This window comes from Bos indicus, chromosome 20, assembly GCF_029378745.1.
Source record: "Bos indicus isolate NIAB-ARS_2022 breed Sahiwal x Tharparkar chromosome 20, NIAB-ARS_B.indTharparkar_mat_pri_1.0, whole genome shotgun sequence".
Classification (NCBI taxonomy): Eukaryota; Metazoa; Chordata; class Mammalia; order Artiodactyla; family Bovidae; genus Bos; species Bos indicus.
The window spans coordinates 27,461,058-27,533,146 of NC_091779.1; positions in this window are offsets into that span (position 1 = coordinate 27,461,058).

Consider the following 72,089-nt stretch of genomic DNA (forward strand, 5'->3'; position numbering starts at 1 on the left):
CTCCAAAATCACTGCAGATGGTGACTGCAGCCATGAAACTAAAAGATGCTTGCTCCTTGGAAGAAAACTGTGAACAACCTAGACAGAATATTAAAAAGCAGAGACATTACTTTGCCAACAAAGGTCCATCTAAGCAAAGCTATGGTTTTTCCAGTAGTCATTTATGGATGTGAGAGTTGGACTATAAAGAGAGCTGAGCACCAAAGAATTGAAGCTTTTGAATTGTGGTGTTGGAGAAGACTCTTGAGAGTCCCTTGGACTGCAAGGAGATCCAACCAGTCCATCCTAAAGGAAAACAGTCCTGAATATTCATTGGAAGTACTGATGCTGAAGCTGAAACTCCAGTACTTTGGCCACCTGATGCAAAGAACTGACTCATTGGAAAAGACCCTGATGCTGGGAAAGACTGAAGGCAGGAGGAGAAGGATGAGATGGTTGGATGGCATCACCAACTCAATGGACATGAGTTTGAGTAAACTCTGGGAGTTGGTGATGGACAGGGAAGCCTGCCATGCTGCAGTCAATGGGGTCACAAAGAGTCGGACACAACTGAGCAACTGAACTAAACTGAACTGATACTGTGATCCTCAGATATGAACTCTAATTTCACTGGCAATCTCTCTAGGCTTCAAGTACTTTCATTACCAACGGAAAACATATTCTCACAGTTGTATAATTGTGTAATCTCTTTGACTTATAGGTAAGGAAGCATCCATCAGGAGAGAAAATTTCCACAGTAAGAACTACTAAAATGCAGTTTTCAACAAGGGACACCTTTTTGACACCAATCTAATGGTTCTAAGTCTAAACAGGTTGCAGTCCCATCCCATGCCTTTGAAGACTGTTCATTTAAACAAGATCATAATGAAGCCACTTTGTCAAATTCATAAATGTGTGCAGAAAGAAGGAACTAGATCCAATAACTATGGATTAAGCACATGAAAATGAAAACTTGCTAGGAAATCTTGATCATAATGCTATACATCATACAAGAGTCTATGCTCGTTACATCTTTTATATGTTACTTTGAATGATGTCCTCAAATGTTTATGACAGAGCTCTTTGACATTCCAAGACCGTATTATTTCTGCCATCTTGACATTCTTCAGATCTTTTCTTCTATTACACATTAGGAAGTGTTTACTGTTTGCAAAGCCATGTAAAGAGCTTTCCAGGTGGTGCTAGTGGTTAAAAAAAAAAAAAAAAAAAAAACAGCCTGCTAAAATGCAGGAGGCATCAGAGACATTGGTTTTATCCTAGGTCAGGAGGATCCTCTGGAGGAGGTCATGGCAACCCACTCCAACATTCTTGCTTGGAGAATCCAATGGACAGAGGAACCTGGCAGGCCACAGTTCACAGGATCTCAAAGAGTCGGACATGACTAAAGTGACTTAACACATACATGTAAAGCCATGTAAAACTAGATGCTCTGTGCTCAGAAAGGATTGTCTCTATTATTTTTCAGTAACAAACCAGCCAACCTGAAGGCAAATCCTTTTGTGAAAGCAAAATATGCAAACTGGCAGCCCAGAGGTCCTATACAGTAACACCAGCCAACAAACCCAGATGCAACAATTTGCTGAGCTGAGTCAGAGCTAAATCCCTTTAGATATTACATCTGCCTGCTGGCTTTTCACCTTCCTTCCTATTGTCTTGTGTCCTCCCAAAGATATGCTCAAGTACTAACCACCAGTACCTGTGAATGTGACCTTATTTGGAAATATGGTATTTGAAGGTGTAAGCAATTTGAGCTGTACAGGATTAACATGGGCCCTGAATTCAATGCCTTGGATTCAGTGAAGTGTCCTTGTAAGGACAGAGAGATCTGAAGGTGTAATGACATATGAAGTGAAGGCCATGTGATGATGGACACAGAGACTGCAGAGACTCAACTGCAAGTACACGAAGCCTTTTTGGAAACCACTGGGAGAGTAATAAACATTTCCAAGCCAACCAGGAAGGAACCTGAATGAAGGCTGGACTATAATTTTTGCAAGATTCCACTGACATTTGACTCTTCGTTGGACCCTGTATGTCTTTCAGGTTCCCAACCTAGGGTAAGGCCTGATGGCCAATCGTTGTCTTCTGAGCACTGAAAGGCTGTTAAAAAACAAACAAAAACAACATCAACTCTGCCTCTGCTCTTTAGAGATTTCGGGATTTTTTTTTTTTTTTTTTTTTTTGGTCTCTTGCCCTGTGAAATTTCAGAATTCAACTTTCTTGAGAAATAAACCAGCCATATACTTAAGACCTTTTAAATCTCCTTCCCCCATCCCCATCATTGTCGTCCTTCTCACAAGTGACTAGAGCATCTTTTCTATCCCCAGAAGACTTCTCTGTCCCTCAGAGTGTCTCTGTGTCTAAATAAAGCCAGAGTTTTTAACCTCTTGCTTGCATGACAGAACCAAATACTCCAGGAGAAAAGCAGTTGTAAATTATCAGCACATTTCTGATGTCTCCCCTGCCTGGAATATTATTCCCCCTAATTCTTGTTGCTTTCACACCTCTCTTAAAACTTTTAATATTTTATTTGTATTTTTAATCCAGTGTTTCTAGTTGTTTTCAGTGGCATTGTTCATCTGAAGCAAACTACTTCAGCCTATCCAGTGCTTTCTTGTTCCTGTAATTTTTCTTATCAAAACAGATAGATGATTCCAGATTGTTGTATATATATTAATAATTTTACTCATTAATTCATTTCTCAAACATGTTTTGAATTGTATACTATGTACCAAGGATTGTGTTAGAACTGAGAATGCATCTATATTTTCGGTTTCCAAACTAATCACATTCAAAATGGTGCTGATCTTTTCGCCAATGAAAGCACCCAAATTCCCCATTTTTATCAGTATTTTCAGTGACTAATATACTTCTTTCCAGTATTTGAAAATTTAATTTAATTTATTTGGGCCAGTAATTATTTGTTCAGCTCATTCTGTGAGCCTGGCACTTTGCTCCTCACTTGTGATTCATCACAAAATAGACTCTATTCTCTTAACAGAAACATTGATTATCTTGAGTTGTATTTTAATAACCTTTAAGTTTGACCTGGATTTTTAGATTCAAATTTTCTCAACACAGGACAGCTCAGCAACACCCTCGATATTTTTCTGATCTTGTTTCTGCTAAAACCTCAGTCAATTTTACCTTTTGTGAAGACATCTGACTGCTAAATTTCTTACCCCACTAGCCTTAACCATGCCAGACTTCATAAGCCTTTCCACTATCTGTCTAGAGCTATCCAAAATTAGGCTCCTTCATCTGTTCTGGTTTCTCATACTTCATTAGTTTCTGTCATTCTCTAGATATCTTTTGTTAAGTTCATTATTTCTTACCCAAAGTCATTTCTGTGCCTACTTAGTTAAGCTATTTGATGTTTCTTACGAGATATTTTCGGTCATTTATGAGTATTTCAGAATATGGATTTTATATAGAAATGGATTGTCTATAGAAATGTTCTCTACTACAAAAAGAGTTGCAAACATTAAAATAAACTTGCGATTGGGCAAGGACTATATTCACAGATCCTATTTCTAACATAAATACCAGAGTCCAAAAAGAGATATCTGCAATTTAATGATCATTCAAAATTTATTGCTTTAACTTGACTCATCAGAAATAATTTATACTTGTCTGCTAGGGAATCATCAGTATGCTTTTCTCTGCTTCTGTTTGTCCTTTGAATATTGATTTGATTTTTAGAAATATACCAAAAGAATTTAGAATATGCTAATTAAGGAAATCCAATCTTTTTATCTTTTCATATGCATTTATGAGTCTAGTAAAACCTGAGTCATTAGTAAATGTCAGGGAATTCACTAGGCAAGATGAAAATAGTACCTTTCTGTCTTCTAGGTGCTTACTATATATTTTAAGAAAGAAAAAAGAAAGTGTTAGTCACTCAGTTGTGTCCAACTCTTTGAGATCCCATGGATTGCAGACTGCTGGGATCCTCTGTGCATGGGATTCTCCAGCAAGAATACTGGAGTGGGTTGCCATTTCTTCTCCAGAGGATCTCCCAAACCCAGGGATCGAACCCAGGTATCCTGCATTGCAGGCAGATTTTTTATTGTCTGAGCCACTATGGGGGCTATATTGAAGAAAAACTCACTTAAATCTTGTGTTTGCAAAGACCCATGTGGATGACTTGGCCAACATGCAGGACAAGCACCAAACAGCTTATAGGGATGACACAGGAAGGCCTCAGAATAGGGTCTTAGATGAAGCTAAGTCTGGGGTATCAGTCAGGGTTCTCTAGAGAAGCAGAACCAGTAGGACAGATAGATGTTGCTGTTGTTCAGTTGCCCAGCCATGTCTGACTTTGTGACCCCATGGACTGTAGCACACCAGGCTTCCCTATCTCTTACCATCTCCCAGAGTTTTCCCAAGTTCATGTTCATTGCATCAGTGATGTCATCCAGTCATCTCATCCTCACTCTATTTAGTGTCTCTAGCACTGGGAGAAACAGAAAGTACACCCAACTAAATGCAGAGTTCCAGAGAATAGCAAGAAGAGACAAGAAGGCCTTCTTCAGTAAACAATGCAAAGAATTAAAGGAAAACAACAGAAGGGGAAATCACAAGAAAACTGGAAATATCAAGTGAATATTTCACCAAAGGATGGGCACAATAAGGACAGAAACAGTAGAGTCCTAGCAGAAGCAGAAGAGATCAAGAAGAGATGGAAAGAAAACCCAGAAGACCTGTACAAAAAAGATCTTAATGACCCGGATAACCACGATGGTGTGGTCAGACACCCAGAGTCAGACATTCTAGAGTGTGAAGTCAAGTGGGTTTAGGAGGTACTGCTGTCAATAAAGCTAGTGGATATGATGGAATTCCAGTAGAGCTATTTAAAATCTTAAAAAAAATGATGCTATCAAAGGGCTGCACTCAGTAAGTCAGCAAATCTGGATAACCCAACACTGGCTACAGACCGGAAAAGGTCAATCCTAATTCCAATTCCCAAGAAGGGCAGTACTAAAGAAGGTTCATACCACCGGACAATCATACTCATCATCCATGCTAGTAAGGTCATGCTCAAAATCCTGCATGCTAGGCTTCAGCATTACATGAACCAAGAACTTTTAGACACCCAAGCTGGGTTTAGAAAAGGCAGAGGAACCAAAGATCAAATTGCTAACACTTGCTGAATCATAGAAAAAGCAAGGGAATTTGAGAAAAACATCTACCTCTGTTTCTTTGACTACACTAAAGACTTTGATTGTGTGTATCATAACAAACCATGGAAAACTCTTAAAGAGATGGGAATACCAGGCAATCTTACCTGTCTCCTGAGAAACCTATATGCGGGTCAAGAAGCAACAGTTAGAACCTTGTATGGAACAACTGACTGGTTCAGGATTGAGAAAGGAGTACAACAAGAATGTTTGTTATCACCCTGTTTACTTAACTTATATGCTGAGCACACCATGAGAAATGCCAGACTGGATGAGTTACAATTTGGAATCAAGACAGGCAGGAAAAACATCAACAATCTCAGATATGTGGATTATACCACTCTAATGGCAGAAAGTGAAGATGAACTAAAGAACCTCTTGATGAGGGTGGAGGAGGAGAGTGAAAAAGCTGGCTTAAAACTAAACATTAAAAAGGCTAAGATTAAGGCATCCAGCTCCGTCACTTTAGAAGTAGAAGGGGAAAAGGTGGAAGATTTCCTCTTCTTGGGCTCTAAAATCACTGCAGATGGTGACTGAGGCCATAAAATTAGACGTCTGCTTCTTGGCAGGAAAGCTATAACAAACCTAGACAGCATATTAAAAAGTAGAGATATCACTTTGCCAACAAAGTTCTGTATAGTCAAGGCTATGATCGTTCCAGTGGTCAGGTACAATTGTGACAGCTGGACAGTTAAAGAAGGCAGAGCACTGAAGCATTGATGCCTTCTAACTGTGGTCCTAAAGAAGATGCTTGAGAGTCCCTTGGACAAGAAGATCAAATCAATCTTAAAGGAAATCAACACTAGATACTCATTGGAAGGACTGATGCTGAAGCTGAAGCTCCAATATTTTGTCATGTGATATGAACAGCTGACTCATTGGAAAAGTCCCTGATGCTGGGAAAGAGTGAGGGCAGAAGGAAAGAGGGCATCAGATAGGTATTACATTATTGAAACTTATTAAAAGGAATTGGTCATGTGATAATGGAAGCTGAGAAACCCCAAGATCTTCAGGCAGCAAACTGGAGATCCAAAAGATCTGATGATAAAGTTCCAGCCTGAGGAGAAGATTCATGTTCCAGCTCAGATTATCCAAGTCACATCTTGTCTCTTATCTAGGTCTAGCTCTGCATAATGGATGAAAAGCATGCTCTGTAATATTTGTTGGTTGCTATGCAGATAATGTGGGGCATTTATAATTATAAAATAGCTATTTTCCTTCATGAGTTTTATTCTAATTAGAAACATGTATTATAAACTTCAAAAAAACAGAACTTAAACAACAGGTGTGGTTAATGAAAGATAAGATGCAAACATAGAGGAAACAATAGATGATAAAAATGATGTAGACAAATATATATCACAGCTAGGCAGCTTTCTGCTAAGTTAGTCAGAGAAAGAGTAGATTTTGAAAGTTTAAGAGGGGAAATGGTTCTTCAGGAAATAAGTACAGCGGCAATTTGCCAACAATAAAATGAGCTGTGTAAATATGTTCTCTGAAGGCTCATGGTATCTTCTGGACTCTGGGGAACCAACAAGTTTAGTTATAGTTGTAGGTGTTTAGGGATGTTAGAAAGCAGAAATGAGTTTTCAAAAACCAGGCATCAAGATCTTTCAGCAATGGAGTGGTGTGATCTCTAGAAGATTCTGTCTCCTAGTAATTGGAATACATATATAGAGAATTTCTAAGTGAGGCCTGGCATGCTGCGATTCATGGGGTCACAAAGAGTCAGACACGACTGAGCGACTGAACTGAACTGAAGGGAGCTGGACTAGAGCAAGAATCTGCAAACTATGGCCAGTGGCCATATCCAGCCCATGGCTGGTTTTTGTAAATAAAGTTTTATTGGAACCCTGCCACATTCATTCACTAATGTATTGCCTTGGCTGCTTTCATGCTACAATGGCAGAGTTGAGTGCAACAGAGACCATATGGCTCACAAAGCCTAAAATATTTACCTTCTGGACCTCTGAAATAAAAGTCTTCCAAGGCCTGAACTAAAGAGAAGAAATCCAGTTTGAATACAGATTGTTAAATATGTGAATGGATAAATATATGAGCATATAAAAGATAGACAGGAAATAGCATAAGTTCATAATTACTGAAAACATTCTGAATCTGAGTCCAGTTAAACTGAGGTTCTTAGATAAAAACTTACACTAGCAAAATTAATCATGTATTTATTAACTATTGCCCAGTACAGACCTGAGTCCTTATGAAAATATATGCAGTAAATGGAACACACAGTTCTTTCCTTGGAGGAGCTTCAGTTCAAATAAGAAACAGAAAGAGAGCAGTATGTAACAAAATATAATAAAGTTCTGAATATGGTTCAGTTAAGTTGAAGTTCTGCAAAATTATGCAATTCAGACTCTGATCATCGAAAGAAAACAAAAATAGGAAGTCAGGAAAACTAATTACTAGAAAATTGTTCAGCCTCTGTTCCAACGTGGATATCATGTGCAGTGTAACCTAAAATGTTTGCTTGGACCTAATAGTATAATTTGAACTGCTTTTAAACAGAGTAGCAAAGTCTAAATAACTTGAGAAAACTGCTCCAGGTGGGATATTTTGTTTCTAAGTTCATATCATCAACATTTCTTAGTCTTTTATGTGTTTTCCTGGCAGATCCACAGGGGAACATGGCTTCTAGATACAGTAGTTTGCAAGCCCAGATTGTTTAGTGCTTTGTTTAATGCTTCTTTTTAATAAGTCCAATTTCTTCCTGTTCTGGCTTTTTGTGTAATCATTATGAGTAATGGATAAAATTATGAACTTCATTCAGAAATTGCCATAAATTTTCAACTCTTGTACTTTCCTTAAATGAATTTTGCTTTACTTCCTCTATCTTGTAGTTGGTCACTAAAGGGACTTTATGAATACATTTTTTAAATTATAAATGGAGTTCATAGAACTCTATAAAAATTACCTCATAAATGTTTAGATAATTAACTCTGGCTTAAAGAGTGTGCTATAAATTGCCTTGCTTTACTATGCAGTACATTTATCCAATTCTTTTCTTAAAATGGATTTTTACAACATAGACTGAGTTGCTTGAGTCATTATGTTCATTTGCTTGAACGTTACATCAGCACTGGCAAAACCACTGACTATGATTATAAGGAGAGTGAGAACTGGATATAGGTATTGATTAATCAGCAATTATTATTATTATTCAGAAAGATATTATATGAGTGTTTCACTTTACATTATACACCATGGATTTAAAAATCAAAGTTAAAATATGATGTGTTTTTCAATGATGTGTGTTTTATGAGTATAAAAGTAATGAATGCTTATTATAGAGAATTTGGAACGTTTTTAAATTTGTAAAGAAAAATACTAGAATATCATCCTCAATAACACTAGCATTCATAATAACCACCATTGACATTAAGATGAATTGTTGTTATTTTTCTTGTTAAAACATATAAGTTTAAAGCCATATCTAGAAATATATAGACAGACATAAATATATTTTATTTTATAAAACTTGAAACATATTTTGACCCTAATTTTATCTTTATTTTTCACTTAATTTTTGCCATCTTTGGTAATGTAATTTTTAATGATTGCATAAAACTTCCTAGTTTGAATAAAGCATGCTTTAAGATATTCCAGTTTTCCCCAACTATCCTTAATGTTGAAAGCAACATTTACTATGAAAAAGTCTGAATTTCCCTTATTGTCATCTAGTATGTTTATCCATGTTTTCTTTTTTATGGGTCTTTGTTAAACAACTTTATTGAGATAAATAGCATAAAATTTAGCATAAAATTCACCCTTTTAGAGTATACAATTCATTTATTTTTTTTCATTTTATTTTATTTTTAAACTTTACATAGTTGTATTAGTTTTGCCAAATACGATTCATTTATTATTAGTACATTCACAAAGTTGTACAATCATCACCTCTAATTTCAGATCATTTTAATCACCTCTTCAAAATTCCTATACCCATTAGTCATCACTCCTCAACTCCTCTCATGCCAGCATCGAGTAAGCGCTAATCTACATTCTGTTTCTATGAATTTGACTTCATCAGTGCAGCTCTAGTGTAGTAACAGGGGTTTACAGCTGAAAGAACTGCAGGTCTCCAGTCCTAAGACAAGAGAGTCTCTAGAAAAATTAAAGTCAAGAAAAGAAACAAAAGCAATGATGCTAGAGAAAATTTTCAAACCTGAAACCAAAGGACAGCAAACAGTATATACAGTCTAATTCCTAGCCAGATAAACATAAAACCTCATACCAAAGGCTTATCTACATCAGTTTCTTTTACTCAACTTATTGTGTCTGGCTTAGAACAAAATATTACAATGCATGCTTAAAGGCAAAAAATAAAGTCATAAAATACAAAACAAGCATCAGATTCAGATAAAGTAGATATTTTGGAATTATCAGACCAGGAATTTTAAAATAACTATGATTAATAAGCCAAGAAAGCTAATGGAAATACTGGAAAACATGCCAAAAGAGATAGGCAATATAAGCAGAAAGATGGAAACTAAAAGAATCAAAATAAAATGATACAAATCAAAAACACTGCAGCCAAAATGAATACCTTTGATGGACTCACTAGTAAACTGTACATGTTTAAGGTAAGAATCAGTGGCCTTGAAGATATATTGAGAGATAATTCAAGGATCCTTGAAGTGTGGGACAACTATAAAAGTCCTAATATATGCATAGTGGGAACACCAAATGGAGAAGAGAAAGGGAAACAGAAATATTTGATATATATGAAATAAAAAATGGCTGAGAATGTTTCAAAATTAATGACAGGCATGAAAGCACAGATCTGGGAAGTTCAGAGAACACCAAGCAGAAAAAGTAACCAAATTTCTACATCTAGGTATATCATTATACGCTATGTAGAAAATTAAAGCCAAAGAGAAATCTTGAAAAAAGTGAAAGGAGGGGAAAACATTACCAAGAATAAGAATCATATCTTTTTCAGAAACCATGCAAGCAAGAGGAGAGTAGATGAAAATATTTAAAATCTTAAAGGTGAAAATTTTCCAACCTAGAAATTATTATTCCAGCCTAGAAATCCAAAGAAATTATTCTTCAGAAATTAGGGAGAAATAATTATTTATCAGGCAAACAGTAATTGAGGAAATTTGTCATTAGTAGAGCTGCCTTGAAAGAAACGTTTTTTTCCAGAGAAAATGATATAGATAAGAAATTCAAAACTACATAAAGAAAGAGCATCACAGAAAGAATAAATGAAGACAAAATTAATCTTTGATAGCACTTACTCTTATTTGATCTAATAAATAATATGGTTTGATCAAAATAATAATAGCAACAATTTACTGATTTATTATAACTATGGATAAATGAAAGGACAGTAATGTAACAAAGGATGAAAGGAAGGAAATGGGAACAGCGGCACTGCTCATGGAGTGGCATAGTGTTAGTTCAAAGTGGACTTAGATTAGTGACAAATGTATATGGAAAACTCAAAAGCAAAGATTCAAAGAAGTCTTAAAAGGAAGCACACTTTATTTGATAATAGAAGAGAGAAAATGGAATCATATAAAATAATTAAAGCCAGAGATGATGGGGAAAAAAGCATGAAAAAGAAAAACAAGGACAACGAATAGAAAACAATTTGAAATATGGTAAATATTAATTCAATTATATGAATTGTCTAAATATACCCATTAAAAGATAGAGATTTTCAGAGTGGATAAAAACAGGACTAACTTAAGTCATCTACAAGAAACTTACTTTAAATATAAAAACAAAGAAAGATTATAAGTAGAGTAATAGAGAAAGATAGATCAACATTAATCAAAAGAAAGACGGATCAATGCTAATCAAAAGAAAGCTGGAATAGCTATAATATTTTTGACAATGTAGAATTTAGAAAAGGGAAAGTTATCTGTGATAAAGAGGTCAGTTCCCCAAGAAGACATCATGATCCTTAATAAGTAAGCACATAACAAGAGAACATCAAAATACATGAGGCAAAAGCTTAAAGAAGTGAAAAGAGAAATAGTTGGAGCTTATATAGCTTATATAGTTGGAGCTTTGACACTACTCAATCAGTAATTGACAAACCCAGCAGGCAGAAAATCAGTAAGGATTTAGTTGAATGGAACAGCATCATCAATCAGCTGGATCTAAATGAAAATTATAGAATCGCTGTTGTTCAGTTGCTCAGTCATGTCTGACTCTTTTTGACCCCATGGACTGAAGCATGCCAGGCTTCCCTGTTATTCACCATCTCCCAGAGGTTGTTCAAACTCATGTCCATTGAGTCAGTGATGCCATCCAACCATTTCATCCTCTGTCATCCCCTTCTCCTCCTGCCTTCAATCTTTCCCAGCATCAGGGTCTTTTCTAATGAGTCAGCTTTCTCCATCAAGTGGCCAAAGTATTGCAGCTTCAGTTTCAGCATCAGTCCTTCCAGTGAATATTCAGGATACTCCATCCAGTTATAGTAGAATACACATTCTTCTCAAGTTCATAATGAACATTTACTAAGAGAGACTATATTGCAGGCCATAAAGCACATCTTAACAAATTTCAAAGAATATAAATCATACAATATTTACTTTCAGACCACAATGAAATTAAAGTAGAAATCAATAGCAAAAAGATAGCTGGAAGATCCCCAAATATTATGAGATTAAATATCACACTTCTGAGTGATACATGGAGAAATGAAGGCTGAACAGAAATGTTAAAATACTTTTAGGTAAAAAAATATTAAAAATTTTTAGGTAATATTTTAAAATGTTAAAATATTCTTTAGCTAAATAAAAAACAGCTTATCAAATTTTGTGAGATGGAGTAAAAGGAGTATTCATAGAAAATTTTATAAACTTGAATTTATATATTAAAGGGAATATCTGAAAGTGAGAATTATAGCATCTATCTTAATAAGCTAGGGGAAAAGAGTAAATTAAAGTAAATAGAAGAAAATAAATAATTAAAATTGACAGGAATCAATGAAACTGAAGAAAGGAAATCAATTATAGAAAATCAATGAAACCAAAAGCTAGTTTTTCTTAAAGAAAACTGATAAAATCATAGCCAAGCTAACCAAGGAAAAGAGAAGACAAATTGCAAATATCAGAAACTATAAAGGTGTCATTATTAACTGATCCCATGGATGTTAAAATTATGTGTGTGTGTTAGTCACTGAGTTATGTCCAATTCTTTGTGACCCCATGGACTGTAGCCCTCCAGGCTCCTCTGTCCATGGAATTCTTCAGGCAAGAATATTGGATTGGTTAACCATTCCCTTCTCCAGGGGATCCTCCCTGACCCAGGGAATCTTCCCTGGCCCAGGGATTGAACTTAGGTCTCCTGCATTGCAGGTAGATTCTTTACCATCTGAGCCACCAGGGAAGCCCTTTAAAAGGATAGTAAAGGAAAATTACCAATAACTTCATGGCCATAAATTTGAAAACCTAAATGAAATACACCAATTCCCTGACAGACACAATTTATCAAAATTTGCACAAAGAAAAAAATAGGTAATCTGAATAAATCTGTATCTTTCAATAAAAGTGAATCAATAGTTAATAACCTTGACAAAGAAAGCATCATGCACAGATTAGTTCACTGGTGAATTTGACCAAATATTAGTGGAATAATGACACCAATTCTGTACAATCTGTTCCAGAAAATAGAAGCAGAGGAAATATTTCCTAAATCATTCTGAGACCAATATTATCCTAATACCAAAATCAAGTGAAGACATTAGAAGAAAGGAAGACTACAGATGCATATGCCTTATGAATATGGACATAAAAAATCCTTAAGAAAATATTAGCAAATTGAATTCAACAATGTGTAAAAGTAATTACACACCAGGACCAAATGGGGTATACACTATGCATGCAAAACTGATACAACAATCAAAATAACTTAATGTAATCCTCCACACCAACATTCTAAGGAACAAAAATCATGCAATCCTATTGGCAGAAGCATAAAAAGCATTTGACATAATTCAACACTCATTCAGGATTTTTTTTTTTAAACTCAGCAAACTAAGAATAGAGGAAAATTTTCTCAACTTGATAATCTGTGAGAAAACAACATACAGTTACCATCACACTTAATGATGAAAAATGAGATACTTCACCCTAAGATTGAGGCAAGGATTTCCCCTCTAACTACTTCTATTCAACATCACACTGAAAGTCCTAGCCAATGTAACATGGCAAAAAAAGTATACAGACTGGGATGGAAGAAATAAAACTATGTTTCCAGATGCCACGACCATGTATGTAGAAAATCTCAAAAAATGGACAAAAAAAATCTCCTGTAACTAATAAGTAATTATAGAAAGGTTGCAAAATACATGGCTGTTTCCATAGTTAGAATACATATTCACTTAAAATATACTAAATGCTTCTGCATCCCAGAATATGTCCTGGGGATAGGAAGGCAACTGGACACAGTTGGTACCTTCAAGGAGTTTGATATAGTTATCAAACTATAAGTGGCAAAGAAATATCCTGAGAAACATTTTTAAAAAACAGATATCTAGACCCCATGACTAGCAACTCTGAGTTTACAGGGCCAATTCAGACAGTCCTCAGGTTTTATAAGTACACCTATATGGCACCCTAAGACCTTCTTCTAGAAACACTGGTCTCAGTACATCCCAGTCTGTACTTGTGCATATGTGTGCATGCTCAGTCATGTCTGACTCTTTGTGAAGGCATGGGCTGTAGCTGGCCAGGGTCCTTCTGTTCATGGGCTTATCCCAGGAAGAATACTACAGTGGGTTGCCATTTCCCCCTCCAGAAAATCTTCCCAACCCAGGGACTGAACTTGTATTTCCTGCAGCTCCTGCATTGACCGGTGGATTCTTTACCACTGAGCCACCTAGGAAGCCTGATCTCAGGATAGGTGGTATGGAAGCTAGAAACACGACAGAAGGCATGCAGTAGGTGAGAACTATGATACAGACATGCCCTCAGAGTTGTGTAAAATTGACAGTTTATTCTAGGTGGGTGGCTTCCCACAGTACAATTTGAATAGACTAAAATTTCATTCATAACCCTGAAGTTGGGTAACTGAGGCATACTGAGCATATTTTTTGCACAGGGTGCTATGAGAATACAGAGGGCAACCAGTAGCAGGGAAGGGAAGGCTTCCCAAAAGACCTAAGGAATTATCTATCCAAAGAAAGAAAAGAGGAAGGCTATTCCAAAAGAAAGTACCACTTATAAAGGCCCAAAAGAAAGGATACACGATCTTACAGGGAGCTAATAACTCATTATGGAGAAAAAATACTGAAATGAAACCTAAAGTTGGTCAGGAAATAATTATGAATCGTCTTGTATATGGTATATTAAGGAGTTTTAGCTTCATAGTGAGTTCAAGGTGGGTCAAAAAATGATTTTTAAGCAGAAGAATGAGTCTCAGATTTCTGCCTTAAAGGGGTTGCCATTTGGAAAACAGATTAGCAAGACATAACTTGGGACTTCTGCAACTGTAGCATGATGGGTTTCTGAAGCCTGCGTAAATAATTGTAGGAAGAAAACAGTTTCTAATTTGGATGCCACTTAAAATTTCTTATCCAGGGTTTATTACTTTACTCCCTGTGTCATTCCTTCAGTGATTCCTGAAAGGTAGAATCTATCATTATTTTTATCACTTGAGACTTCCTGAGATTTTGATATTTACTAATTTCACTTCCTCTAATGATCATGTGTATTACTCATTAGGATAACATAATACTTGTTAATAGTCAGCAATAAATGAGGTGATGTATTTGTCTGCGTGTGTGCATGCTGCCTCTTCACTCGTGTCCAACTCTGCGATCCTATGTTCTGCAGCCCACCAGGCTCCTCTGTCTATGGTATTCTCCAGGCAAGAATACTGGAGTCGATTGCCATGCCTTCCTCAAGGAGATCTTCCCAACCCAGGGACTGAACTCATATCTCTTATGCCTCCTGCATTGGCACACGGGTTCTTTACCACTAGTACCACCTGGGAAGCCCAATCCATTTGGCTCCATATAATAAAAAACTGTCATCACGATCACTTCCCAAGTGGTCCATATGCTTAGGGCACCTCATTGGGAATGCAAAACCAGAGAAGAAAAGGCTACTTCCTTGCAGAATTAAGCATAATCAAAAACTTAGGACAAACACTAAATAAAGATAATTCTTGATATCATATATCAAATGAGTTAGTGATACTAGCAACAAGTTCTTTAGAAGCTTCCACATGTAGACTAAGGACTGGAGAAAAGGCTGCTGCTGGGGAGAGGTCATCTCCCCAAGACCATGAAAGGAAGACAAGTGAAGAAGAAAAAGGGTACTAGCAAAAAGAGGCAGACCGACAGGGAAGACTAGGCACACCTTCAAAGCTGATTCTATTCAAAACTGCTGAATATATTGCTTTACACTGTTTTCTTTCTCATTCCGCATTAACCTCTCACAGATGATGTGTTTGAAAGAATAGTTTGTGTGTGTGTGTGTGTGTGTGTGGTGTGAGATCCATCAGTTGTTTTAACAGGAGGTAGCTGAACTGGAGAGGAAACAAAGATGCAAACAAAGATGCAACAAAGATTCAACAAAAATTCAACAAGATTTGTTCTTTCTGAGCACTTTTCTTTATAAAACTTATTTTTGTTTCCGAAAGCTTAGAACACACAGCCTAGTGCATGGTAGATATTTAACAGAACACCCTTTGAATAAATGAATGAAGCCGAGAATGAAGTTTCATAATGAAAATCACCATAAACTTAAAACCAAATTTCAAGTGTATGAGGAAATATCTGTGAATAAGAAACTGCTGCTGCTGCTAAGTCACTTCAGTCGTGTCTGACTCTGTGCGACCCCATAGACGGCAGTCCACCAGGCTCCCCCCCGTCCCTGGGATTCTCCAGGCAAGAACACTGGAGTGGATTGCCATTTCCTTCTCCAATGGATGAAAGTGAAAAGTCAAAGTGAAGTTGCTCAGTCATGTCCGACTCTTAGCAACCCCATGGACTGCAGCCCACCAGGCTCCTCCATGGAGGAGGGATTTGCCAGGCAAGAGTACTGGAGTGGGGTGCCATTGCCCTCTCTGGTGAATAAGAAAACATTGCTTTAAAAGCTTCTTTAAATACAAATAATATTCAAGAGAAAGTGAAAGTGTTAGTCGCCTAGTGGTGCCCAACTCTTTGTGATCCTATGGACTGTAGTACCAGGTTCCTCTGTCCACGGAATTTTCCAGGCAAGAATACTTGAGTGGGTTGCCCTTCCCTTCTCCAGGGGTTCTTCCCAACCCAGGAACTGAACCCAGGTCTGCTGCACTGCAGACAGATTCTTTACCATCTGAGCCACTGTGCTTAGTTGCTCAGTCATGTCCAACTCTTTGTTACCCTATGGACTGTAGCCCACCAGGCTCCTCTGTCCATGGGGATTCTCCAAGCAAGGATACTGAAGGAGGTTGCCATGCTCTTCTTCAGATCTGAGCCACTTAGGGAAGCCCTAATACTCAAGAGAGAGCTGAAGAATTATTTCATTATTTTTAACAGAGACTCCAAATTACTTTGCTATTCACTTTAAGATTGGTTATTTTTTAAACCCAGATAATCTTTTTTAAAAATTAAAAAGTTATAGAAAAACTAACCAAGAGAAAAATGATCAGAGATGTCTATCAACAAACAAATAACCATGCAAACAAGAAGTTACTAAAGCCTTATTTGAAAGCTGAACTCATTGTTCTTGAACTAGCCAAATTCCCTTACACAGACCCAGTTCTTTTCATGAACTCATCCTCCTTCCTCTCCGCTTCCTGCCCCCAGAACAACTTAACTAGAAGCTGGCGCTTCATTGTAACCAGAATCCCAATTTGCACACACTGGAACGTACTGAAGTATTACAGGTCTTTCATCTTATTTAAGTACTGAGCTTGGGTTTATATAAATTCATAATTGCGATTCCACACTTCAAGAAAAACATAAACAAAATTAGAACTTCTGGACAGCAATGATAATAAATGTTCAAATGGTGCCCCACAGATAAATCATATAGATACAGGATTTCAAACATCAGCCAGTGTGTGGTTCCAAGTCCTTTCAAAAGAAAGAGTTTCTCTGTGACAAGCTGATGTTAACATTTTAATTAATGGGAAGAAGTACAATAAAAAACAATTATTCTCTATTAAATTTTTCTAAATTAAGTCACATTACACTTATGTTTAAACTATATTTTCCATTAATAAATTTACGTTGTTATAGATGTAGCTTTCATCGTGTTGATATTTATATCACTCACTAAAGTATTTTCTGAAAATGGCACTTTCTCTAAAGTGCAGACTGCTGTAAACTTTACGTTAACTGCAATACTTAAATACCACTTCAAGGTCATGAAGTTGATTCTCATAATAGAAAGTTCTTTTGTTAATTTTTACTTACAAATTTAGGAGCACAAATTCCATATAGCATTCTGGTCATGCCCTGAGTACCCCAGTGGCAAGAAGGAACTCTTGCTTGATGTATCTTTATTGTTTCTCTGCCACTGTTATGGCTACTAAAAGGTCAGCCAGAGCTTATGGCACCAAAAGGTCATTTTTGTTATTCTAAAGAGAGAAGTTTTGACATATGATCTATTATGAAGAGAACAGAGACACTAACCGATGTACTGTAACCCTAATCAGCCACATCTTTTATTTCTTTAAAAGAAAGGAAAGGGGGCATTCTTTTGCTTTTAATCCAAAAAAGAAAAAGAAACCTTTTAAAAATATTCAAAATATAAAAGGAGTGAGTTACATTCCCTGTGGCCCACTTAACTAAATTTATAATTTTGGTGAGAAGAAATTAGTCATCTAAATTACAGCATTTCAGCTCATCATTGCATTATTTCTTTAGCTTTTATCAATGATACATGTTTCTATTTTTATGAAAATCAGTTCTTAGCTTGAGGAAGGCATATGTGAAAATGACAGGCTTATTATGAAAGAAAAGGAAGTCAGTTACTTTTTTTTTACAGCTATCTTCTCCATTCTAAGGCCAGGGACCATGCAAAACTCTGAACTTGGATCCATGAGAAGCCACTTTAGTGGCCATAATAATGTTCCTTACAAACAACAAAATGACACGTCAATAAGGTGAATCCTGAACTCCTACAGTTGTTGTAATTGTTTTGTATATAGATAGATATACATCTATATGGAGAGATACATAGATAGATAAATAGGTATATACCTGAGAGAAAATTTCATGGGTTTATTTTATTGATGAATTAATGGTGTTATTACAATCTCTAAGCATCCCTGAGAAAACAGCCTTAATTTGGACTCTGAATAGACTTTATCATATAGGAAATCTGTGATGACTGGAAAAATACAAAATTTACATTAGTGGGAGCAAGTGTATAGTCTCTGTCAGATTTTCAAAAAGAACTATCACAGAATCCAAGTTAAGAAATATTAGCAGCTAAGCTGTGATATGGAGGCCAGAAATTCCTGGACAATCCAGTGTGCTCCAAAGGAATTTTTTTCTTTCATTCACAAAGAGGGTATCTCCTTGAGTAATAAAAATAGCAAAATTTATAGCATGATTATTTCAGGATAGACACTGTGCTGAGTGCTTAAATTTTGCCTCATAAATTATCTATAAACATTTCACATATTATCTTACAACAACCCTGGCAGTTAAGTATTATGATCACCCGTATTTTAAATGAGAAAATTAGAGGTGAATTCTTACAGTAATACTTGAATAGGACATCTAGAACCTACTTTTTAAACACTTTAGGCAGATGAACTTTTTCTTCCAGATGAAAATTAACATAGGACCATAAGCAACAAATGCATGAGAACGTAATTTATATGTAAGCGTTTTTCTTGTTTTAATATGTAAAGTAAATCAATGAGAATATTAAGGTTATCTTCAACACAAAAATTTGTAAGTAGAGATTGTGGTGCTGGTGGTAAAGAACCTGTCTGCCAATGTAAGAGACATAAGAGATGCGAGTTCAATTCCTAAGTGGGGAAGATCTGCTGGAGGAGGGCATGGCAACCCACTCCAGGATTCTTGACTTTAGAAATCCATGGACAGGGAAGCCTGGTGGGTTACAGTCCATCAGATCACAAAGAGTCAGACATGACTAAAGTGACTTGGCATGCATGCATGCATGCATTGCAGAAATTGTACATGTAACTGCTGCTGCTGCTGCTGCTAAGTCGCTTCAGTCATGTCTGACTCTGTGCGACCCCATAGACGGCAGCCCATCAGGTTTCCCCGTCCCTGGGATTTTCCATGCAAGAACATTGGAGTGGGTTGCCATTTCCTTCTCCAATGCATGAAAGTGAAAAGTGAAAGTGAAGTCGCTCAGTCGTATCCGACTCTTAGCGACCCCACGGACAGCAGCCCACCAGGCTCCTCCGTCCATGGGATTTTCCAGGCAAGAGTCCTGGAGTGGGGTGCCATTGCCTTCTCCGGTACATGTAACTAGGAACTACTTACATCAGCTTTAACATCTAATTTCTGTGTTTTATTTTGGATTGCATCATATAAAAACAATCTTGTGTCACATAAACAATTGCAAATTGCAACAGTTTTTAACAGCTCATCCTGAAGCTTTGTGGTATTCTTCAATTTAACTCATGGAAAACTAAAAAATACATAGTAGAAAACTGTTTCAATGTTAAATCACTAACATTATCCAACATCTGCTCTCAATCTTTTTTTTTTTTGCTCTCAATCTTTAATTGCAAAATTTTCAAGTTGAAATTGGTTAATGAGCAGTTGCTTATTCGTTTTAAATTATCATTCTTTGGAAAATAATTTTCAAGTGTATCTTTTATCCATTTTGCATTTATCAATGTCAGTTTCTAAAGCTAACCAAATCACTCTATCAAAGTTTCAATATATATATATGCATATATAAATAGTTTTAATTTCCAATAAAAACTTTAAAAGTCTGTTTTGATTGCTTATACTTTGTCTTCAATTTTCAGTATGTACAATGACATTGATATATGGCTAAATGGAGCTTCTTCAGCTTACCCTAAATATTAGAAAGATATACATGATCAGGAAGGCATGCTATATTTGAACTAATTTTAGTTACTGAAGTTTCTTTGTTAGAAAACAGGATTATTTCTTGTCTCATTTGAAATATTTGCACTAACACCTTGCTATGGAATAGTCAATTTCCATTTTTATAAAAATGAAGGCTTTAAAATATTGCTGTATCACTACAAATAGCTCTGAAAAATCTGCAATTGAAAGATCAAATCTTAAATATACTAATTTGTATGGCATTTATCTGTTATGAAAAGTGATGCATCTTAAAAAACTATTAGATTATCTGTGTATTAAATGAAGATTTAAAAAAACAACCCTAAATATGGGAATTCCTTGTTAATCCAGTGGTTAGGAATCCATCTGCACTTTCACTGCCAACAGCACTAAGATCCCACAAGCCATGTGACCTGGCAAAATAAATAAATAAACACATTTTCCTGCAGCACCTTTTAGAAAACCCACTATTCCTAAATTCCTTACCTTCTGTCACTACAGCCATCATTATCTTTGCCAATGTATTTAATGTTGTGACCAAACTTTATTATTTATATACTTTTCCAATGTTTTATAAGTTAAATACTTTCTTTATATTGTACTTTGCTATATATTATACAAAACTTACTGGAAAATCTGCAATAATGCCTCCCCTTGCCTAGTTATATTGTTAAAATTTCATGTGCTATTAAACTTCTGTTTACTAATATCTTGGATGTGCACTCTAGGATTGGCCCTCGATTATATCATGAGACAATAGTACCAACTATATTTTCATCATTGCCTGTCCACCCTCATGGGTATTGCAATATCTGTAGTGGAGGCTTAATGAACACTTTTCCTAATAGTGTGTGATTCTACTTTACATATAATGAATTAAGTTCTTTTGAAAAAAAAAAAATCCATGATACATTTCAATGGACATAGTTCAACTTTGTTGCATAAAATTTTTAGTACTATGTTCAACATATTCTTAAACTGACACTATTATTTTATGCTTGTTTATACTTCAAAATGATTTAACAGGAAACATAAAGCAATTTTGTAAAATGTTATTCTCCATTAAAAAAATGAGCCCATGGAGACTTTTGTGTCTTCAGTTCATTTTGTGTGAGTTTTTAGAACACTGCTTCATTGCATGCTGGTTAGTATAGATTATAATAGCTGTGTATTTAGTTGATATGTATAAATATGGTCTCACTAGTCACCTCATTTTTCAACCAAAACTATCTAATCAAATTGATTATTTAATTTCTTGTTTTAAACTTCCCCTTTTAAAATATATAGTTTCAAATAATACAATTTCACTTTACTTTGAATCTATGTAAAATTTTAAAATTCAAAGTGAATGCAAAAGCATATCAATTTTAATTCAAACATAGAAAAAAGACAAGTAAAATCTAAAAATAAGTTTTGTGCTATCACTATCTGAGCTTATTAGGGATAAATGACATTGTGTATATATAGAATATTGGCCAATGTGTCATAGTCAGCATTGGTAAAAATAAATATATTTTTTGAGCACCTATCATGTGCTATGATTGTGCTTCCTAGCAGAGATAAAACAGGCAACAAAAAAGAACAGCCTAGGCTCTCACCTTGAGGATTTTAATTTAAATAAAGTGTATGTGTGACCTCTGAACTATCTTCATAGATTATCAAAAAGGATTTTCCATATCTTTCTTTCAAAGCACAGCTTGCTCTTCAGAGAAAATTAACAAAGCCAATATGCAAATTAGATCTTCTAATGGATATCCCTCCTGCCCATACCTCTTTCCCATCTCAAACAACATTCTAAAAACCTCTAGGAATCTATGGAACAGTTAGAAAATCACTGCTTTGAATCTATCATCTCACTTACACCTCACTTGAACTCTCTTATCTATTTTACATGATATCAAGCATACATCATACTTCATAGATAATTTTCATTGTATTAATCAACTATCTATAAAGAAGTGTTTTTTCTTTCAGTTCACTTTTGTGCTAAATAGTACCTGACTCTTTGTAAGTTGGACTCTGTAAGTCTGATTCTTTCCCCATGAACTTCAGCACCCAGGCTTGTTTTTCCACCACCAACCCCCGGAGCTTGCTCAAACTCATGTCCATTCAGTCAGTGATGCCATCCAACCATGCTGTCTTGTGTCATCCCCTTCTCCTCCTTCCTTCAATCTTTCCCAGCATCAGGGTCTTTTCCAAAGAGTTAGTTCTTCGCAAAGTTCTTGGCCAAAGTTTTGGAGCTTCAGCTTCAGCCTTAGACATTCCAATGAATATTCAGGACTGATTTCTTTTAGGATTCACTGGTTTGATCTTGCAGTTCAAGGGACCCTCAAGAGTCTTCTCCAACACCACAGTTCAAAAGCATCAGTTCTTCAGTGCTCAGCCTTCTTTATGGTCCAATTCTCACATCCATGCATGACTACTGGAAAAATCATAGCTTTGACTAGACGGACCTTTGTCAACAAAGTTAATATCTCTACTTTTTAATATGCTGTCTAGGTTGGTCATAGCTTTTCTTCCAAGGAGCAAATATCTTTTAATTTCATGGCTGCAGTCACCATCTGCAGCGGTTTTGGAGCCCAAGAAAATAAAGTCTGTCAATGTTTTCAATGTTTCCACATCTATTTGCCATGAAGTGATGGGACTGGATGCCATGATCTTCATTTTTTGAGTGTTGACTTTTAAGCCAGCTTTTTCACTCTCCTCTTTCATTTGCATCAAGAGGCTCTTTAGTTCTTCTTCGCTTTCTGCCATAACGGTGGTATCATCTACATATCTGAGGTTATTGGTATTTCTCCTGGCAATCTTGATTCCAGCTTGTGCTTCATCCACCCTGGCATTTCCCATGATGTCCTCTGCATATAAGTTAAATAAACAAGAAGACAATATACAGCCTTGACATACTCCTTTCCCAATTTGGAACCAGTCTGTTGTTCCACGTCCAGTTCTAACTGTTGTTTCTTGACTTGCATACAGACTTCTCAGGATGCAGGTCAGGTAGTCTGGTATTCCCATCTGTTGAAGAATTTTCCAGTTTGTTGTGATCCACACAGTCAAAGGTTTTTGCATAGTCAATGAAGCAGAAGTAGATGTTTTTCTGGAATTCTATTGCTTTTGATCTCTCCTCTGCCTTTTCTAAATCCAATTTGAACATCTGGGAGCTCTTGGTTCATGTACTATTGTAGCCTAGCTTGGAAAATTTTCAGCATTACTTTGCTAGCATATGAGATGAGTGCAATTGTGTGGTAGCTTGAACACTCTTTGGCATTGACTTTCTTTGGGATTGGAATGAAAGCTGACCTTATCCAGTCCTGTGACCACTGCTGAGTTTTCCAAATTTGCTGGCATACTGAGTGCATCATTTTAACAGCATCTACTTTTAGGATTTGAAATAACTCAGCTGAAATTCCACTAGCTTTGTTCACAGTGATGCTTCCTAAGGCTCACTTGACTTCCCACTCCAGGATGTCTGGCTCTAGGTGAGTGATCACACCATTGTGGTTATCTGAGTCATGAAGATCTTTTTTGTATAATTCTTATGTGTATTCTTACCACCTCTTCTTAATACATTCTGCTTCTGTTAGGTCCATACCATTTCTGTCCTGTATTGTGCACATTTTTGCACGAGAGTTTCCCTTGGTAACTCTAATTTTTTGGAGAGATCTCTAGTCTTTCCCATTCTATTGTTTTCCTCTATTTCTTTGCATTGATCACTTTGGAAGGCTTTCTTGTCTCTCCTTGTTATTCTTTGGAACTCTTCATTCAAATGGATGTATCATTTTTTTTTTTTCTTTAGGAAGCAACATTTGCAGTTTGAGCCATTAGTAAAATAGATGTATTCATTAATCTATTACTTACAAATATTCATGTCAGAGAATAGTTATTTTAATTGGAAAGTTACATATAAGCACATCACTTTCGTTTTCTGACCACATGAGAACTTCAGTAACTAGCCTATTGGTCTTAGAGAGCAATTCTTCAATTAATATTTGTTGAATGTTTCCTAGTCAAATCAAGTGATATTTTAAGCAATATCTATTTTAGATCATAGTTAGTTATAAATGACATTGAAATAATCAGCACTTGATATATTGCTCATATATCTTGATTGTTTATAGATAACTAGCATCTTGAAAGATATACATGATGAAGAATTCTCTCAGAAATTGTACCACTAAAATCATTTTTGAAATATTGAACAGAAGATAAAAAAACCCATGATTATTATTCTATAATAGTTAGCTAACTAGTTAACATTTGTAACAAAGAGTTGCAGAATATGGTATTCCTATAAGAATATAATAGTCACATAATGCATATTTCAAAAGATTAAAGGGAAATAAAAATATATGTCAGTGCTACTAATATATTATTTCCATGTTAATATTTTCCTTTTTCTCAGTACAGGTAATTAGAAGTTTTTCTTAAACATGAAAGTGGTTTCCTCTTTCACATCAAAATGACGTTGAGAAAAAAGAAGTCGTATTAGTTTGAGTGATAAGGCAAGAAAGACAGTAGAGATGATTAAATGATGACACTTGTAGAGACGACTGCACCATTATGCTGCCTGGTTTAATCTGTACTTAACAGACTAATCAGGTAAGTACACAGATGTGAACTCATCCAAAAACAAAAGTGCTCTAACCAACATATTAAGTTTCGCTGATCCTAAAAGAACAACAGGTTTCATTCCAGTGTTGTTCATTATAGGTTTGTTTCTGAAGGAAAGAGGTGGCCAGACCTGTCAGGGGAGGACTTGTTTGGTCTCTTTGTGTGGTATTTATAGCCTGGTCTGGTTAATGTCAATCTTCACTTTATTGGTATTCTCTTAAATCCTGAAATTTTTCCCAGACTTTTCCTTATAAGCCAAATCTTCTCATAGAGAACTCTATGTATATTGTCAGCAAAATAAAAAGTTTCCTGCTTCTTCCTCACAATTTTTTTTTCCTATTTGCCCCTCTACTGTGATGCTCAGTGTAAATTTCACCTAAGATCCCAAGTTCAACTTGAGTCTTTGCTGTTTATAGACATGTATGCTTTTGCCCCAGTCTTTAGAAACCAAAACAAACAAAAATCTTTTTTTCAGAGTCACAACGGCTGAGTCTTTTCTGATAGCCATTATTAGTAATGAATATGGGAAAAAACAATCAATCAACTCCTAGGAAGACAAGAGCTTGTAAGCAACAGCTTTTATATTAACTAAGTTTTTCCATTCCCATTGGAAAGTATAAAAATTAAATAATTCATAACATAAAAGTTCAGATATTTTGTTTAACTGTGCCTCTTTATTTAAAAAAAACTAAATCTTTGACATCTCTCTTTGAAAATAAGTGGTTGGAATACTCTTAATACCTACTGGGTGACTAAACTATCATCCCATAGCACTTTATCTTTCTCCTCTACAGTTTGAGTTTGGATTACAAAAGATGAAATATCAAGAAAGTTAAATAGAGATTGTGTGAACCTTAATGTGTGTATTAGTAGGAGAAAAAACACACAAAAAAATCTAACATAGAAACATAGCGTACTGTATACTACTTAGTGATTTATTTAATGTTAATAATAAATTGATATCCTTTATCAAAAGACTTGAAGGCAAACGTATTTTTAGGAATACAATAAGTAGCAACTGAGGATGATTAAGACACATTTTATTTAATTCACTATTATAAGAAATCATAAGATGCTTACAGATATTTCTACAACTCTTTTACATCCAAGAACTGTAATAGCATTTTTAAAATTAACACCAAGAGAGAAAGATTTCATATTCTGGATATAAATATTACAAAAGATTTATTTTTATACCATGTAATGTTCAATATTCCTTTGTTTACCTTTCTCCTAAGTTTTAAAGTCAATATTAGTTCTTAGCTTCTATTTTGATGATTACAGTTGATAGTTATATTTCTACTGATGTAACAAAATCTTGTTTCCTGATTTCTAAAGGTTAAACTTTTATATTTCATATCACTTAGATTTTAAGTTGCAAAATATTTCACAATGTCAATGAGTCAACTAAACAAGTTTTCAGTGAGTAGATTTATAGTCTTTGTAGATTTTTAGGAGGGCAGACATATTTTTATACTAAGATTTGTCATTTTTATTCATGTATTCAATAATATGAAGAGTTTTGACTGTAAATATCTCCATGACCCTAAAAATATATATCATAATTGAATAATTTAAAACCAAACTCTCCCTACCTGTTATGTGACTCATATGTACAAACACAAACTTTGTCAATCCTTTCTCATCCACCTCTTTTAGTTGTTAATATATTTCATATCATCTCCTCTGAAGGAGAACCAGTTCTGTGACCTAATCTTTACTTCTGATCCCCAATCTTTTTATCCTAAATGTTAGATTGCTTTTTTTTTTCCAAATATGGTACTTATAGTGTGGTAAAAGTATCTAAATTGGCATTTAATCTTTGATCATTTCATCAAATACCCTCCTAACCATACAATCACTTATTACCATTTATTACCAATTTAAAGGTCTTTCTAAAAATTCTTACTGATTAATGTCTCCATATACAGACCAACTTTTAAGTCATCTGTTACCAAATATACAATATGCCAACCATTGGAAATACACATTATTTAGTTTATAAAATAAGTCTTCATTTTCCAAAGGTTTTATATATAAAGTTGCTGGTATCAAACTCTCCCCTTGTATTTGTTTTTTTTTTTTTGACTCAAGAAAAACATTTATTATTCTTTTATAATAAATAAATATTATTATTATTGTTAATTTATTTTTATATTTTGACTTGTTTTGTAGAATCTTTTGGATTTTTTTCCTCCCCCCTTCTTTATTGTAGTTGTTGATTTTATTGGCACTATGGAATCTAATAAAGCTTTTTTATTTTTAAAATTTACAATATTGTATTGGTTTTGCCAAATATCAAAATGAATTCACCACAGGTATACATGTGTTCCCCATCCTGAACCCTCCTCCCTCTTCCCTCCCCGTACCATCCCTTTGGGTCATCCCAGTGCACCAGCCCCAAGCATCCAGTATCGTGCACCGAACCTGGACTGGCGACTCGTTTCATATATGATATTATATGTATTTCAATGCCATTCTTCCAAATCATCCCACCCTCTCCCTCTCCCACAAAATCCAAAAGACTGTTCTATACATCAGTGTCTCTTTTGCTGTCTCGTACACAGGGTTATTGTTACCATCTTTCTAAATTCCGTATATATGCGTTAGTATACTGTATTGGTGCCCTTGCATTTGAACTTAACTTACTTTATTTTTAAAACCACAAGTGGTGCTGGGAAAACTGGTCAACCACTTGTAAAAGAATGAAACTAGAACACTTTCTAACACCATACACAAAAATAGACTCAGAATGGATTAAAGATCTAAACGTAACACCAGAAACTATAAAACTCCTAGAGGAGAACATAGGCAAAACACTCTCCGACATAAATCACAGCAGGATCCTCTATGACCCACCTCCCAGAATATTGGAAATAAAAGCAAAAATAAACAAACAGGACCTAATTAAAATTAAAAGCTTCTGCACAACAAAGGAAACTATAAGCAAGGTGAAAAGACAGCCTTCAGAATGGGAGAAAATAATAGCAAATGAAGCAGCTGATAAACAACTAATCTCAAAAATATACAAGCAACTCCTGCAGCTCAATTCCAGAAAAATAAACGACCCAATCAAAAAATGGGCCAAAGAACTAAATAGACATTTCTCCAAAGAAGACATACAGATGGCTAACAAACACATGAAAAGATGCTCAACATCACTCATTATCAGAGAAATGCAAATCAAAACCACTATGAGGTACTATTTCACGCCAGTCAGAATGGCTGCGATCCAAAAGTCTACAAGCCATAAATGCTGGAGAGGGTGTGGAAAAAAGGGAACCCTCTTACACTGTTGATGGGAATGCAAACTAGTACAGCCACTATGGAGAACAGTGTGGAGATTCCTTAAAAAACTGGAAATAGAACTGCTTTATGACCCAGCAATCCCACTGCTGGGCATACACACCGAGGAAACCAAAATTGAAAGAGACGCATGTACCCCAATGTTCATCGCAGCACTGTTTATAATAGCCAGGACATGGAAGCAACCTAGATGTCCATCAGCAGATGAATGGATAAGAAAGCAGTGGTACATATACACAATGGAGTATTACTCAGCCATTAAAAAGAATACATTTGAATCAGTTCTAATGAGGTGGATGAAACTGGAGCCTATTATACAGAGTGAAGTAAGCCAGAAAGAAAAACACCAATACAGTATACTAACGCATATATATGGAATTTAGAAAGATGGTAACGAGAACCTTGTATGCGAGACAGCAAAAGAGACACTGATATATAGAACAGTCTTTTGGACTCTGTGGGAGAGGGAGAGGGTGGGATGATTTGGGAGAATGGCATTGAAACATGTATAATATCATATATGAAAGAAATCGCCAGTCCAGGTTCGATGCACGATACAGGATGCTTGGGGCTGGTGCACTGGGATGACCCAGAGGGAGGGTCCAGGGAAGGAGGAGGGAGGGGGATTCAGAATGGGGAACATGTGTATACCCGTGGCGGATTCATGTTGATGTATGGCAAAACCAATACAATACTGTAAAGTAATTAACTTCCAATTAAAATTAATAAATTTATATTTTAAAAAACCCACTTTGCAGAAACTTGTAAATTGAATCATATCCCCAGTTGAAAATTCCAAGTAAAATTTTGGTAAAAGAGCCAAAAAGAAAATTCTAGAAAATAAACAGTTATGTAGTTGTTCTCATATTATGGATCTCAGAGGCACTGCAAGAGGTCCAATGCACTAAGCAATGCTTGACCAAACCTATAATTTTATCATGTATGCATCAAAGGACTGTAAATACTCTCATGACTAATAAAACAGAAATGTACTGAAGATCTTATACATTCTTCATAGTTTTGTCTTTAATATATTTTCTCAATAGGTGCTATGAACTTCTCAGAATCAAATGGGATTTTTAAAATTATTATTTTAAAAAGAGCTCTTTTTATTTGGAAAGCTTGAATCACTTATTTAAAGTTCATATTGTTGATGCAAACAATATTCCTGAAAATAGATTTTTACTGATGAGCAAAGCTATTGCTAATGTTCAAGTTCAAAGACAGCATGGCAAGAGCTCATGCTCTGCTTTGAGGACCCCAGCAGTTCAGGAGTGCCCAGCAGTGTCTTTCACACTCTCCGTGACACAAGGTTTGGACTTACAGGCTCTGGTTACAGAACCTGGTGTGTTTTGTGAATGACTTCCACCTCCTGTCTGAGAGATTCTTGAGATTTTTTTTTTTTTCCAACTCTCTCTCCCTGAATCACAGCTTACGTGTCTAAACTGCCCTGGTGGCTGCAGATGCTGCTTGCCTGTCCTCAACTCAGCTGTAACATTTGAAGTGGTGTCTTGGTGTGTCAATGAGCAAGGTAGTCTTTAAAAAACATATTTGTTTGCAAAAGATGTTTTTTAAAATCTTTCAAACCACTTCAAAGACCACTTCAGTTTTCCAAAACCCTTTGAACTAGCACCGATTCAGAAAAAGAGTGAATTTCACAGTATTAAAATTTCATATGAAAAAAATGGCCCCCAAAATACCTTCTTTTAAAATAAGCTCAAATGTTTGTTGAAAGGGTATCAAACCTTGCATCTAGCAACATGTAAGTACTGACGTATTTCTTGTGGGAGCATTGAACCAACTCTATTGATAATCTAAGGCAAGGAAATAGTGTAAATTATTAATTTTGCATATGTTGACTTATAATGTATTGTTGATTTTGAGGAGAAAAGAATTTCAAAACATCAGGTGTGACATTTTTCAATTGTTTAACCTTTAGAAAAACAGTGTGACAAAACCTGTCATAATTAATTGTATTTTATCATTGTCTCTAAGTCTGCCTTTCTTTAAAGTTAACCTCCCCACATATAATTGTCTACATAAAAGCCTCCTATAAAATATTTCTTTGTATAACTGGAAGTCTACCATCATTCTTTTGCCATAAGAATACTTGCCCTGCAATTCTTTGCCTGAGGTCTATTTTTTTCCCAAGGAACCAGCTGCTACCTTCAAATCTTTATTACATCTCTGTATCAGTGAAACTATGCACTTCACTGCACGCAGTTGCATTCAGGTTCTGGAACATCTCTAAATTAAGGACAATTGTGAGTGCCGGTTCTGCCGAGTCTCAGGGGAGAAATGGTTACAAGTCAGGGTTAAAAAAAAATAAAGGAGCACAATTTAGCTTGGAATTTTATTTCAGCTCAAAAAAGTATTCTTGATATTTTCTGACCAGTCTGTCTACTGAAAACATTTCCTTTCTTCTAATTTCCACGAGCAATAACCTCCTTTCTTTCTGAAGAGTATGACCTGATAATTCTGCTCAAAATATATAATATTCCTGGAACTTTCTTGTTGTTTCTGGAAATCCGTGTCATTCCTTCTGTCTCTCACAGGTCTCATGCAGTTTAATTGGTAAAAGGTCTTCAAAAATTGATTTATGTTTTCATTATGGAAATATTTCTTGCAGTTTGAGTGAAAAATATAATAATTATGACATAAAAGAAAGAGACAAGGGAGTCTAGGAAGGGGAATAAAAAATAGTTTAATGCACCGTCTTTCTTTCTCTTCAGTCATTCTTTTTATAATGTATCTTATTTGTATCTATTTCCAGGAAAATAAGGTTATCATCCCCTACTGCTTTTATTTGTTTCTTAATTGCTATGGCCACCTGAGGTAGGGGTGAGGGGTAGAGTTCCTAGTGGAACGAGGAGCAAATTGAAAATTATTTTGAAAATACTATTTAGTTCTTGTCTACTTTTAGTTCCTAAAATCCAAATACTTATTGCCTAAATACTTGTTAATGTCTGAGATAGGAATAAAAACTTTTGGAATCTAAAAGTAAAAATCCTCATATAATATTTTTAGCAATACTCAGAAGTGTTTGAGACTTCCTCTTTACGATGTTAAACCTCATAACCAGTTGGGTCATAAACAGACTTCTGGCCACTCCATATGACTGCTACTGCCTGGGGTTCTTACTGAGCCGAGGGTAATAACTGAAAGCTTTGACATCTTGTTCACAGAGACTAAGACCAAAAGTCTAGCTCAAAACCCACAGCAGCAAAAAGGCTAAAATAACTGTTTTCCTCCCTTGCTTTCCAGTTGAAGATGAAGGGAAAGACTGAAAGTTGAATCATATTATCACCATGTCTTAGATATGGAAAACAGTTTCTAGATAATCCAAACTCTACATTTCATAGAGTAGATATTACAGAGCTTTTCAGATATTCTAACTCAGCAGAACAGTGATTTGTCTACTCTACCACATAACTTTTGTATTTTAGACACTGAACTATTTACCTAGATTGCTAAAGTAGCTTCTCAACTAGGTTGTCTTTCCGTGATCTCCTCCTTTTATATTTCACTCTACACATGACTTCTAGTTGAATAGTCCTGAACATTAATTTGATCACGACACTCTCTTATCCCATGTCTTTCAATGATACACTAGAGTCAAAGCAAAATACTTTCTTCCTGGTGGGATGCTGTATTTCAGAGGCTTGTTTCCATTCTATTTCCTCTGCGGTGCCTTGCTGGGCCTCACCAGCTCACAGTGACATGCATGCTCTCAGGATTTATTGCTCAACCCAATTCCAAATTGTAATTCAGTAATGGATGAATCTTATGAACTATAATATACTTTGTATGTTATTGTGATTATCATTTTCCTTGCTATTCTTCATAATGCCTTGCATAGTAAGTAGTTGTTTAAATTTATGACACATTAATTAACATACATGATCTGTGATGCTGTAGTAAATTATCATGATAACATGTTGAGAAGGATGAGGATGATGATGAAGGAAAGAAGGAGGAGAAAACACATAATGAACATGAATTAAATGATAAATATAAACAAGCCATAATTGGAAAGTTGTTCTTGGATATCACCCGAGTGCTTTCTTTGGTGATCTGTCCCATTATTTTCAGTTACTCACTGGCCTCATTCTACTTTAGCAGGCCCACAAATTAGCTCTGCACTTACCTACACTGACAGTAAAAAAAAAGTACAGCTTCATGTTCTCACTGTCCATAATCTTTATTAAAATCTACCTTACCTAGTTCGAGTTCTTGGCCATGGAGTTAATTGTTGTCTGTGTTCTTCTCTGATTACCAATGTAAGACATAATTTTAAAAAGTACTGGAAAAGCTTACCTAACCCAATTGGCCAGCATTTGAGATATAATTACTGAAATAATTCCAGAGAAAGGATCCTTGAGTTCTTCAATCCTTTCACTTACTTTTTGAAGACAGTCTTACTGATTTTACCCACAGCATCAGCTGGAGTATAGCAAAGCCAGAAAAGAAAAGGAAAAGTTGTTGAAGAATCACCTTCCAACAAGATTTTGACAAAGCAGCCTTACAGAAGACATTTTCCCAAACTTTGGTAATCGGCAATGTTTTCAGTTCAGTTCAGTTCAATTCAGTTCAAAGTCTCTCAGTTGTGTCTGACTCTTTGTGACCCCATCAACTGCAGTACACTAGGCTTCCCTGTCCATCACCAACTCCCAGAGCTTACTCAAACTTATGTCCACTGAGTGAGTGATGCCATCTAACAATCTCATCCTCTATCATCCCCTTCTCCTCCTGCCATCAATTATTCCCAGGGTCTTTTCAAATGAGTCAGTTCTTTGCATTAAGTGGCCAAAATATTGGAGTTTCAGCTTCAGCATCAGTCCTTCCAATGGTTATTCAGGACTGATTTCCTTTAGGATGAACTGGTTGGATCTCCTTGCAGTCCAAGGGACTCTCAAGAGTCTTCCCTAACACCACAGTTCAAAAGCATCAATTCTTCAGCACTCAGCTTTCTTTTTTTTAATTAATTAATTTATTTTAATTGGTGGGTAATTACTTTACAATATTGTAGTGGGTTTTGCCATGCATTGACATGAATCAGCCATGGGTGTACATGTGTTCCCCATCCTGAAGCTCCCTCCCACCTCCCTCCCCATCCCATCCCTCAGGGTCATCCCAGTGCACCAGCCCTGAGCACCCTGTCTCATGCATCGAAGCTGGACTGGTGATATCTTTCACATATGATAGTATACATTATTCAATGCTATTCTCTCAAATCATCCCATCCTTGCCTTCTCCCACAGATTCCAAAAGTCTGTTCTTTACATCTGTGTCTCTTTTGCTGTGTCGCATATAGCATCATCATTTCCATCTTTCTAAATTCCATATATATGCATTAATATACTATATTTGTGTTTTTCTTTCTAACTTACTTCACTCTGTATAATAGGCTCCAGTTTCATCCACCTCACTGGAACTGATTCAAATGCATTCTTTTAATAGCTGAGTAATATTCCATTGTGTATATATACCACAGCTTTTTTATCCATTAGTCTGCCAATGGACATCTAGGTTGCTTCCATGTCCTGGCTATTGTAAACAGTGCTGAGATGAACATAGTGTCTCTTTCAGTTTTGGTTTCCTTGGTGTGTATGCCCAGCAGTGGGATTGCTAGGTTGTATGGCAGTTCTATTTCCAGTTTTTTAAGGAATCTCCACATTGTTCTCCATAGTGGCCGTACTAGTTTGCATTCCCATCAACAGTGTAAGAGGGTTCCCTTTTCTTCCCACCCTCTCCAGCATTTATTGTTTGTAGACTTCTTGGTAGCAGCCAATCTGACCAGCATGAAATGGTAATTCATTGTAGTTTTGATTTGCATTTCTCTAATAATGGGCACTCAGCTTTCTTTATAGTCCAACTCTCACATCCACACATGACAACTGGAAAAACCATAGCTTTGACTAGACGGACCTTTGTTGGAAAAGTAATGTCTCTGCTTTTTAACATGCTGTCTAGGTTGGTCATAACTTTTCTTCCAAGGAGCAACTGTATTTTAATTTCATGGCTGCAGTCACCATCTGCAGTGATTTTGGAGCAAAAAAATAAATAAATGAAGTCTCTGACTGTTTCCATTGTTTTACCTTCTATTTCCCATGAAGTGATGGGACCAGATGCCATGATCTTCGTTTTCTGAATGTTGAGCTTTAAGCCAACTTTTTCACTCTCCTCTTTCACTTTCAAGAGGCTCTTTAGTCCCTCTTCACTTTCTGCCATAAGTGTGGTGTCATCTGCATATCTGAGGTTATTTCTCCCAGCAATCTTGATTCCAGTTTGTGCTTCATCCAGTCCAGCATTTCTCATGATGTAATCTGCTGCTGCTGCTGCTGCTAAGCCACTTCAGTTGTGTCCAACTCTGTGCGACCCCATAGACGGCAGCCCACCAGGCCCTGCCGTCCCTGGGATTCTCCAGGCAAGAACACTGGAGTGGGTTGCCATTTCCTCCTCCAATGCATGAAAGTGAAAAGTAAAAGTGAAGTCACTCAGTCGTGTCCGACTCTTAGCGACCTTCTCCCATGGCAAAGTTCTAATATCCCCCCAAAATAAAGATGCCTTTAAGTCCATTAAAATAACTAACAATTCTGTAGAAAAATTAGCAGAAACACAAAGAAATTGAAAAATTCACAAAAATAAATATTAACTGCATGGAAAAATGTTAAACTAATAACCTTTTATTAGCATTTTTAAAAGGTAAAGACTAAATTGATGCTGCTTGATTTTGGTGAAAGTGAAATGGAATAGACAGTTTCATATACTTTGGATATCTACTATATGTAGCAAACTTTCTGGGCAACGATTTGGAAATACGGATCAAGACATTTGACATAGTCACACTGTTTTACCCAATAACCCTGTTTTTTCTCCAAGAATATTGCCAAAGATTTAGTCAAGAATTTATGTTTAAGAATATTCATTTTAGGTAGAGCTAGTTGTAATGGAGAGAACCCAACATTAATGTTCTTAAATGGAAGAATGAATAAAAATTCATCCAAAATATAAAAACATTATGGATTAATCAAAACTATGCTTAAACAAATATTTATGAGACAATGTTTACAACAATGCTATTAACGCAGCATGATTTCAGTCTAAATAGTTTCAGGTGTACAGCAATGTGAATCAATTATACATAATACATATATCTACTCTTTTTTCCTGTATAGATTCTTTCTCATATAGATCATTACAGAGTACTGAGTAGAGTTGCTTGTGCTTTACACTAGGTCCTTATTAGTTATCTATTTTATATATAGTAGTGAATATATGTCAGTCTCAATCTCTTAATTCATGCCTCCCCACCACTTCACTTTGATATATACATGAAACTAATACAACATGGTAAATCAACTATACTCCAATCAGTTCAGTGTCTCAGTTGTGTCCAACTCTTTGTGACCCCATGGACTGCAGCATGCCAGCCTTCCCTGTACAACACCAACCCCCAGACCTTGCTCAAACTCATGTCCATCAAGTCGGTGATGCCATCCAACTGTCTCATCCTCTGTCTCATCCCTTCTCCTCCTGCCTTCAATTTTCCCCCACATCAGGGTCTTTTCCAATAAGTCAGCTCTTTGTATCAGGTGGCCCACATATTGGAGCTTCAGCTTCAGCATGAGACCTTCCAATGAATATTCAGGACTGATTTCCTTTAGCATTGATTGGTTTGATCTCCTTGCTGTCCAAGATACTCTCAAGAGTCTTCTCCAACACCACAGTTCAAAAGCATCAATATTTCAGCATTCAGCCTTCTTTATGGCCCAACTAAAAACTTTTAAAATACTTTCTATTTACTAAACTTCCAAGAATATTTACAAGTTTTTGTAATGTATACATCATCATTATAAAATTAAAGAAGATAAAAAATAGAGTTTGTAAGAAAGGGGGGAAAAGTAGCATATTACATGTTTGTTTATATAAATATATTCTTTAAAATAGGCTTTGCTGGTGACTTAGTGGTAAAGAACTAGCCTGCCAATGGAGGAGATGCATGTTCAATTCCTGGGTAGGAAAGAGTCCCTAGAGAAGGAAATGGAAACCCACTCCAATATTCTTACTTGGGAAATCCCATGGACAGAGGAGCCTTGTGGGCTGCAGTCCATAGGGTTGCAAGGCAGCAATTGAGAATGAGCACAAGCAAGATTCTTTAAAATACTGGAAAAGAACACACTAAAATACTAATAAAACTTCTTTCTAGAGTTTGAAATTGCAAGTAATCTCAAGTTCTTTCCATTTTTTTGTATTTTTTAATTTACTTACTATAATTTATAGATAATATTTTTTGTAAAGCCACAAATAAGGGATAAATTAAATCCCATTATGCCATTATTTTAAGTGAGTCCTTTGACCATATTTACATAAGCTATATATTGAAGCTTATTATGCCTGGCCTTAATTCAAATACATTTTGGAAATAAGAATTCCACAAGAAAGCACTGCCTATTACAACTAAGACTATGCAATTTTGAACTGTTATTTATCAAATTTAAATATGCTTAAAAATACAATCAGAATTTGCTCTCTCTCAGCAAAGAATTTCCCCTGTACCACTTCACTAATATAATTAAATTTATTTTTTAATGAACATCAATACATTTTCTCTTGTGTGATTATAGTCTAAACCAAAAATTTAATAAGAATTTAGTAATGATTCCAGTTATACAACTTGTATAGCTACAACTATTTAAGTTTGGCTTCAACAAGCTTATTACTATGATTTTCATTTGGTGAAATCTTACTTATTTACCCAAATACCTATACTTTGGAACTCATTTTCCTTCGGCTCTGGAGCTTCTTTACAGCAGGCACTGCCGGATATATCTTGAAGGTTTTTTTGTTTGCTTATCTTGGATTGCATGTTTGTTTGACTAATTGATAGTATAAAGAAGGATTCTCCACCAAGCCCTGGTTCCTTGGCCTGAGGATGTAAGAAAGAAGGCAAAAGTCTGATGTATTTAATTTGTTTGTTCTATTTTCTCATTTTCTTAAGCTAGGGGAAACAAAACATTTGCTTACCTCCCTTATATTCACTATACTTGGCAGCAGTAACAAAAGCTGATTCTTTTCACTTTAGTCCCATGAGGCATAATAAGCTGGTAAAATGTTTACATGAGCTAGTCAATATTCCTTATATTATTCCTGCATTAATAACAACGTTCTTTGTTGTCAAGCATTATGCTTTCTAGTGGTTCTGGATAGTACCTCATATAATGTGAGCGTTTAATGACAATGATATTTTAATACACATGAAATTTGGAATGCTCATAAAGACAGATACCACTTTTGTATGGCAATACCCTCATCATTTCCTAAATAGCATAGAAAAATAAAATGACATAGGGTCTTTTCAAAGAAACTAAATTATTTACCTTCTACTCTCCCCTGATTTGAGTTGTAAAATCAAAACCAACGCACCATGTGCTGAGTGAACCACAAGGGTGTAATCCCATGTCATAAGAATTTTTAAACGTTCACCATTTGAACTGGCTTTCAGTATTAAGGCTGTATTCATTTAAAGAAAAAATACACTCTTTATGTTGATATTGTGCAGACTTATTCATAAAAAGTAAAACTGTATCCAAAATGAATTACTGTTGCCGGCTGTTTTTCTATTCAACCGTCTTTTTTTAATCATCTTTTCATTGCTCATTGAAGAACTTTGCCTATAAAGTTTTAAGAAGTTACATTTAAAATAGGTACATACACTAGAACTAGCCTCTTAAAATAGGATTTAATGCGAGTATTGATAGCATAACATGTAGTAATAAAAAATATAGTTCTTACTGTAGCACAAACATATTTGCATCATTTCATATCCTATGTATGTTTTATGTAAAATTTACTTCCATGAACCGTAAGAGTCAACCCTCTTTCAGAGAATTTGAGAGTTAAAACAGTATTCCAGATTTTCATCAGTATTTTAAATACCTATATTTAATGTAAATTTTTATCTGTTACTGAGAAATCTGTTCTTTTTTGAAAGATATATGTATACCAATAAGAAAATGAATATTCAGAATTAGTGAGTATCATGCTTTGAGCCAAGAATATAAAATTAATAATTGAGTTCACTATTAATTAATCCAAATGTCAAATGAATTGAACAAGGAATAGTAGATGACATTATGGAATGTTAACAAATTTAAAACATGCAAGGTAGATACATTTTACCATATTGGTTTTTTTAAACAAGACTTTCCTCCATATCTGTACTGTTTTGTTTTTAAGGCATGCAACTAAATATGTTTTTAAAGACATTTTCTAAATGTGCAATTAGTTTGCTTAATTTTAAACCTAATCCTCAAAGGCAGATGTTTCTGTGTTAAATCTACAATTTTAACCTTTATGCACATTCACATCCATGAATTTAATTGACAGCACTCATAAATATATTTCTCCTCTGTCAAATCATTTTGATGCCAAATTCTGCCACCTTGATGTATATAATTAATGATGCATGCATGAATGCTAATTTCCTTCAGTCTTGTCCGACTCTTTGAAATCCTAGGGACTGTAGCCCATCTGGCTCCTCTGTCTGTGGGATTCTCTAGGCAAGAATACTGGAGTCAGTTGCCTTGTCCTCCTCCAGGGAATCTTCCCAGCCCAGGGATCGAACCCAAGTCTCTTACATCTCCTGCATTGGCAAGCAGGTTCTTTACCACTAGCACCACCTGGGAATCCCATACTTAATGATAGATCTGACTTTTTAAGCTCTTTATACCTTTTTAAACTTTCTCTGTGTTTTTGTCGACTCATACTATATATATATATCATACTACTTATACTTTCCTTCTTCTAGATCCTTCCTACTTCACAACTGCCAGCTTTCACTCTTGGAGCATGTAGGCCCACTACTTTTTTTTATCTCATCATTCTTTAAAAAGTTATGTCAGAACATACAACTAGAAATTCAGCAACTTTTGATTGTAACCCATTTTTTCCCTTTTCTGAAGATACATACTGAGTTCAAACACTGGGGAATCAATTTGAGTATGTGGAAGAAATTGATGGGACAAATAAATATGAGCAGAAGTTACAAACTAAAATACCTAAGAAAATGATTAACACAAATAACACAAATGAACAAAGGCTCTATGTGGAACATTAAGGAGTGGTAGGGACTGTGGCTATTTGGAGAGCACAAATTCTATCCAGAGAACCACTGACACTCCATCCAACCAATTAAATTTAGCAGTATCAATTCTAAATGTTCTACTTATGCTTCTTAAAAGCTTCAAATAACTTACATTTAAAGAAAGAAAAAAAGTCCTACAGGTAAAATTACATTCCTGGCACATCTGATTCTGAAGAATTCTGTATTTTAAAGAAATATATAGGCCAGCTAATGATGTTATGAGTCTAGAGATACTACTTGTAAAATTCAAATCAATTAATATTCCCAGATAGCATGGTAAGCACTAACTAATAACCTTAATAAAGTTAAAAAATGGTTCTTGAAACCAGTAATTAAATTTGACAACTCAGATATAAATAGAACATTAACAATGGCTTTTTCTAATTAAATCACTTAAAATTGTATGAGCTCTTATAGGTCATCTAGCTAACTCTCATCCAACCCAAAATCTCTTTTCCTACATCCCTAAAGGGAGAATATCTTTCATTAACTTAAATCTTTCCAGGAACAGAAAGCTAGTAGCCCTTTCAGCAGTCCATGCCACTATACAATGGCAACATGCGATAATTTTCCATATCCTGCTCTGGGATGCATCTTCCACTGGTCCCCAAATTCCTCCACACCAATGCAGAACAATAATAATCCCTTGAGAGCCATTTATTTGCTTAACATCATAGTTATCCCTGTACATATCATCTCATTTAATCTTCAAAAAAAACTTCAAGTTAGATTTTACTATTCCCATTTTTGAGGTAATAAATTGAAATTGAAAGAAGTTAAGAAATCAACCCAGGGATAAACAGGTAAACAAAAACACAATTCCTTTTTATTCTTGAAACTTTAATAGTGTGGAGTCCAAACCACTAAACTTTTGTTTCTCAATCTCTACCCAGTTACATGGCATATTACTGATTTGCCACCGAAACAAAATTTGTGCCAAGAAATCTGAAGTACAAAATTGATTTTTGCTACAATTATGTATACACTATGTATACATATGAGGTTTGATAGTTGGAAAATTGATTTCAGGAAAGTCATAAAGTACAATAAACTGTGGCAAAACTCACTGAAATTATAATACAGCATTACATCCAAGTCATAAGAAAAATTGTGTGTTTAGAAAAAGTAGAAAAAATATTTCTTCTTAAATGTAAAGAAGATTCAATTCATAACCACTTGCTAAGTCTACATATTAAGCAAAATTACTTAATTGAACGTCTTGCTTCCAATTTTGTATGTAAGGAAATCTTAGAATTCATCACTTCTGTCCTTACAAGAGAAAAAGTTGAATAAATTTCAAACTTGTATTTGATTCATTAGAGAATTGAAGTCACAAGGCAAACTGCTTGATGAAGAAGCCCAGGAATAGGAACTTCTGATGGAGCCAGTTTCAGGGTAGGAAAATATAAACTGTATCTGACTCTTTGTGATGCTATGGACTGTAGCCCACCAGGCTCCTCCATCCATGGGATTTTTCAGGCAAGAATACTGGAGTGGGTTGCCATTTCCTTCTCCAGTACTTAATGGCAGGAGACTGAATGCTTTCCTCCCAAGCTTGAACTTTAAAACATTTCTATTCAACATCATATTTGTATTTCTTGGCAGTTCTATAAGGCAAGAAGATAAAGGCAGAAAAGTCATATTGATTAGAAAGGAAGCAATATAACAATCTCCGTTTACAGATAACATATATAAACACACACAAAATCTACTAAAAGTCTCCTAGAATTAATAAGTGTTTTTAATAAGGTAGCAGAATTAAAGGCCAATAAGTATACAAAAATCTTATTATACTTTATGTATTATCTGTATAATTGATTTGTACAAAAAAATCAATTTTCCAGGGATGGGGATGGACCTAGAGACTGCTATACAGAGTGAAAATAGTAGGAAGGAGAAAAACAAATATCATACTTTAACATATGTATGTGGAATCTAGAAAAATGGTATCACTTCAGTTCAGTTCAGTCACTCAGTCATGTCCGACTCTTTGCAACCCTATGAATCGCAGCATGCCAGGCCTCCGTGTCCATCAGCAACTCCCAGAGTTCACTCAGACTCACGTCCATCAAGTCAGTGATGTCATCCAGCCATCTCATCCTCTGTCGTCCCCTTCTCCTCCTGCCCCCAATCCCTCCCAACATCAGAGTCTTTTCCAATGAGTCAACTCTTCGCATGAGGTGGCCAAAGTACTGGAGTTTCAGCTTCAGCATCGTTCCTTCCAAAGAAATCCCAGGGCTGATCTCCTTCAGAATGGACTGGTTGGATCTCCTTGCTGGAGAGTCTCCAAGGGACTCTCAAGAGTCTTCTCCAACACCACAGTTCAAAAGCATCAATTCTTCGACACTCAGCCTTCTTCACAGTCCAACTCTCACATCCATACATGACCACAGGAAAAATCATAGCTTTGACTAGACGGACCTTTGTTGGCAAAGTAGTGTCTCTGCTTTTGAATATGCTATCTAGGTTGGTCATAACTTTCCTTCCAAGGAGTAAGCGTTTTTTAATTTCATGGCTGCAGTCACCATCTGCAGTGATTTTCGAGCCCCAAAAAATAAAGTCTGACACTGTTTCCCCATTTATTTCCCACGAAGTGATGGGACCGGATGCCATGATCTTCGTTTTCTGAATGTTGAGCTTTAAGCCAACTGTCTCACTCTCCACTTTCACTTTCATCAAGAGGCTTTTTAGTTCCTCTTCACTTTCTGCCATAAGGGTGGTATCATCTGCATATCTGAGGTTATTGATATTTCTCTCTGCAATCTTGATTCCAGCTTGTGTTTCTTCCAGTCCAGCATTTCTCATGATGTACTCTGCACATAAGTTAAATAAGCAGGGTGACAATATACAGCCTTGACGTACTCCTTTTCCTATTTGGAACCAGTCTGTTGTTCCATGTCCAGTTCTAACTGTCGCTTCCTGACCTGCATACAGATTTCTCAAGAGGCGGATCAGGTGGTCTTGTATTCCCATCTCTTTCATAATTTTCCACAGTTTATTGTGATCCACACAGTCAAAGGCTTTGGCATAGTCAATAAAGCAGAAATAGATGTTTTTCTGGAGTTCTCTTGTTTTTTCCATGATCCAGCAGATGTTCGCAATTTACCCATGTCTTAGGAGCAGTGGCTGTGTGGGCGCAGGAAGGCCTAGGGGAGCTACTCCACATTCAAGGCCAGGAAGGGTGGCGGTGAGGAGATACCCCTCATCCAAGGTAAGGAGCAGCTGCGCTTTGCTGGAGCAGCCGTGAAGAGATACCCCACGCCCAAGGTAAGAGAAACCCAAGTATGACAGTAGGTGTAAGCTGGAAAGAAAAACACCAATATAGTATACTAACGCATATATGCAGAATTTAGAAATATGGTAATGACAACCCTGTATGCGAGACAGCAAAAGAGACACAGATGTATAGAACAGTCTTTTGGACTCTGTGGGAGAGGGAGGGGGTGGGGGATGATTTGGGAGAATGGCATTAAAACATGTATAATATCTTATAAGAAATGAATCATCAGTCCAGGTTCGATGCAGGATACAAGAAGCTTGGGGCTGGTGCACTGGGATGACCCAGAGGGATGGTATGGGGAGGGAGGTGGAAGGGGGATTCAGGATGGGGAACACGTGTACACCCATCGAGGATGCATGCTGATGCAAAACCAATACAATATTGTAAAGTAAAAATAATAATAAATAAATAAAATAAAGTGAATAACATAGTCTTGAATATTAAAAAAGAAAAAAGTCACTCCTAAAGGAAATCAATCTTAAATATTTGTTGGAACAATTGATGCTAATAATAACCTCAGATATGCAGATGACACCACTATTATGGCAGAAAGCAAAGAAGAACTAAAGAGCCTCTTGATGAAAGTGAAAGATGAGAGTGAAAAAGTTGGCTTAAAACTTAACAAGCAGAAAACTAAGATCATGGTATCTGGTCCCATCACTTCATGGCTAATAGATGGGGAACAGTGGAAACTGTGGCTGACTTTATTTATTTATTTATTTTTGGTTCCAAAATCACTGCAGATGGTGATTGCAGCCATGAAATCAAAAGATGCTTACTCCTTGGAAGAAAAGTTATGATCAACCTAGACAGAGAGGAGGCGGTCATAAGATGGTGGAGGAATAGGACGGGGAGACCACTTTCTCCCCCACAAATTCATCAAAAGAACATTTAAACGCTGAGTAAATTCCACAAAACAATTTCTGAATGCTGGCAGAGGACATCAGGCATCAGGAAAAGCAGCCCATTGTCTTTGAAAGGAGGTAGGAAAAAATATAAAAGACAAAAAAAGAGATAAAAGAGGTAGGGACAGAGCTCCGTCCCAGGAAGGGCATCTTAAAAAGAGAGAAGTTTCCAAACACCAGGAAACACTCTCACTGCCGAGTCTGTGACAAGCCTTGGAAGCACAGAGGGCAACATAACAGGGAGGAAAAATAAATAAATAATTAAAACCCACAGATTACGAGCCCAAGGGTAACTCCCCCAGCAGAGAAGCAGCGCAGATGTCTGCACCCGCCACTAGCAAGTGGGGGCTGGGCAAGGAGGCACGGGCTGCAATGCTTAGAGTAAGGATCTGGCCTGAATGCCCCGAGGGCAATCTGAATGAACTAACTTGGGCTAGCAAACCAGACTGTGGGATAGCTACCATGCGAAAAGCCCTAACCTAAGACACCGCCAGGACCGCGCACAGAACAAAGAACTGAACAGAACTAGCTGGCTACAGACCATCCCCCTCTGGTGACAGGCAGCCAGAGCCAGAAGGGGGCAATCGCAGCCCCAGAGAGACATTATCTACCAAACTTCAAGCAGGCTTCTTTGCTAACTAAGACTTCTTGGGGTTCTGGACGGTCAACATCTGCCTGAGAAGGTGTGCTGGTTGTACACCCAGAAAACCAAGCGGCAGCGACAGGGGAGGTAATAAATAGCAGTGACCGCACTCACCAAACACCTCATCACCTGAGCTGCTAGGACCTGGGAAGGGCACAAAATGCAGGCCCAACCAAGTCTGTGCCTCTGAGGACTACCCAAATGCCTGAACCTGAGCGGCTTAGACCTGGGAGGTGCATGCAGCCCAGGGATGGCCTCAGACGGTTCCCAGTGGAGAAACCTAGAGCCTGAGCAGTGTGGGCAGCGAGGGCACACGTGCCATGAGCAGGGGCAGGCCCACTGTGGCTGAGACATTGAGAGCACACGCCAGTGTTATTCGTTTGCAGGGTCCCTCCCTCCCCATAGTGCGACTGAACAAGTGAGCCTAAAAAAAGTGTCCACCACAACCCGCTTTGTGTCAGGGCGGAAATCAAACACTGAAAAGACCAGCAAACAAAAGAAGCTATAACAGAGGGAACCGCCTTGGAAGTGACAGGTGCAATAGATTAAAACCCTGTAGTTAGTACCGACTACATAGGAAGGGACCTATAGGTCTTGAGAAATATAAGCCAGACCAAGGAACTATCCAAAAATGAACTGACCCCACACTGCACACAACAACACCAGAGAAAGTCCTAGATATATTTTTACTATTTTTATGATCATTCTTTTTAATTTTTTTTAATTTTTAAGTCCTTTATTACTCCTTTAATTTTCATTTTTATAACCTGCTATTACTTTGCAAAAAAAAAGACCCTATTTTTTAAAGCAAACTTCATATATATATGTATTTTAATAATTTTTGTGACTTTGTTTTTTGTTTTTTTTTCTTTTTTTCTTCTTTTCTTTAATATTGTATTTTTGAAAATCCAACCTCTATTCTAGGTTTTTAATCTTTGCTTTTTGGTATTTGTTATAATTTTGTACCTTTAAGAACCTAATCTTCAGTATCCATTTTTACTTGGGAGCGAGGTTACTGGCTTGGCTGCTCTCTTCCCCTTTGGACTCTCCTTTTTCTCCACCAGGTCGCCTCTGTCTCCTCCCTCCCCCTTCTCTTCTCTACCCAACTCTGTGAATCTCTTTGTGTGTTCCAGACTGTGGAGAACACTTAGGGAACTGATTACTGGCTGGATCTGTCTCTCTCCTTTTGATTTCCCCCCCTTTTATCCTCCTGGCCACCTCTGTCTCCTTCCTCCCTCTTCTCTTCTCTTCGTAACTCCATGAACATCTCTGAGCGGTCCAAACTGTGGAGCACACATAAGGAAGTGATTACTGGCTAGCTTGCTCTCTCCTCTTTTGATTCCACCTCATCTCATTTGGGTCACCTCTAAATCCCTCCTCCCTCTTCTCTTCTCCATGTAACTCTGTGAACCTCTATGGGTGTCCCTCACTGTGGAGAAACTTTTCATCTTTAACCTAGATGTTTTATCAATGGTGCTGTATAGAAGGAGAAGTCTTGAGACTACTGTAAAAATAGGACTGAAAACCAAAAGCAAGAGGCTTAAGTCCAAACCCTGAGAGCACCAGAGAACTCCTGACTCCATGGAACATTAATCAACAGGAGCTCATCAAACGCCTCCATACCTACACTGAAACCAAGCACCACCCAAGGGCCAACAAGTTCTAGAGCAAGACATACCACGCAAATTCTCCAGCAACACAGGAACACAGCCCTGAGCTCCAATATACAGGCTGCCCAAAGTGACACCAAAACCACTGACATCTCATAACTCATTACTGAACACGTCATTGCACTCCAGAGAGAAGAAATCCAGCTCCACCCACCAGAACACTGATACAAGCTTCCCTAACCAAGAAACCTTGACAAGCTATCCATACAACCCCACCCACAGTGAAGAAATTTCACAATAATGAGAAGTCCACAAACTGCCAGAATACATAAAGGCACCCCAAACTCAGCAATACAAACAAGATGAAGAGACAGAGAAATACCCAGCAGGTAAAGGAGCAGGATAAATGCCCACCAAACCAAACAAAAGAGGAAGAGATAGGGAATCTACCTGATAAAGAATTCTTAATAATCGTAGTGAAAATGATCCAAAATCTTGAAATCAAAATGGAATCACAGATAAATAGCCTGGAGACAAGGATTGAGAAGATGCAAGAAAGGTTTAACAAGGACCTAGAAGAAATAAAAAAGAGTCAATATATAATGAATAATGCAATAAATGAGATCAAAAACACTCTGGAGGCAACAAATAGTAGAATAATGGAGGCAGAAGACAGGACTAGTGAAGTAGAAGATAGAATGGTAGAAATTGATGAATCAGAGAGGATAAAAGAAAAACGAATTAAAAGAAATGAGGATAATCTCAGAGACCTTCAGGACGATATTAAATGTCCCAACATTCAAATCATAGGAGTCACAGAAGAAGACAAAAAGAAAGACCATGAGAAAATACTTGAGGAGATAATAGTTGAAAACTTCCCTAAAATGGGGAAGGAAATAATCACCCAAGTCCAAGAAACCCAGAGAGTCCCAAACAGGATTAAACCCAAGGTGAAACACCCCAAGACACATATTAATCAAATTAACAAAGATCAAAGACAAAGAACAAATATTAAAAGCAGCAAGGGAAAAACAACAAATAACACAGAAGAGGATTCCCATAAGGATAACAGCTGATCTTTCAATAGAAACTCTTCAGGCCAGGAGGGAATGGCAAGACATACTTAAAGTGATGAAAGAAAACCTACAGCCCAGATTACTGTACCCAGCAAGGATCTCATTCAAATATGAAGGAGAAATCAAAAGCTTTACAGACAAGCAAAAACTGAGAGAATTCAGCACCACCAAACCAGCTCTCCAACAAATGCTAAAGGATATTCTCTAGACAGGAGACACAAAAGGGTGTATAAACTCAAACCCAAAACAATAAAGTAAATGGCAACAGGATCATACTTATCAATAATTACCTTAAACATAAATGGGTTGAATGCCCCAACCAAAAGATGAAGACTGGCTGAATGGATACAAAAATAAGACCCCTATGTATGTTGTCTACAAGAGACCCACCTCAAAACAGGGGACACATACAGACTGAAAGTGAAGGGCTGGAAAAAGATACTCTATGCAAATAGAGACCAAAAGAAAGCAGGAGTAGCAATACTCATATCAGATAAAATAGATTTTAAAACAAAGGCTGTGAAAAGAGACAAAGAAGGACACTACATAATGATCAAAGGATCAATCCAAGAAGAAGATATAACGATTATAAATATATATGCACCCAACATAGGAGCACAGCAATATGTAAGACAAATGCTAACAAGTATGAAAGGGGAAGTTAACAATAACACAATAATAGTGGGAGACTTTAATACCCCACTCACACCTATGGATAGATCAACTAAACAGAAAATTAACAAGGAAACACAAACTTTAAATGATATAATAGACCAGTTAGACCTAATTGATATCTATAGGACATTTCACCCCAAAACAATGAATTTCACCATTTTCTCAAGCGCACACAGAACCTTCTCCAGGATAGATCACATCCTGGACCACAAATCTAGCCTTGGTAAATTCAAAAAAACTGAAATCATTCCAAGCATCTTTTCTGAGCAAAATGCAGTAAGATTAGATCTCAATTACAGGGGAAAAACGATTAAAAATTCCAACATATGGAGGCTGAACAACACGCTGCTGAATAACCAACAAATCACAGAAGAAATCAAAAAAGAAATCAAAATATGCATAGAAATGAATGAAAATGAGAACACAACAACCCAAAACCTGTGGGACACTGTAAAAGCAGTGCTAAGGGGAAAGTTCATAGCAATACAGGCATATCTCAAGAAACAAGAAAAAAGTCAAATAAATAACCTAACTCTACACCTAAAGCAACTAGAAAAGGAAGAAATGAAGGACCCCAGGGTTAGTAGAAGGAAAGAAATCTTAAAAATCAGGGCAGAAATAAATGCAAAAGAAACAAAAGAGACCATAGCAAAAATCAACAAAGCCAAAAGCTGGTTCTTTGAGAGGATAAATAAAATTGACAAACCATTAGCTAGACTCATCAAGAAACAAAGGGAGAAAAATCAAATTAATAAAATTAGAAATGAAAATGGAGAGATCACAACAGACAACACAGAAATACAAAGGATCATAAGAGACTACTATCAGCAAATATAATTGGCATATATGCCAATAAAATGGACAACATGGAAGAAATGGACAAATTCTTAGAAAATACAACTTTCCAAAACTGAACCAGGAAGAAATAGAAAATCTTAACAGACCCATCACAAGCACGGAAATTGAAACTGTATTCAGAAATCTTCCAGTAAACAAAAGCCCAGGTCCAGACGGCTTCACAGCTGAATTCTACCAAAAATTTAGAGAAGAGCTAATACCTATCCTACTCAAACTCTTCCAGAAAATTGCAGAGGAAGGTAAACTTCCAAACTCATTCTATGAGACCACCATCACCCTAGTACCAAAACCTGACAAAGATGCCACACACACAAAAAAGAAAATTACAGGCCAATATCACTGATGAACATAGATGCAAAAAATTCTTAACAAAATTCTAGCAATCAGAATCCAACAATACATTAAAAAGATCATACCCCATGACCAAGTGGGCTTTATCCCAGGGATGCAAGGATTCTTCAATATCCGCAAATCAATCAATGTAATACACCACATTAACAAACTGAAAAATAAAAGCCATATGATTATCTCAATAGATGCAGAGAAAGCCTTTGACAAAATTCAACATCCATTTATGATAAAAACTCTCCAGAAAGCAGGAATAGAAAGAACATACCTCAAAATAATAAAAGCTATATATGACAAACTCAAAGCAAACATTATCCTCAATGGTGAAAGATTGAAAGCATTTCCCCTAAAGTCAGGAACAGGACAAGGGTGGCCACTCTCACCACTACTATTCCACATAGTTTTGGAAATTTTAGCCACAACAATCAGAGCAGAAAAAGAAATAAAAGGGATCCAAATTGGAAAAGAAGAAGTAAAACTCTCACTATTTGCAGATGACATGATCCTCTACATTGAAAACCCTAAAGACTCCACCATGAAATTACTAGAGTTAATGAATGAATATAGTAAAGTTGCAGGATATAAAATCAACACACAGAAATCTCTTGCATTCCTATATACTAATAATGAGAAAACAGAAAGAGAATTAAGGAAACAATTCCATTCACCATGGCAACAAAAAGAATAAAATACTTCAGAATATATCTACCTAAAGAAACTAAAGACCTATATATAGAAAACTATAAAACACTGGTGAAAGATATCAAAGAGGACACTAATAGATGGAGAAATACGCCATGTTCATGGATCAGAAGAATCAATATAGTGAAAATGAGTATACTACCCAAAGCAATCTATAGATTTAATGCAATCCCTATCAAGCTACCAACGGTATTTTTCACAGAGCTAGAACAAATAATTTCACAATTTGTATGGAAATGCAAAAAGCCTTGAATAGCCAAGCAATCTTCAGAAAGAAGAATGGAACTGGAGGAATCAACCTGCCTGACTTCAGGCTGTACTACAAAGCCACTGTCATCAAGACAGTATGGTACTGGCACAAAGACAGAAATATAGATTAATAGAACAAAGTAGAAAGTCCAGAGATAAATCCACGCACCTATGGATACCTTATCTTTGACAAAGGAGGCAAGAATATACAATGGAGAAAAGACAATCTCTTTAACTAGTGGTGCTGGGAAAACTGGTCAATCACTTGTAAAAGAATGAAACTAGAACACTTTCTAACACCATACACAAAAATAAACTCAAAATGGATTAAAGATCTAAATGTAACACCAGAAACTATAAAACTCCTAGAGGAGAACATAGGCAAAACACTCTCTGACATACTTCACAGCAGGATTCTCTATGACCCACCTCCCAGAATACTGGAAATAAAAGCAAAAATAAATGGCACCTAATTAAAATTAAAAGCTTCTGCACAACAAAGGATACTATAAGCAAGGTGAAAAGACAGCCTTCAGAATGGGAGAAAATAATAGCAAATGAAGCAGCTGATAAACAACTAATCTCAAAAATATACAAGCAACTCCTACAGCTCAATTCCAGAAAAATAAACGACCCAATCAAAAAATGGGCCAAAGAACTAAATAGACATTTCTCCAAAGAAGACATACAGATGGCTAACAAACACATGAAAAGATGCTCAACATCACTCATTATCAGAGAAATGCAAATCAAAACCACTATGAGATACCATTTCACGCCAGTCAGAATGGCTGCAATCCAAAAGTCTACAAGCAATAAATGCTGGAGAGGGTGTGGAGAAAAGGGAACCCTCTTACATTGTTGGTGGGAATGCAAACTAGTACAGCCACTATGGAGAACAGTGTGGAGATTCCTTAAAAAACTAGAAATAGAACTGCTTTATGACCCAGCAATCCCACTGCTAGGTATACACCCCGAGGAAACCAAAATTGAAAGAGACACATGTACCCCAATGTTCACCTCAGCACTGTTTATAATAGCCAGGACATGGAAGCCACCTAGATGTCCATCAGCAGATGAATGGATAAGAAAGCTTGGTACATATACACAATGGAGTATTACTCAGCCATTAAAAAGAATACATTTGAATCAGTTCTAATGAGGTGGATGAAACTGGAGCCTATTATACAGAGTGGAGTAAGCCAGAAAGAAAAACAGCAATACAGTATACTAACATATATATATGGAATTTAGAAAGAAGGTAACAATAACCCTGTATGCGAGAGAGCAAAAAAGACACAGATGTATAGAACAGTCTTTTGGACTCTGTGGGAGAGGGAAAGGGTGGGATGATTTGGGAGAATGGCATTGAAACATGTATAATATCATATATGAAACGAATCTCCAGTCCAGGTTCGATGCAGGATACAGGATGCTTGGAGCTGGTGCACCGGGACGACCCAGAGGAATAGTATGGGGAGGGAGGAGGAGGGAGGTTCAGTATGGGGAACATGTGTACACCCATGGAGGATTCATGTTGACATATGGCAAAACCAATACAATATTGTAAAGTAATTAGCCTTCAATTAAAATAAATTTAAATTTTAAAAAAATTAAAAAAATAAAATCATAGAAATAAATAAATAAATAAAAAGCAGAGACATTACTTTCACAAGAAAGGTCTGTCTAGTCAAAGCTAGGGTTTTTCCAGTAGTCATGTATGGGTGAGAGTTGGACTATAAAGAAAACTGAGTCCTCAGGAATTGATGCTTTTGAACTGCGGTGTTGGAGAAGACTCTTGAGAGTCACTTGGACTGCAAGGAGATCCAACCAGTCCATCCTAAAGGAAATCAGTCCTGAATATTCATTGGAAGGACTGATGCTGAAGCTGAAACTCCAATACTTTGGCCATCTGATGTAAAGAATTGACTCATTTGAAAAAACCCTGGTGCTGGGAAAGATTGAAGGAGGGAGAATGGGATGACAGAGGATGAGATGGTTGGATGGCATCACTGACTCAATGGACATGAGTTTGATGAAGCTCTGGGAATTGGTGAGACAGGGAAGCCTGGCATGCTGCAATCCATGGGGTCACAGAGTTGGACGCGACTGAGCAACTGAACTGAACTGACTGATACTAAAGCTGAAGCTCCAATATTTTGGCCACCTGATGCTAAGAGCCAACTCATTGGAAAAGACCCTGATGCTGGGAAAGATTGAAGACAAAAAGAGAGGAGGGAGGCAGAGGATGAGATGGTTACTTAGCTAGTATCACCAGCTCAGTGGACTTGAACAAATTCCAGGAGATACTGGAAGACAGGGAAGCCTGACGTGCTGCAGCTCATGGGGTCACAAAGAGTCAGACATGACTGAGCAAATGAATAACAACAAATCTTTAAAATAAAAAATGTTGGTTTTATTTAGAAGAGCTAAAACAGATGGTGTTATTGAGATGAACTAAATAAGTAGAAATTAACTTTTAATAGATTGGAAGAAGCAATATTATTAAAATATCATTTTTCCCCAACTTGCCCTATAGAGCAAGCACACTCACAAACAAAATCCCAGCAGGTATTTTTTTCAGATTTAGAATAGCTAATTGGAAATTTTACATGAAATTGCAAAGGAACTATAAGAACTAAAATAATTCTAAAAATAAAATAAAATAATTCTAAAGGATGAACTTAATTAAAGAATTCACATTATACAATTTCAAAATGCACTATAAAACTTTAATAATCAAGATAGACACAAATGTCAAATTGATATTATAGGGCATTTGGAAATTGACACATATGAATGTAGTTAACAGTGTTTTAGTAAGATTTTTAATTTTTAGATCAGCTTAAGTCTCCCAGCAGGACTGAGGGAATTCTGAGGGGATGCTGAGAGCATGCACACATCCCCTGGCCCCACACACATATAGCATCCCCCACCAGAGTAGTATTTGCTACAATCACTGAATCTACATAGATACACCATAACTATCAAAAGTCCATAGTTTACCTTATGACTCATTCTTGGTGTTGAACACTGTATGGGTTTCCATAAGTGTATCAATATATTGACACATGCAAAACTGGAGAAATCCAAATAAAATCTGTAGTTTCTTGAATTATACCAATGATAATTCCTTAATTTTTATAAATGTTCCATGGTGTATAAAATGTTAGTATTAGAAGTTGAGCAAAGTATATATAAGATAAAGGTATAAGGATATATTAAATAAACAAATAAGTTCAGGATTGTGGGTTCTTTCTTATCTGTTCAAAAATATATAAAATCAGGTATATATTCCCTTAAAATTCTTCTTGAAGGCAATAATAACACCATATTGATTCAAATACAATAAATTAAATCAAATTGTAAATGCTAACACAATTTTACATTTTCTGAGCAATTTTACACTTTTCTGGCATATAATATGAAACTATCCAAATGAACAAATTTATGGATCCATAACTGCAAGTCATTTTTTAAAATATGTGTTGGATTTTGATGAACCCAAAAAAGCACACCAAGAAACAATTACTTTTACTAACTACCTAAATTATCAGAAACAGCTTTTCCTTTGCAAAGTCATCCAAAATACGGATTTCTTTAATTTCAACCTACACCTGAAATGAGACTGTTTTAATAAATTTTGTTTTTCCAATCCTAGTAAATACAGTGTAATTAAGGACTGAAGCTGTAGACGCTCTTCAGATGTGAAAGAATCTTCAACAGGAAGAGGGGTTAAGAAGTTAAACCACAGTAACAATGATGCATCAGTGAAAGGCATGTTCCTTTTCTTCGGTATGGTTTAAACGAGAAAACCTGTCATTTGAAAGAATAGATGTTCTTTGAGTCATGGGTGGCAATGTTAAGTCACAAGCTTATCCTGACTTTTTAGCCTGAAGCTGAAATCCTTGATTCTCATTCTGACAATTCCCTTGCAGGCTTCTGGCATGTTCTGGTTATACATGCCATGGGGATTATCAGTCAGCAATTACATACTTTCTTCTGTGTAGGTTCCTGATTTTTAAGTTGAATGACTTGTATTTTTAACTTTTTCTTATCACTGTCTTTTATCTCAGTTAAGATGGAATTCACAGTAGTCAAATTAAAAACACAGCAAGACAGATTTAGAACTAAACTAAATTTGAAAAATATCTAGGCTGTTGTTGACACCAGCATAATGGAGACTGTGAGGATGAATAAACATGCAGACATACACACAGATTCTTACCTTGTTCTTTGCTCTCCCATGACAGCAGTGTTGCAACTACTAGAGAAAAACCTAGAAGACCATTGGAAGACTTGCTCCAGGGGAATGGAGTAAAAGATTGGGTTCAAATACATTTGAAACTCTGCCCAAGAATCTGGAGACCCAGAGTGAAGGAGACATAATTTGATGCATTGCACACATGGCCAGTTGAAAATCAGTTAGAAGACAAAGTCTGGCTCTTAGCTCACTGTTCATTTTCCCACCAGAGTCAGCCTCCCTCCTGGGATTTACTCCTGTCATCTCAGGAAGTGTTTGAGAGCCTCAGAAGAAAAATGCTTGCTGGTGGCTGTGCCTTCTCCTCAGTTCAGTTCAGTTCAGTTCATTTCAGTCGCTCAGTCATGTCCGACTCTTTGTGACTCCATGAACAGAAACATGCTAGGCCTCCCTGTCCATCAACAACTCCCAGAGTCCACCCAAACCCATGTCCATCGAGTCAGTGATGCCATCCAACCATCTCATCCTCTGTCATCCCCTTCTCCTCCTGCCCTCAATCTTTCCCAGCATCAGGGTCTTTTCAAATGAGTCAGCTCTTCGCCTCCTCCTCAGCCCCCTACCAAGCGCAGTCTCTCACCTCCTCTACCAAATCGGGTGGAGTTGCCAGTGCCTCCTGAGCGCCTGTCCAGCACCGGCTATGACAGTGCTCCATCTCAGAGCAGCTTACCTAACTCTGCCTTGAAATCCAAACTCCCAGCATGCCATGAGGCTATATCTTCTGTGGCCTCTGCAGGATCCTCAGGCAATCCTTAGGTGCCCAGCCCTAGCCTTCACCCACAGGTCTGGATGAAGTCAGGTCTGATTATTTGTCTGTCTCCACAACTTGTTGGCACACATCTTGCTGTGTTCCCTCCTCTAGCTGTATAAAGAAAAGTAAACAAATTTTGGTGACTGACTTGGCAGTGTCCACAGCAAGCAGACAAACAAACAAAAAAATTAGATGGTGATGAAGGCCTAACAATGACAGTAATGATTACAACACATCATTGTCATAGACCATAACTGAGTTTCTATTTAGGTGGTATGGAGAAGCTATCTTTGAGGACTGACTTCTAAACTGACAGCTTAAGAAAGAGTCTGCCTGCAGGAGCTTTCCAGGCAGAGTGGGCACTAGTACAAAGCCCTCTAGTCAAAATAGGGGGTTTATTCAAAGAACACAAGAAGGAAAGTGAATACAGGGCGCTAAGATATGTAGCTGGACAGAGGGCCAGGAATATAGCACATTCAGACTTTGTAGGTCAGAGTATGGAGTTCTAAATGTGATGGAAAACCAACATGGGTTTAACATGGCCACAATGATCTTATTTTTATTTTAAAAGAATCACTCTGGATTTTAGAGGACTGGACATAGGAGCCTAGAAGACAAACTCAGAAGACACTGCAGTGATGCAGGTAAGATGGGTAAGTTATGGACTCTTCCAAGTTAAACAAAAGTTTGCTGCTGGGATCCTCCTTTTCCTAACCTTACACAGATGACCAAGCCCCCTCCTGATGGATGCATTCCTTCCTTAGATATATTGATGCTTTTCATGAGGTTAAAGTCAGATCGTGATGGGCTTTTTTTCAGGTGCTTTTGAAAATACCTGCTTTGATCCATAATTTATTGATTTATGGTTTAACTCACAAAGAGCAAAATAATTTTCTAATTCTAGAAGGCACCTCAGCAACAACCTTCCCATACACAGCTCATACTACCAACTCCAACTATGAACAAACTTAGCTAAAAAAAAAAAAAAAAAAAAAGTATAATTCTTTTAAAATACTAGTGGGAGTAGAAGAGTTCAGTTCAGTCCCTCAGTCATGTCCAACTCTTCCCAACGCCATGGACTGCAGCACACTAGGCCTCCCTGTCCATCAACAACTCCAAGACCTTACTCAAACTCATGTCCATTGAGTCAGTGATGCCATTCAATCATCTCATCCTCTGTCTTCACCTTCTCCTCTCACCTTCAACCTTTTCCAGCATCAGGGTCTTTTCAAATGAGTTAGCTCTTTGCATCAGGTGGCCAGAGTATTGGAGTTTCAGCTTCAACATCAGTCCTTCCAATGAATATCCAGAACTGATCTCCTTTAGGATGGACTGGTTGGCTCTCCTTGCAGTCCAAGGGACTCTCAAGAGTCTTCTCCAACACCAGAGCTCAAAAGCATCAATTCTTTGGCACTTAGCTATCTTTCACTTGATGGCAAATAGATGGGGAAACAGTGGAAACAGTGGCTGAATTTATTTTAGGGGCTCCAAAATCACTGCAGATGGTGACTGCAGCCATGAAATTAAAAGACACTTATTCCTTGGAAGGAAAGTTATGACCAAACCTAGACAGCATATTAAAAAGCAGAGACATTACTTTGTCAACAAAGGTCCATCTATTCAAGGCTATGGATTTTTCTAATAGTCATGTATGGATGTGAGAGTTGGACTATAAAGAAATCTGAGTGCCAAAGAATTTATACTTTTGAACTGTGGTGTTGGAGAAGACTCTTGAGAGTCCCTTGGACTGCAAGGAGATCCAACCAGTCCATCCTAAAGGATATCAGTCCTGGGTGTTCATTGGAAGGACTGATGTTGAAGCTGAAACTCCAATACTTTGGCCACCTGATGCGAAGAGCTGACACATTTGAAAAGACCCTGATGCTGGGAAAGATTGAGTGCAGGAGAAGGGGACGACAGAGGATAAGATGGTTGGATGGCATCACCGACTCAATGGACATGAGTTTGGGTAAACTTCAGGAGTTGGTGATGGACACGGAGGCCTGGTGTGCTGCAATTCGTGCTGTCACAAAGAGTTTGACACGACTGAGCGACTGAACTGAACTGACAGCTTTCGTTATAGTCCAATTCTCACATCCGTACATGACTATGGGAAAAACTATAGCCTTGACTAGATGGACTTTTGTTGGCAAAGTAACATCTCTGCTTTTTAATATGCTGTCTAGTTTGGCCATAACTTTCCTTCCAAGGAGTAAGCGTCTTTTAATTTCATGGCTGCAGTCACCATCTGCAGTGATTTTGGAGCCAAAAAATAAATAAATAAATTCTGCCACTGTTTCCCCATCTATTTGCCATGAAGTGATGGGACTGGATGCCATGATCTTAGTTTTCTGTATGTTGAGCTTTAAGCCAGCTTTTTCACTCTCCTCTTTCACTTTCATCAGGAGATTCTCCTGTTCTTCACTTTCTGCCATAAGGATGATGTCATCTGCATATCAGAGGTTATTGATATTTCTCCTGGTAATCTTGATTTCAGCTTGTGCTTCTTCCGGCCCAGCATTTCTCATGATGTACTCTGCATGTAAGTTAAACAAGCAGGGTGACAATATACAGCCTTGACATACTCCTTTTCCTATTTGGAACCAGTCTGTTGTTACATGTCCAGTTCTAACTTGTGCTTCCTGACTTGCACACAGATTTCTCGAGAGGCAGGTCAGGTGGTCTTGTATTCCTATCTCTTTCAGAATTTCCACAGTTTGTTGTGATCCACACAGTCAAAGGCTTTGGTGTAGTCAATAAAGCAGAAGTAGATGTTTTTCTGGAACTCTTGCTTTTTCGATGATCCAGAGGATGTTGGCAATTTGATCTTTGGTTCCTCTGCTTTTTCTAAAACCAGCTTGAACATCTGGAATTTCATGGTTCATGTATTGCTGAAGCCTGGCTTGGAGAATTTTGAGCATTACTTTGCTGGTGTGTGAGATGAGTGCAATTATGTGGTAGTTTGAGCATTCTGTGGCATTGCCTTTCTTTGGGTTTGGAATGAAAACTGACCTTTTCCAATCCTGTGGCCACTGCTGAATTTTCCAAATTTGCTGGCATACTGAGTGCAACACTTTCACAGCATCATCTTTTAGGATTTGAAATAGCTCAATTGGAATTCCATCACCTCCACTAGCATTGCTCTTAGTAATGGTTCCTAAGGCCCACTTGACTTCGCATTCCAGGATGTCTGGCTCTAAGTGAGTGATCACACCATCGTGATCATCTTGGTCGTGAAGATCTTTTTTGTACTGTTCTGTGTATACTTGCCACCTCTCTTAATATCTTCTGATCTGTCAGGTCCATACCATTTCTGTCCTTTATTGAGCCCATCTTTGCATGAAATGTTCCCTTTGTATCTCTAATTTTCTTGAAGAGATCTCTAGTCTTTTCCATTCTATTGTTTTCCTCTATTTCTTTGCACTGATCACTGAGGAAGGCTTTCTTATCTCTCCTTACTATTCTTTGGAACTCTGCATTAAGATGGGTGTATCTTTACTTTTCTCCTTTACTTTTCACTTCTCTTCTTTTCACAGCTATTTGTGAGGCCTCCTCAGACTGCCATTTTGCTTTTTTGCATTTCTTTTACTTGCGGGTGTTAGAAGAGTTAGGGATATTAAAAAAATAATACTCATCCAGGTTCTTTCCACATAGTTCTGCAAATTGCAATTAATAGCATTTAAGTTATAACATCCTAAGAGCTATCAGAGACATTAGAACTATTAGCATTAATAATAATACCATCTTAAATTTTATGACTTAGAATCTTAAGATGAGTCATAACTTCTACTTCACCATGTCCTCTCCCACCTAGATTCAGAAGTTCCATCTATAATACTGTATTAAGTTGTGTACCTCATGTTGCTTTGGATAGAAGAGAGACACGGTTACATAAGAAACAGTCCTTGTCCTCAGGATGCTACTGTCTACTGAGGAAAGCAATGATTGCTCAGTCGTGTCTGACTCTGCAACCCCATGGACTATAGCCCACCAAGCCAGGTTCCTCTGTCCGTGGAATTCTCCAGGCATGAATACTGGAGTGGGTTGCCACTTCGTCCTCCAGGGGATCTTCCTGACCCAAGGACCAAAACCATATCTCCTGTATTGGCAGGCAGATTCTTCACCACTGAGCCACCTGGAAAGCCTAAGGAAGGCAGACCTGTATTCAACTAAATATTGGGCCACTGCTGCTCCAAACAATGCTTTTGAGTTAATTAGAAAAAAAAAAGGGTACTCCTTTATCAAAATACTTTACTTCCATCTGCCAAAATGTTGTTGTAATACATGGATATTTTTAGGAAAAAAGAACAGTTTACTGCCATCTGCCTGAAGTTTGTCTAAATAAATATAGTATTCTGACACTCCATTGCCTACCATCCCACATAACTATGCTGTTTTCTAACTTTCCCATTCTTTCAGTCTTAACATTAAAGTTTTTAAAATATAGACATCAGTTATTCCAAGATAGACCATCCTGAACACTTAAGATTGTGTCACTTTATAGTGAGCTAATCAGAAATACTCAGAGGTTTTTAAACCATCAAGGTCAGTACCATACCTGGCTCTCATAGAAGCCCAACACTCCTGACATTACTGAATTGTTCTTCCCTCACTAGCTAATGCCCTTGTGCCTGCAATTTCTTTTCATCCTTGTACTGGTGCCTGTAGTATCCTTCATGGGGATGAAAAATAAAAAAGAAAAGCTTTCAAATACTTTTAAGTAAAGAGGTAAACATAAACACTTCTCAGAAGTGCTAACACTGACTTCCCAAAGTAACAACTGGAAAACAGCAGTAGAAGACAGGTCACAGAAGAAAGCAACAACATCAACTGCTGTTTAATAATGAATTGAAATATACTAGCTACCCCAATTTTCAGTATTCTTAAAGCAGACAAAATTTTTACCTGGTGACAGGACTTTCAGAATTTACTTACTCCCATGAAGGGGAACTCTAGGCTTAAATGTGGTTAGAACCAAAAAAGAGATACGGATCCCTGCAGATAAACAAAAACTACATTTGGTTGTTTGTTAATTTCCTGGTTTATTCTTTTTACCCATAATTCTGAATAATCTCTATTTCAAAGACTGCGGATTACTTAAAGTCAGTATTCCTCAATAAGCAAATTCCATTTCTCTCTGTTCAAAAGTAAAATTCAGAAGTGAGGGACAACATTTTTGTTTCAGTGGGCTGGTATATCCCATCGTTCTAAGTCTCTTGGATGGAAAAATTTTCTCCACTAGGTTTCTATGGGCATTACAAAGCCAGTCATTTTATTTGCTTCTTCTGGTTCTAGTGTTCACTTTAAAAAACAAATGTCATCTGTTATTTTGTACCCTTCTCTCAGCATTTACTGTTTTTTATCTCTGTCTCCTTCTTGTCTTTCCCTCTCTCTGTCTCTCTGTATCCCTCCTTCTCTCTCTCTTACACAAACACACTTAGCTGAGTATCTCAATTCGAGGAAGGAAATTTTCCTATAAAATTTGAACAAATGAGTTGTGATCCAGTATGAGTACAGCGTCTCTGCTCATTTTCTATAGTTTTCTAAAAATCTCATGCCTTTGTCATTTTTCTTTTCTACCTTTCTATGCAGAACTTCGGAGAAGGCAATGGCACCCCACTCCAGTACTCTTGCCTGGAAATCCCATGGATGGAAGAGCCTGGTAGGCTGCAGTCCATGGGGTCACGAAGAGTCAGACACGACTGAGCGACTTCACTTTCACTTTTCACTTTCATGCATTGGAGAAGGAAATGGCAACCCACTCCAGTGTTCTTGCCTGGAGAATCCCAGGGACGGGGGAGCCTGGTGGGCTGCCGTCTATGGGGTCGCACAGAGTCAGACATGACTGAAGCGACTTAGCAGCAGCAGCATGCAGAACTTGCCTTTTAATTGCTTGACTTTTACTGGAAGTTTATTCCAAATATTGGGAGGTTGAGGCAAGTATCATGTCGCTCAAAATAGCTATTCTCTTGCTTTATTTGTTCCTTTAAGATTATTAATTTTACACCTAATGATTAAAACTCACCATGAAGTATCAAATAAGCATAACTTGTAGTTCAATTTTTTTAAGCGATTGCATGCCTGATATTTTCAAGGACACTGTACTGCATGTGGCTTATCCCAACAGCTTTGATGTCTTCTGCAGAGATAAGACTATTTTCTACGATGAGAACAAAAGTGGTGGAGATGATGATTTGACTCTATTTTGTTCATTTGCTGCATTTACAGTTGATAAACATTATGTTGTCAATTAAATTGTAAGAAATTACAAATAAAGCTGTTCTTCAAAATGCAAACAAGATAAGACTGATGTTTGCTGGTACATTCACTTCCAGTGAGAGGCAGAAAGTTGGCTTTGTCACAGACTGCTGTCTTCTCTCAGGAATACATTTCTTTCTGAAGGGGTGTGTACAATTTTAAGTGTAATTAAACTGCATTATGTAAGTCAACTATCTTGGCCATGGCAGGTTAGAAAGTGAAACAATTTCATAACTTGTTGGATAATTACTAAGCCTGAAGAGGTATCTTATTTGGGCATTAAATCAAGAGTATTAACCTGTCATGATTAGATTATCCAAATGCAAAATATGTACTACACTAGAGATTGCATTTTTTTTTTTTTTTTTTTAGGCAAAGCTTTACTGGGGCCCTTGCTGTTCCAGGGCTGGGGGGAGCAACAAACAACTGGTTCCTTTGCTTGCTCGCTGGGGTGGGGGAGAGATTGTCCCTTATATGGAGTGAGGGTTGGACCAGAGGCGGGGCTTAAGCAGTTTGCCCACCATTCTGGTGGGTGTTGAGTGCAGGGGCACGACCAGTACCATGTTTATGCTGCCAACACCCTATTTTGAAGATGAACACATACACACAGACACACATTCACATACACACACACACAACCAGAATATTGAAGACTTGACTAAGTTAGATAAAATGTAAAATGTCAAACAGACTACATAAGAAGTTACTTAAAACATCCATCATGATGAGAATGCTTGGATTATGATTGACTATGAACATAAAGACTACTCAGTTAAGGAAATTTGTTGATATACAATAGTACCTACTACCAGTACTTCACATTTGCTCAATATTTTTAACTTTAAAAGCACTTTCACATCTATTATATCATTTTCTACATAATTTTATTCAACATAAAATTGCCATTGCAAATAATTTAAAGAAACAAGCTGTATAGGTGCATTTCAAATAGTACTTTAAAAGTTCTTTCATGTAGGCAACACTGAAATGTTTGCATTAAAACCTATTTCTGAGAAATTAGTCTACTCCACACATAAACACACCTACAAACACATACTCCACACAGATATATATAGACACACACACACACAAATACATTATAATTTAGGGTATACTTAGGCAAACTGAAGAATTAAATAAATGATTAAGCTAAATAATAGAGAAAAAAATCTTAAAATTTATTATATTAGCCCCTAGATTTGCAAAAATTTAACCAGTAAATTGAAGTTATATAGATCAAGAAATGGTTGGCATTTTTTACTTTCTAAATAGTCTAGCCAGACAATATCCTGGATCGATTAAATTACAACTTTCTGGAATGAGACCAATCACAATATAATTTGAAGCTAGCCAGGTGATTCTAGTAAGGCTGAGAACTATGATGTGACCACCTCATTTATTTTAGTGTACAGCTATCACAATGCTCTCATCACAATTACAGAATAATATACATATATAAAGTTTTTATTCAAAATAAATACTATATATTGTAATATATTTTTTAAAAATCTAAATTTTGCTTATGTGAAAATACAGCATATGCAATCACTGACTAGATTACATTTTGTCATATAGAATAGAATTGGGTTATTCTATAGGACAATGGAAATACAAAGGTTCCAACACACCAGCCCTAACTATAATAAATTCACAACAGATCCTAAATTATGGAGAATTATCTAAGATAATAAACACCCCACAAAGCAAAAAAGAAATAGATGAATATCCCAATGATCCAAAATGCCTATTTGAAAAATTAGAAAGCAAACTTAATTTTCACATATGTGCTTTAAATTTTGAATATGTTTTTGACTTATTAAGAGAAACTTTAGCCTCCATAGGGGGAAAATATATCTGTTTTCAATTATCTCAAGTTTGAATTGGAAAACACAACTTTAAAAACTAATGATTCTACACTTGTATTTAAAATGAACATCTCATCTCTGATATTCTTTGTCCTAATTTTTGACCTGAGTCACATATTTCACTCTGTCCTTTACCCAGAGTCATAAATTCTAAAAGAACATTGCATTACTGTCCATCACTGGGTCGGCAGAAGCAGGAGACCAGTGAGTTCTGCCTGACCTCAGCATTGCAGTAAGCCAATGAAAACATTAACAGACTGACTTCCACAGTGTTCCAGGACCCAGTGTCAGCACTGTGGACTTCTATCACCTGCCCGTCTTTTAACAGGAGCACCAGAATATGCTCCAGAAAACTGTTGACTAGTACATCAATTTGTACAGCTATTGTGCCTTAGATATAGATGTATACTTTTTATTATGAACTATAATAACAATGACATTTAATCATGTCTTCATTTACTTTCTGTCTAAGCTTCTGGGAACAAGTTCCATCCCACTTTCATGGTATTTTGAACAAAATTGATTATTGACACCATTACCAGTATGAATTATGACCCAAAGAGTCTATCAGATGCACTTAATAAAGTTAAATGCACTAAACATGGATATTCCAGATGGCTAGATCCTTGAACAGCTAATTAAGGTACACTCTTGTTTAATTTTTCATAAGAATAATCTAGTCTGGACTTCAGCCAAAAAAGAAGGTAAGAGAGTATTTTTCCTCATGGCTAAGAAAATATACTGTTTATTCACTGGGATTAGCTGAACAATTTATATGATTGCTCCCATAAATATAATCATTTCCAAAAATTAATGCAAATTTTACATCTAGTACAATGAAAGTAGGATCATCTTTATGTAGTGGTTCCCGTATTAGGAATAACAATGACATATTCATATAGCACATTACATAAATGCTAAACTGAAAAGGTTCTTTCATACTTTTAATAAGCTATATTTTTGTAAAGACAGTCTTGTGTATATTTCTGACAGAAATCTTTCATCTTAAAGCCAAAACATAATTAAATACAATAAAAGAAAATCAGCATTGAACTTTCCAAAGGTAATTGGTAAATTCTTACCAATTAAATCTGAAAACACTATAAAATAAACTTTATTGCACAGAACATGAACAACAAACATTTCTACTTCATTCCCAGGTGGAAGGGGCATGTGGCAGGGAGAAATCTTAAGATCTAGTTACAAACTGATTATCTGAAACAGTTAAAAAAAAAAAAAAAAAAGGAGCAGTGACAAGTACGGATGCTTCCTAATTGAATTGTCCACTCCATTCTGCCCATTCTGTAGTGTGAGCAGGAGAGTAAATCCTGGGTTTAGCTATGCAGGATAAAAGTCTATTTGAAGTTGGAATCTATAGCTGGCTTTTCACAGTAAATTGACCTTGCTCAGTGCAGCCAATGTCATAATGCTCTGTTTTATCTAGGCTGAGAGAGAAAATCGCAAATTGCTTCTGCATGATTAGTTCTGCTACTTCAAACGTGTTTCTTCCGAGTTGGCTTCCACACTTATTGCTAAAGATATGTGCCACTGGGAATGCTGATCTGACTCTGAACTTCTCCAATTAAATAACCCTTTAATTGCCAGTTCAAGAAAAGGTATTGGGCAGAGCAAAAAAGAATCTTTTCATCAATATAACTTTAAAGTGTTTTTCATAGGCTATAAGCATAAAAGAGAAAATCTTTTTTTTAAAAATGACTTATTGTAATTTTGAAATGTATCAAAATCAAATTGAATGGAAAATCAGATAAAGTTATAATAAGAATTGCAAGTTGAGTTTGAGATACTGGCAAGTATATGTAATCACTGGCATAAGATATACAGGGCTTTTTTTCCCCTGAAATATTAGACTTACTCTAAGAATTTTAATATTATAACACACAGAAAATATACTCCCTTTACCTATAAAAGTTTATACCCTGCTTTAGAAATGCATATTAGTACAATTTTGTTTCCCCAGTCAATGAAAAATCCATTGCATGACTAATTGTTATAAAAATATTTAGAGGCAGCAACTTCCAAATAGATAAGACTCTCCAATTTATCTAATAACAACAATATTAATATTAATAGTAAAAAAAAGCTAATGACTTACATATCTACATTAAGACTCTCCATTTTATCTAATCAGATCAGTTCAGTTCAGTTCAGTCGCTCAGCCGTGTCCGACTCTTTGCGACCCCATGAATTGCAGCATGCCAGGCCTCCCTGTCCATCACCAACTCCCAGAGTTCATTCAAACTCAGGTCCATCGAGTCCGTGATGCCATATAATAATATTGATAGTAAAAAATAACTAATGATTTACATGTCCACTTAGAATATGAGGGATGCAGTTCTCTAAATAAACTGTTAGGCAAAAAAAATATGATCCCCGAAATCTCTCCTTTCTAACTTCTTATATCACTCAGTATAGACTCTTAAAACAGTGACATATTAATTTTACACCTCATCAAAATAGAAGCATAGTGACTTTGATAATGAACAGGAATTGCATTGACTGTTACAAATCCCAGAAAACATAGGATTGAATTCACTGACAACACTCCAAAAAATAACATATCTCAAGAAATTACTTTTAGCTAAGTTCACAGATTTATCTTCTATTAACATAACTGCACTACAATAAAGACTTTCAAGACTATAAAAATAAAGCAAGTGAAAAGACTGGAATTAGTGAAAAAAATTTTCTTCCTTTGTTGGATTTGTTGCTTGTCAGATTTTTTAGTCTGTGAAATGCTGAAGTTCTAAACTATCTTGGGGTCAGATACCTATATAAAATTGAAAGCTCTTAGTAACATGTCTGGAGAAGGCAATGGCACCCCACTCCAGTACTCTTGCCCAGAAAATCCCATGAACGGAGGAGCCTGTTAGGCTGCAGTCTATGGGGTCGCTAAGAGTCAGACACGACTGAGCAACTTCACTTTCACTTTTCACTTTCAGGCACTGGAGAAGGAAATGGCAACCCACTCCAGTGTTCTTGCCTGGAGAATCCCGGGGATGGTAGAGCCTGGTGGGCTGCCATCTATGGGGTCGCGCAGAGTCGGACACAACTGAAGTGACTTAGTACCGGTAGCAGTAACATGTCTTCAGTGAGTTAATTTTTAAAAATTTTAAATACTATATATTACTGTGTAATTGATATTACAAATATTACACATTTAAATTGAAATAAGTAGATACCAAACTAAAAGAATCGTGCAAGTAATGGAGGTGAATTCCCCAAGTGTTCAAGATGAATACTAGAACCTATCCTTTGTGCCATCTTCTACCTCATTTTCCTGGGCTACTGCAGATAAAAGTTTAACACATATTTTAAAAATAAGATTTGTTGAGTGTTTCTTAAAAAGAGTAATAAAAGAGGAATGCAAAATTCATGGAGCTGAACTGTGCTTGAGCCCCACTATCAGATACAGATAGAAATGACCAGAGTAGATAGATCCACTCAAAGGTGAAGAGAGAACTAGTAAGGTGTTAGCTGACAAATAATTCTGCATATCAAAAGATCTTGCTAACCAGCCTGACATATAAATGACACATGTTGTCAACTTCTATTAATCTCTTTACAAATGATGACAGCACCAAGAAACAATCACTTTTTTCTGAAGGATTGAATGGATTTACAAAGTTCTAGGCATTTTCCTGGGTCAGAAATGCACATACTTCTCAATAATGAAAAAAACTGTCATTTCTTTATTTACATTCTAATTTGGGGACGTGTAAGTGTTAATTATTAGATAAAGACTGTTTCATTATGTGGCATAATTGTGCCATTATGTGGCATCATTATTTTAACTTTTTATGGAAAACAGCTTAGATCAGTCATAGGCATTTTATAGACTTGAAGATGCTAAAACCCAAATATGTTGTATATATAGGAATCAGTTGTGTTACATAAAATTATAACTTTTAAAAGGGTATTTTAAAATAAATATGAATTCTGAATTTGTTAAATCATCAAAAAAAATACATACTAATGTGTGTGTGTGTGTGTGTGTTCAGTCACGAAGTTGTTTCCAACTCTTTGTATATAGTCAGGTATACATACTAATGTATATTGCTTACTAATGAATGAAATGGTTTAAAACTTTCCCCTAAACTAGAGAAGACATATAAATACAGGAGTGCTGCCAATACGATAAAACCTAATAACACCAGACAATTCTTTGTTTTGTATGGGAGGCTTCACATGGAAAATTGATAGATTACGTTAGGATCTATGAATTTATATTCACAAAAGAAATTTACAATAAGATATTAATGTAGTTCCTTCAATTTCTCTAGATATTTTATTTTAATTTATTACCATGATAAAAATCTCTATGATTTGCGTTGAGCAAATACTAATTTTGTGTTTCCCAAATAAACTGTTAGCAAAAAACACTAAAATAAACAAGATTACAAATCCTGTTTGCTATGTGCTAGCCAGCACCCAAACTGTGATGTGGTTTCTATTCACTGTCTCAGCCCATTTTCTTTAAAACCACAAAGTAAGGTATGTAAAGGTCACGGGTAGGATTAGATCTCTACATGCTTGAACATCCCAACTTAAGGAAAAAAATCACCTCAGAATTCTGGACTCAGGCCACCAAAGTAGCATTATGCCCTTGAGAAAGAGCTATTCGCAGCCTGGCTCTTATGGAATAACTTACCCACCACCAACTGGGCTATATTTAACCCAAGAGCATCTTCCAAGATAGCTATTCATTAAATTTGGTTCATGCTCAATTATCCCTTTTCATCTTCCTCTTCTACTCCACCTCTTTTTAATCTACCTGTGAACAGAGGACTCCCTTTCCTACTCTACTCCCACCAAATTAAAAGAAAGAAAACAGAAAAAGAACAAAAAGGAAAAGAAGTTAAAATAAAACTATTTTTACTTTGTTACTCCTTGAATCAGTATCTTATGTTTCTCCTTCCTTTTCCTACCAATTTCTTAAAGGGTGACTTCTGTTCACTATCTCCATCATTGGTTTCTCCTTAACTACCTGCTACTTCTCATTCTGTGGCTGATATCATTCATTCTACTATAGTTTTGTTCTGCAAGGTCATTCAATCAAGCGAGATAGTGTGTTGTTGTTGTTGTTGTTTTACTTCATTCAAATTAAAATTTAATTTCTTTCAATATGGCTGATCACCTCCTTACGAAAGTATCTTTCCTTGGCTGTTGTCAAAACACCATTCTGCTATCAATTTTGAGTTTTGGACCAGACAGTGTTTCAGTTCAAGAGTTGTCTCGTTAGCTTTTCATAAGTTGTCAAAACATATCTTCAGAGACTTTCTCCCCCTAGGATATTCAACTTTGATCCAAAATACTGTATAAACATATAATCTTCCTGGAAGTCTCTATGTCTATAATGGTACCAAAATGAAACAATTGATCACTGTTAAAAGTTTTGAACCATTTCTCCTTTTCTATTTACCTGCATCAAAGTTCTAAAGATGTCATTCCCATCCTTTTCTTCAGTGAGTATGACCAAATTTCTTTGTCAAGTCCAGAGCTTATATATTATATATGTGTGTCATATATTTTATATAGTTCCAAACACAGTAAGTCTCCGTATAAAACTTCAAGTTGCAAATTCAAAGATGCACATATGTGTTCCATTGACATCAGGTGTGAGTGAAAGTGCAGCTTGCCCTCTGTTTCCCTCTGCTGATGATCCTTTAGCTCCACCATCTCCCACCTCTTCTCCCTCCTCCTGTCACTACTCTTCTTCCCTGTTCACTCAATGCCAGCCTAAGTATGCCAGCTATTGTACTGTACTTTTCAAGGCACTGTACCAAAAGATTAAAAATGTTTCCTTTATTTTTCATGTTTGCTTTTTATGTATTATTTGTATGAAAAGTATTATAATTCTATTACAGTACAGTACTCTATAGTCAATTCTGTTGGGTACCTAGCCTAACTGTTAGACTTACACAAACAAATTGGACTTATGAATGCACTCTTGGAATGCAGCTCGTTTACATCTAGGGGACTTATTGTTTAATAATTGTTTAATAATAAAAGCAAGCCATGACTTTATGTTTCTTCCTTCCCTCCCTGAGTACTAATGACAAAACCTTTCTTCTCATTACCAAGACTCAAACCTGAGCATCACCTATGATTCCTAAAATGTTGCTAATAATTTTTAATCTGTTTTCTCTTTATACTTTCATTTATAAATATTAAACCTTAAATTCCAGGTAGAGTTCATTCAAAAATGACAGTAGCAAAGTATCTGTCTTTAAGTAACTAATTACCTAAGTGGAGATCGAAATTCATAAACAATGTGATGATATTCCAGATTAATATGAGGTCATTAACTTGGTGTCCAAATAGAAAAGACTGTTAGCCAAGAAAGGCAACTCAGGATAAAAAACAAATTTTATAAGAAAACAAAAGAGCATATCTTTTAACATTGAAGAGATTATAGGAAGCAAAAGCTGGTCTTGAACTTGGCAGATAGAAATGAGCTACTAATATTGATTTTGAACATTAAGGTGAATTAAACTCTCTAGTTAAAATTGCCAACTCTGCCTAAGAGCCATAAAGGAGTTAGGGTAGCAGTTAGTGAAAGAATTATTTACATCCCAGTCATAAACCTGGAGAATCCTCCACTAGGGGATTTACATATTTTTTTTAAAGGCAGCATAAAGTAAAGGCAACGCTGAGTTCATGGGATAAGGAGCACGGTCCGGCTCTAAATTGCAAGTAGAGTTTGAGATGAGAGTCGGAAGATCTAGAAAAGTTGAGGAAGCATTTTGTGAGAGGCGCTAAGACAGTCATGGTTCAAGACTTAGAGAACACCTTATGGCTCTCAGGCAGAGCTGGCAACTTTAACTAGAAAAGTCTTCATAGAATCCAGACCAAGGGCAGATGTTTTTTTTTTCTTTTTTAGGGAGATATGGCTGAAGCCTTGAGTAAGTTTTTAAGCAATAAGAGATTCACTTAAAAAGAGTGGGAAGACTTCCCTGGTGGTTCAGTGGTTAAGAATCCTCCTGCCAATTTGGATCCCTGGTTCAATCCCTGGTCTGGAGGATCCCACATGCTGCAGGGCAACAAAGCCGGTGCCCCACAGATACTGAGCCTGCGCTCCAGAGCCCATGAGCCATAACTACTGCAGCCTGTGTGCCCCAGAGCCTGTGTTCCATACGATAAGCCACGGCAATGAGAAGCCTGCACATCACAGCTAGAGAGTAGCCCCCACTCCCCACAACGACAGAAAGCCCACATGTAGCAACAAAGATCTAACACAGTCAAAAATAAATAAATAATTTTTTTTTAAAGTGCTTTCAAAATAAGTAAATAAAATGAGTGGTAGATTTTTAATTCAAAAGAGAAGGCATAATTTAATGCTCAAAGTCCTAGAAGAGGATGAAATTTTGGGAGAAGGGTTATCTTAGAAGGAAAGGGGAAGTTGAGAGCTATCTTTTTTTCTGAGTAGGATGAAATATTTGGTTGAAAGAATAGCTAAGCAAATGTGGTCATAAAACTGACGAAACACAAAGTTTTAATTTATCACTGAGTTAAGGATTGAAATTGAAGAGTAGGAAAGGAATCATCAGCTTAAGATCAGAAGAAATAGTTTGAAACAACTTAATGTATTTGGAAGCTTGAATAAAAATGAGTTAAATGACTTTTTAAAAGATTGCTGCGTGGTATCAAGGGTTCAACTCACATTGGAAATCATACATTTAAATTGAAGTCAAGCCACATGGTTCTGCAATTTACTCCAGGTATGTCCAACTTGCGTAAGAACAAAATTAGAGAAAACAGATAGTTTGGTTGAACCAAGGTGAGAGTTAACTAGCAAAGTGAAACAAAAGTGTCAATGGCATTCAGAAACAGAAAATAAAAAGAAAGTAAAGGCGAATTAACTGTAGTGTCCGTTGTGATTTGACTATGAAGGAAAACAAGAACGAGTATAATAGATGAGTAAAATAAAATGTGATTAGGGAATTGATGTCAGTTTAAAGCCAAGAGCAATGCTTAGTAGGCATGATAGAGATAGAAGGACAGCAAGCTGTAGTGTCAGGAAAAAATTTCAAAACATAAGACTGCAGATGTGGAACACTTTTGGTTGTTGACAAAGTCCGTAAATCAAGTAGGAAAGTGGAATAAAGAAAATAATTTTAGAATAATCTCTTCAGATCATCAATAGGAAGACAAAAGGATTCCAATCTTACCTCCTCCCTCCTTGTGAAGTACAGAGACTGCCTGTTAACATTTCTGTAGTCAGACACAACTAGGTTCAAATCTTATCCTTTCCTAAATAGTGGATAACCATTGGCAAGTTACGCTTCTGTGCCTCAGTTTTCTTATCTTTAAAATGGGAATGTATATATTTCCAAAGATTGTTGGGATATTATATAAGACATAAAGGTTTGGTACTCTGTATAGTCAAAGCTACATACTTTTCCAGTAGTCATGTATGGATATGAGATTTGGACCATAAAGAAGGCTGATTGCCAAAGAATTCATAATTTTGAACTGTGGTATGGAGAAGACATTCCTCTATAATGAAAAGAACATCTTTTTTGACTGTTAGTTCTAAAAGGTCTTGTAGGTCTTCACAGAACCATTCAACTTCACTTCTTCAGCATTACTGGTTGGGGCATAGGCTTGGATTACCATGATATTGAATGGTTTGCCTTGGAAAGGAACAGAGATCATTCTGTCGTTTTTGAGATTGCATCCAAGTACTGCATTTCAGACACTTGTTGACCATGATGGCTACTCCATTTCTTCTAAGGGATTCCTGCCCACAGTAGTAGATATAATGGTCATTTGAGTTAAATTCACCCATTCCAGTCCATTTTAGTTCACTGATTCCTAGAATGTCGATGTTCATTTTTACCATCTCCTGTTTGACCACTCCCAATTTGCCTTGATTCATGGACCTAACATTCCAGATTCCTATGCAATATTGCTCTTTACAGCATTGGACTTTGCTTGTATCACCAGTAACATCCACAACTGGATATCGATTTTGCTTTGGCTCCATCCCTTCATTCTTTCTGGAGTTATTTCTCCACTGATCTCCAGTAGCATATTGGGCACTTACCGACCTGGGGAGTTCCTTTTTCAGTATCCTATCATTTTGACTTTTCATACTGTTCATGGGGTTCTCCAGTCAAGAATACTGAAGTGGTTTGCCATTCCCTTCTCCAGTGGACCCAAAAAAGATGTCCTTTTCATTAAAGGGGACTGGAATGCAAAAGTAGGAAGTCAAGAAACACCAGGAGTAACAGGCAAATTTGGCCTTGGAGTATGGAATGAAGCAGGGGAAAGCCTAATAGAGTTTTGCCAAGAGAACGCACTGGTCATAGCAAATACCCTCTTCCAACAACACAAGAGAAGACCCTACTATGGA